Source organism: Populus alba, chromosome 11 (genome assembly GCF_005239225.2).
Source record: "Populus alba chromosome 11, ASM523922v2, whole genome shotgun sequence".
Taxonomy (NCBI): domain Eukaryota; kingdom Viridiplantae; phylum Streptophyta; class Magnoliopsida; order Malpighiales; family Salicaceae; genus Populus; species Populus alba.
In genome coordinates, this window is record NC_133294.1 from 8529977 (window position 1) to 8601619 (window position 71643).

General features: G+C 33.0%; 5 protein-coding genes and 2 long non-coding RNA genes across 10 annotated transcripts; 3 read left to right on the forward strand and 4 right to left on the reverse strand.

Moving 5' to 3' along the window:
* Nucleotides 1-1261: 1261 nt before the first annotated feature.
* Nucleotides 1262-2404, forward strand: LOC118054777 (xyloglucan endotransglucosylase protein 1). The gene is made up of 3 exons (XM_035066465.2): nucleotides 1262-1560; nucleotides 1707-1900; nucleotides 1996-2404. Exons 1-3 carry the CDS (start codon nucleotides 1285-1287, stop codon nucleotides 2402-2404), a joined length of 879 nt encoding a protein of 292 aa, XP_034922356.1. The 5' UTR covers nucleotides 1262-1284.
* A 10482-nt stretch (nucleotides 2405-12886) lies between these two features.
* LOC118054808 (xyloglucan endotransglucosylase protein 1) lies at nucleotides 12887-15999 on the forward strand. Of its 2 annotated transcripts, XM_073412331.1 has the most exons (4): nucleotides 12887-12914; nucleotides 14621-14877; nucleotides 15072-15265; nucleotides 15411-15999. In XM_073412331.1, exons 1-4 carry the CDS (start codon nucleotides 12887-12889, stop codon nucleotides 15769-15771), a joined length of 840 nt encoding a protein of 279 aa, XP_073268432.1. In that variant the 3' UTR covers nucleotides 15772-15999. The 2 variants fall into 2 exon arrangements, with proteins under 2 accessions (XP_073268432.1, XP_034922420.1); XM_035066529.2 differs by lacking the exon at nucleotides 12887-12914 and having other exon boundaries at nucleotides 14608-14877.
* Nucleotides 16000-19929: 3930 nt separating this feature from the next.
* LOC118054845 (uncharacterized) lies at nucleotides 19930-22552 on the reverse strand. Its single transcript, XR_004688564.2, has 2 exons — nucleotides 22237-22552; nucleotides 19930-20147 (listed from the first exon to the last, which is right to left on the reverse strand). It is a non-coding gene; the product is annotated as an uncharacterized lncRNA (long non-coding RNA).
* Nucleotides 22553-28149: 5597 nt separating this feature from the next.
* On the reverse strand, nucleotides 28150-35283 carry LOC118054810 (SH3 domain-containing protein 3). The gene is made up of 10 exons (XM_035066530.2): nucleotides 35034-35283; nucleotides 33021-33143; nucleotides 31713-31782; nucleotides 31395-31540; nucleotides 30812-30913; nucleotides 30469-30666; nucleotides 30317-30379; nucleotides 30132-30236; nucleotides 29114-29188; nucleotides 28150-28541 (listed from the first exon to the last, which is right to left on the reverse strand). Exons 1-10 carry the CDS (start codon nucleotides 35091-35093, stop codon nucleotides 28425-28427), a joined length of 1059 nt encoding a protein of 352 aa, XP_034922421.1. The 5' UTR covers nucleotides 35094-35283; the 3' UTR covers nucleotides 28150-28424.
* Nucleotides 35284-39236: 3953 nt separating this feature from the next.
* LOC118054772 (uncharacterized) lies at nucleotides 39237-44774 on the forward strand. Of its 3 annotated transcripts, none has more exons than XM_035066458.2 (4): nucleotides 39237-39702; nucleotides 40739-41619; nucleotides 41719-41817; nucleotides 43873-44774. In XM_035066458.2, exons 1-3 carry the CDS (start codon nucleotides 39609-39611, stop codon nucleotides 41809-41811), a joined length of 1068 nt encoding a protein of 355 aa, XP_034922349.1. In that variant the 5' UTR covers nucleotides 39237-39608; the 3' UTR covers nucleotides 41812-41817; nucleotides 43873-44774. The 3 variants fall into 3 exon arrangements, with proteins under 3 accessions (XP_034922349.1, XP_034922347.1, XP_034922350.1); XM_035066456.2 differs by lacking the exon at nucleotides 43873-44774 and adding an exon at nucleotides 42732-43038 and having other exon boundaries at nucleotides 39239-39702; XM_035066459.2 differs by lacking the exons at nucleotides 39237-39702; nucleotides 43873-44774 and adding exons at nucleotides 39744-39959; nucleotides 42732-43038.
* On the reverse strand, nucleotides 43465-44611 carry LOC118054773 (membrane protein PM19L). The gene is made up of 4 exons (XM_035066460.2): nucleotides 44475-44611; nucleotides 44123-44342; nucleotides 43870-43915; nucleotides 43465-43738 (listed from the first exon to the last, which is right to left on the reverse strand). Exons 1-4 carry the CDS (start codon nucleotides 44599-44601, stop codon nucleotides 43646-43648), a joined length of 486 nt encoding a protein of 161 aa, XP_034922351.1. The 5' UTR covers nucleotides 44602-44611; the 3' UTR covers nucleotides 43465-43645.
* Nucleotides 44775-52258: 7484 nt separating the features above from the next.
* LOC118054832 (uncharacterized) lies at nucleotides 52259-53196 on the reverse strand. The gene is made up of 3 exons (XR_012171150.1): nucleotides 53176-53196; nucleotides 52550-52937; nucleotides 52259-52362 (listed from the first exon to the last, which is right to left on the reverse strand). It is a non-coding gene; the product is annotated as an uncharacterized lncRNA (long non-coding RNA).
* Between the last annotated feature and the right edge of the window lie 18447 nt (nucleotides 53197-71643).

The following is a 71643-nucleotide window of genomic DNA, read 5'->3' on the forward strand; positions in this document are numbered from 1 at the left end:
AAAACAGAAAAACTACAAAAATACAGAATTAGAGCTAGCACTCTAAGTATAGCAACCTCTCTCTCCTAAATAAGAATTTAGAAGATTTCTTAAAGGTGGTTCGTATGGATTACCATCGGCGGTCGGATAATTGGACTACTTGTGGTTTGTGACAACTTAACCTTTAAAAAGTTATTTAAAGCCGAAAAAAATCAAGTTTTCAGGTAATAAATTTCTAAACAACTCTAGATTTGTCTAACTAAATCTTAGAGACTTCTAAATAATTTTATTTTATAGTTTCTACTATGTTTATAATATTTGAAAAACCCAATATCTCCAAGTAGTCTAAAATAATAGATGATAACCACATTAATCATCTTACCATTCCATGGACACACCTACTTGGATTCAAAGCTATATATAAACAGCCTTGAACCCTAATGTAAAGCAAGATGTTTTTCTCTACTGTATTCTGATATACAATCATCTTCTTCTTTTAACTTTGCTCTCGGCAAACATTTACAACAAAGTCTCTAATGCTCTTTTCCTTTATTATCAGTACTAACTTAAATATTGGAGGCTATTTTGCAGATGTTTCAGTCACCTAAAGCCCAACAAAGTCTCTAGTTTTGCAAAAAAAAAAAAAAAAAAAAAAAAAACTCTTTAAGACTGTTTATTTTTATTTTCTTACATCATCACCTTCCATACAAAGCAAGGAACCAAACTCACGTGTATTCTTGAGTTCCATGTTCCCTTGCCTAGTTATTTAAGCCTTCTTTTTATTCTTTTAAGAGTCCAAAGCAAAGTTGTTTTTCTACGATACACAGCCCAATCATGCTATATTTTATATGTTGATAAAGAACAGATTGGAGATATACGAGATCCAGCTCATCTTGGCTTTTTAATTATTGACATTCCCGTTATTCTTCTTCTTCTTCTACAGCACACAGAAAGCCCTTTTGTAACACACTTAAATTAACCTTCTTTTATTCTATGAGGAGATTAAGGTTATTCTTATATTAATATACCTGAAAAAAACGCATTAGTTGCTTAGCATAAACTCAGCAGACGCGGCTTCAAAAATTAGTAAATAATTGTAAGAATCCCTCAAATAACTTGACACATAAAACTTCTTAGCTTAACGTGTTCTATTTCCAGCTCTAATCCTTCTGTAGTTTGGGATCGAGTCCACTTCAAGCTTCATATATAATTCTTCTCTATACCATGCCATTATATAAAGTTCTCTAATGCAACTTAACCAGTCCACCAATCTAATTAATTACAGCACATTTTGCATCTTTCAAGATGGAAATTTATGTTTTTTCGGTACTAGTGTTCTTGCTTTCTCTTATTATGGCTTCTTTCATGGCTGCTTCAGCTGGTAATTTCAATCAAGAAGTTGACCTAACATGGGGTGGTGATCGTGCTAAGATACTCAGTGGAGGAAACGTTCTGTCTCTTACACTTGATAAGGTCTGTGGCTCTGGCTTTCAATCCAAGAGCGAGTATCTCTTCGGAAGGATAGATATGCAGATCAAGCTTGTTGGTGGTAACTCTGCTGGTTCTGTCACTGCTTACTATGTAAGTCCGCTTGTTGACTATTCCACCTTAGAATCAAGATTCTAATCACATATTTTTGAAACTCAGAATCATAAATCATGAGAGTAAAAGGACTTCAAATTTTTATAGTATACTTGTGTCTCAGCTATCTATACATTCTGTTGCAGTTATCCTCAGAAGGGCCATACCACGATGAAATTGATTTTGAGTTCTTAGGGAACCTTAGCGGAGAACCCTATACTGTTCACACTAATGTGTACACTCAAGGGAAAGGGGACAGGGAACAACAATTCCACCTTTGGTTTGATCCAACAAAAGATTTTCACTTGTATTCTGTTGTATGGAACCACCAACGTATCATGTAAGATTTTGCTATATAATTTTGCTGTTCTTATTTTCTTGAAGAGCTGCACAGCTTAGCACTCACAAAAGTTTTCTTATAATTCTTATCTCTAGTTTCTTAGTGGATGACACGCCTATAAGAGTGTACGAAAATCAAGAATCCATTGGAGTTCCTTTCCCGAAGAACCAACCTATGAAGCTTTACTCCAGCCTATGGAATGCTGATCAATGGGCGACGAGAGGTGGACTAGTGAAAGCAGATTGGACTAAGGCACCTTTCACAGCATACTACAGGAATTTCAAAGCCAACGCGTGCTTATGGTCATCAGGATCGTCTTCTTGCTCATTAAAGACTACTAGCTCCATCACAAACAATGCTTGGCAGACTCAAGGTCTGGATTCGACTGGTCGTAGAAGCCTTAGATGGGTGCAAAAATATTACATGATTTACAATTATTGCACGGATTATAAGAGATTTCCTATGGGTCGCCCGCGTGAGTGCAGGCTTTCTAAGCATTTTTAGAGAGAGTTTTGCTGCTTGAATGCAACTATAAGATACCATCTGGTATAATGTTAATTGGTTTGGTTTCATATGTTGTTCCTTTTATTTTTGTTGTATAAATATAATAAAAAAGGCTCTTGGTCCTCGTTGTAGATGTCTACATGTTTTTCACCAAGATTTTGTTTTATTTTGAGAAACCACCTAATAACCAAATCAAATCTCTCAATTAAAACCGCTGTTGAAGTTCTAAGAATTAAACATGTTGTTTGTATGATTAATTAAAGTTAACACTTCTATATTTGAAATTAAAGAAAACATGAAAGTAGTTTCGTTGAGAAAATTAAAAGTTTGGGGTTGATGAGGAAGCAACAAACTTAGTATCATTAGATTATATTATATAAAAAAAAACTAAAACAACTTTTATTATTATTAAAAAATCAGTGTGCACATACTTATCATTTTCTATTCATATATTTTTGCTAAGAAGTTCATTTGAGTCATGGATAACCTCAATTTTGAGCTAATATTTCTTTTTCAGCCTATACCTTGTCAATCTTTGATAATAAACCTGTAAAATTATATTTTAGTGTTGAAAGAAGTATTTTAGGATCTTGGCCAAAGAAATAATTTAAAATTTACATCTTAGTAATTTCATGCAACCATGAGACATACAAAGACATAATCAATAAAATTTGTAAAGTGGTTTTAAAACATGAAAAATAATTTCTTGAAAATGTTTTTATTGACTGATTTTACAAAGTTTTTGACAAAAAAAATAATGATGCATTTCTTTTTATGGTCTCTAGAAAGATGAGCACATGTAGGCCAACTAGGGGCAATTCAGTTTGAAGAAGCCCCTTGCAACAACAATAAACAAATTGATGATTTGGTGAATTCTATCAAAACTATAAATAGTATATGACAATTATGAGTGTCTTCTCGATTATTGCTAGAAGAATGAAAACTTCTAGATCAACTAAGGGAAATTCAATTTGATGAAACCTTTGCAATGATAATAACTAGAATGATGATCTAGGGAACTCCATCACATGCTATGAGTAGTGAAAACAAATGCCCTTACATTACACTTAGAGAGTATTGATAAATGGAACCGATATATATGGGCTTAAGTAATGGATGAGTCGTAGTCATCCACTGATCAAGAACGAAAAATATGAGAGGACAAACCCCTAGTGAGTTTTGAGGGCATTAGAATAGTTCAAGCAATTTAATGACCATATATCAATGTTTCCACAACCAAGCATCTTCAAAAATGTAATATATATAAGGATTGCGCATTCAAAATATGTCTATGTGGTATCATTGAGATTTTATTTAAACTCAACTCTCTCTAAAGTGATAGAATCTCAAAATCACTTTGAGTTGATCTTTCCTTAAAATGAGTGAATTTATATTTAAAAAAAAATACTTCAAGATGATCGTTTTATAAAACATTCAAATTTAAGATCACTTCTAATTGATCTCTCTCTTTGAAATGAAAATCACTTTGAGTTAGTCACTATATAAATTAACCATTTTTTTTTTTTAAAAAAAAAAAAAAAACCTTTAAGTTCATCACTACATGAAATGACCATTTTTCAAGAAAAAATATTTTTGAGTTCGTCCCTCTATAAAATAACTATTTTGAAAAATATTTGAATTTTTCAAAAGAAAGGGACCTAGAAGAATTAGACTATTTTTGAAGAATCTTTTGAATTTTTAGAAATGGATAGGTCACTTGGAAGAATTATATTGAAAGCCTATTTAATCTTCTTGGTCTTTAACCTTGTAATTGGCCTAATTGACACATGTAATAGATCATATGGTGTCACTTGTTGATTCTTATCCTTCCACCTCTCTTCAAAAGGATTCATCCCAAAATCATCTATAAGAACACCATCTACGGGTAACACATCCATATACTCCTACAACAAAGAATAAACAACAATATTTTACATAGGTTTGATGGTATAAAAAGATTCTTTACAACATTTCTCTTGCATAAAAGATCTTATACTTCTTTGTTTTCCCTTTAATAATCTATTTTATTTTCTACACAAGTGGCCTTTGTTTTCTTTTTTTCTTCTCGATTAACTCACCGTTTTCTTTCATTGTGACCACTTTTTTTTTTAAGTTATCCTCAGTGACATATCTGAAAAGTCACATTCCTGATTGAAATTTCTTTGCTCCCATGAATATGAGTAGGCACACGAACTTCTTGGTTATAGATTAAATTTTCATACCAAGGTCTAGGATGCTCTCTTTTATATCTATATGAAGGCAACAAAGGCATTAAAGGCCAACACTTTTCATCCTTATTACTGATGTGGTATGTCAAATGAACAATATTCTTTCTTTATTACTTCAAATCATCTTTTTTGATTTGTAAACTCAATGCACGTCTAATAACAAATGACTTACCCTCTAGTTGTTATTTCTTATAGTATTGTTTCTAAGTAATTAAATAATTATGTTATGAAAAGGACAAGTTAATGAATATTAGAAAATGCAAAGTATGCATTGGTTGTGATATGAGATACTAGAAGACAATACTTGTATGGGTGTTTAATGTAAAAAGTCAGAACATGATGATAAAAGTTTATAAGCAAAATGATATAGATAAGTTATGTTAGTGGAAGTGGAAAGGGTATCAATTTATAAAATCAAAATGTATGCATACATGATGAAGTGAAATTGTGCATTCATAACGTGGACATTGAATTCCGAGAGTGAAATGTCACACCTATTAGTAAAATACAATTAGGCATTTGGAATGGATAGTGTTATACTTGGTTGTAAAAGTGAGTATACAAAGAAGAATGGTTGTACAGGGTATTCAAAAATAGATAATAAAAATACAATGTTATGATTTATATCTAGGTTCGAGACAGAGGAATTGTATAAATGTAAATATAAGGAGATATTGGGTAAAGAATGAGGTTAGTATGATTAGTTTTGGGTTAGGGTATCCCAATGAGATATGTAAGGTGTTATGATGAATATGATTTTGGTTGAAGTGGAATGATGTGTTGAGTATGTTACCAAGAAACATATGGAGAACTTGATATGAGAGGTTTAAGAGTAAAGTTTGATTAGTCTGTCAGGGTATGGAGAATAATGGCATTTGTGGTTACTAATAATCAACATTGTTTTATTAGTTTGCCAAGGTGTGAAGACTAATGGCTTCAGTGGTTATTGGTAATCAATCTTGTTTGATCAGTTTACCATCACGTGGAGACTAATGACATCAATGGTTATTCATAACAAACATTGTTTGATTAGTCTATCATGGTATGGAGACAAATGGCATTAGTAGCTATTAATTTCCGACATTGTTTGATTAGTCTGCTAGGGCGTGAAGGCTAATGTCTTTAATAGTTATTGATGACCAACATTGTTTGATTAGTCTACCATGGTATGAACACTAACGACATTAGTGGTAACTAATGATCGATATTGTTTGATCTAATTAAATTGGTAAGTAAAGGCCATGGTTATCAAGACCCCCGTTATGTGTCGCGGGGCGCGATGTTGGGGTGATTGCAAGCTTTTTATGCCTCTTGAGGAGGTATTGTTATTGGAAAATAAAAGGTTTTGAGTTTAATTATAAAATTATGATTAAAGTTCAGGAGTCTCTACCTAGTATTATGGTTACTATAAACTCTATGGTTTACGAGAGTCTGGGTAATATACTGATTGTGTAAAGGAAATACGCATCTCTCTAGTGCACTTTACTTAAGGTAAGTTGCATTGTTGGTTGATTGTTTTTCTAGATCGGGTTTCTATTTGTTGGTTTTTTTTAAGGTCTAAGACAGATCTCCCTTCGTGAGATAGTTTCTACCTCATCAGGTTTAATCCTAACCATTCTAAAGTCTAAATTTTAGCATTGTATTTATTTTTTATTTTATATCTTTAATACTTGAAGGTGTACTATATTTGTGTACTTTTATACCATACATATATTAAAGTTTACACAAAACCCTAATATAAAAAATGATTACTAAAGAATTTTGATATTTTGGTCAAATTATAATGGATATTTATAACTGGTTTACATATTTTTTTTTTTTTGGTTTTTTAAAACATGAGAAAGATGCAACTTTTTTATGAAATATGATTTGAAAACTTTTTAGGATTTGGTTGTATGCATGAAAACAATTTTTTTTTTTTTTTTGGAAAAGGAAATTAATTTAAAAGTTTTGATAATTTTTTGGATTTTTTTTATATTTTTTTTTAGAAATATTTTTGAAGAAATCGGGTATATTAATACTGGGTTTATATCTTACAGATGTAAATATACAATCAAATATCATACAAAAATTGGTAGAAAACATGTGAGAAAATCACAATTTTCTTTGAAGGATTTTTTTTTTATTTTTTTATATATTATTATATTAAATACTATTAAATATATGGACTGGGACGACCTAGCTAACTGGGCTGGACTCAGCCTAAAATAAGATTGTGTTGATTTTAGTCTAGCCCGACCAACCATTTGTTCTTGGCTAGAATTTGGTTTTGGCCCAATGTTCAACATTGCATGAACAGTTGAGCATGAATTTTCATGCCCATCATGTTCATGCATGAACAGTCTGGGACGTTGATTATAATTCATGTCCATTGTTCATGCAGTGGACAAAAGAAGAAGAAGAAGAGCTCACCTGGCGTGGCGATGGTATGATCCTAAAGGATGACGTGTGGCTGGTGGTTGCAACAGTGGAGCTGGTGGTTGGGCTAGCTACCTATGGTGAAGCTGGTGGCGAACAAGCTGGTAGTAGTGTTGGACAGCGGCTGGAACAACAGAGAGAGAGGAGGAGAGAAAAAAAATATGGTAGAAACCAGGGGACGAGCGGCTAATTTTTTTCACTTTTTTACACCTGATTTTCTTTTATTTATCAGACCCATGGTATGAAAAATCCACCCGTATTTATAAGAGGTCGATAGAGTCAATCTTGTCTTCATTAGGGGGAAATTTCAGCTATGATTCAGTTGTGAAGATTCCAACTGTTGACTCAAAGTAAGCACCATGAACTGTCTAATTTGACGGTTAAAGGCTGTTTGAATTGGCCTTTTTAAATAGGCTAGCATCAATGTTCGTTGTTGTGCATATCAAATCGACCAAAATGGACCATACCAGGTTTAAAGGGAATCGTCAAATGATCATTTACGTGAAATTTTTGTCAAATTTGGTGAAGGTAAAAAACATTAAATGCACCTGCAAAGTAGGTGACTTGAGTAGCTTTTTCTAGTAAAAAGAAAAATGACAATGAACAGTAAACCAGACGACGTGTCATCTAGTTCAATTTTTTAAAAACGACGTCTGTCTTGTCTTGAATTATGGGATTTTTGTCCAAGTTTTCAATGTAGTTTTTGAAACTTTCAATTTAGTTTAATTGCGACCTTTAATTGACTCTAAACTTTGATTTAAAGCAATAGAGTCCCCGAAAACTTTAATCTAACCCAAAAAGTTCGGCGCCTTTTTTATATTTTGGTCCTTGATCTTTGAATTTATGCAATTTGACCCTTAATTAACCATTAAACTTTTAACTTTTTTAATTTCACCACTGGTTTCAATCAATTAAGCCCCTATATTCCGACATCTTTTGCAAAATCATCCTTGACTGTGAAATATTTTAATTTGACCCTTAATTGACCCCAAAACTTTGATTTTCTTGTAATTCTTTCTTTGTTTTTTTTTTCAATTATGTTGGGTAAAAATTAAATTTGGTTTTCTTAAAATACCAATCTACAATTAAGCCCAAATTAGGCTTCCATTACTTTTTTCACTAATTAAACCCCTAATAAAATTAAATTGACCCTATTTAAAAATATAATTAAGTTACTTGCACCTAATTAAATCCTTTAATTGGATCCAAATTAATTCTTAAACATAACCAAACTTTAATTTGACCCCATGACTAAATCAAATTGGCCTATTAAAAATTTAAAATATGTTCTTGGACTTAATGTTTTTATGTTGATTTCATCCAATAATAATTTAATTTGACATTGAATCTACATTGTTTCTTCAGTCCTATATATAATAAGGGACAATTAGGCTTCGAACTTCATCCAAAATTACAACTTGATTTTTCTATATGTTTGAAATCCTCTTTGGTCTATTTTCCTTCTCATCGTCAGCCTTTATTATATATATTTTTTTAATTTTGAAAAAAAAAGGTGAATTTAGAGAATATCCCATAAATGAGTTATGACAATATAAATGAATGGTGGTTAGTAAAAGTGTAAATAAGGCTAATGGATGAACGTTAACCCAAAAATAAATGTGATAAATGTTATTATAAGGTAGCCATACATGGAAGGAAAAAACTATGTAGTGACGACGACACATGATGTTGAAAGTTAAAGAAAATTTAGGGAAAAAATACCATGGAAATTGATGGCCATTACGATAGCTCAAGTATGTTAAGTTAGGAAATTGATGTGAAGGCCAAAAAGTAAAAAGTATTGGATTGTTGAGAGATTTTGGATGTACGAAAATGAAGGCTTTTATGTTCGGTTATTGGGGGGGTTTAAGCAAAAATCAAATGTTACATGGAAATATATGAGCATGATTGGAATATGTGCAAGGTTTAGACCTTGTAGAATGTGTGTTAATGATGAGAATCCTTTTTAATTTAGTTAACAATGTGAAACTAAGTAAGAATTTAAATAGAATCATGATAATTATTGAGTTATAATAGTCTTGGCCTTGTTAATATAGAAAAGGTTTTAGAAGTTGGGGGGCAGTAGTCGAGAGTAACTGAGCATTTACAGGTTTCAAGAATCCTGTAAATGCAAATTCTTTAAAATTGAAATTATATTTTGAATATTAATAGTATAAAGAGCAAGAAAGGATGAGTTAGATGGATTTATGGGCATCCATAAAGGATGGCTAGACTATTTAACATTTGTGGGGGGGAATGAAAATTTATGGACAATTAAATAGGGTAGTCATGTTTATTGGTATTCTTTTGAAGGGATAGTTAGAGCAAGAATATTAATGAGGGATCAATCAAGATTGAGTTAACTTTGAAGACATTGACTATGTGGTTAATTGTTAAGTTTAAGATTCACTTAGAAATAATAATAATAAAAAAAGAATTAAAGAATATTTTGACTAAATACTATAAGCCTTTCAGTGTTGATATTGACAAAATAGATACATTTTAATGTTTATTGTTTGACTTTAGGTTTATTGCAAACTTGTCGGAGCAGTAGCTTTAGGGTTGTAATTATTATTGCTTAGCCTTAAGTAATGGAATTTGTACGTTGTGTGATTGGTTACGTCAAGTAATTTGGATTATATGTATCTAATTTATTATTTGATGATATGTATTTTAAATAATTCAATTTTAAATGTATGTATTTAATCAATAAGAACACTTTTAAAATGTATTGTTATGCGTAATATTTTTTATAGCTTATATGATATTGTTTTGGATTATCGAGAGGATTGATTGTGATAAGTTGATGATGATGACAACCACATGATTGTCATGTTGTTGTAAATGAAATGATTCATGATGGTTGGATCAAAAAATGAAAGATTATTTTAGAAGTGTACAAGTGATTACTGATAACTTGGGATGTCTAGATATAAGGGAACTCCATGTTGTTAATACTATTTTTGAAAAGGAATGTGGTCGTTTATAGATGTGTGTGTGTGTGTGTGTGAAGAATAATCTTGGTTTTCAATTAACCATGATTAATTATGAAATATTAACCTTATCTAAAAATGGGGAACGTTACAAATTCTTCTTTTAAAATAATTATGTTATCCGATCAAGAAATTTAAATAATTTATCACTAGTTAACAACTCGTGTACATATTTTATTACTTGATTTCATTCAAAATTTAAGTCAAATTAATAAGAGTTTTTATCTCTATTTATAACAATTTTTCTTCTTAATTATCATTTCTCAATTGAAAAATACCATATAGAGCACTAGTTTCCCAATTTTTGGACCAAGGGTTTATAGTAAGTTTCAATTTTGCATTAGTAATAGAAGATTTTGATTTTAAAATTTTCTTTTTTCTTAATATACTGATATGGCTGTTGGAAAATTTGACATGAACTTTTGCTCTACCGCAAATTCAAGAATAAAAATAATGAAAAAATAACATAAAAAATTAAAGATAGATAGATGGATAGATAAAACCAGATTTTAGAGTCTTACTTTGATATCAACCAATGTGAACCTAGAGGCTAAGAACCCTATAACCCATGACCAAGATAGAAAACAACTCAAGAAAGCTAAATTTAGATTGCTAGAAAACTCGACCCAATAATTACCAGAGCTAAGAAATCAAAGTTATTGGATGAAAACCCTAACCCTTTGATTCTAAAAAAAGTCAAGAACTAGAAGTATATGGATAAATGCCACAGACATAGTTAAACTTTGATCATTCCTAAGTTCAATGAAGAACCAAAAGGATTAATAACCTCGTCACACATAAAATATTATTTCTGAATAATAAACTAAGTCTTCTCATTTGACCTTACAAAGAGAGTATTTATAGTTTACAAAATAACCAAACTTTAATGAACTAATGGGTTAACATTAAGACCCAATTAAGAAGAACCCAAAGTTTGAAAAACAAATAACAAAATCCAATTCTAAGTAAAATAACAAAGCTGCCAAATTAACCAAAAGAATTTTCATAACAAACCACCCATATATAAATATAATTGTTGTTGACCAACATCCTTAGAAAGTAAAGATTGTTGCTACCAACTTGGACTCTTTGTAAAAGTAGGTATGTCACTGACTTTTATATTCTTTAACAATAAAAAAATTTTTTGAATTAATTAATGCCAAGCTGCCAACTAAGAATCCTTGGAAAGTTAGGATTCCTTACAAAATAATGAATCCTGAGCTATTGAAATAGTTGTCGTTGTAGAATGTAGAAGTTGCATTATATAAAATTCATAAATCAAAATGCAAGATAATCTTAAACCAACTAGAAAAATAATGCAATTCCTCCACATATAGGTTTCGGGATTTGTCATAAGGCATTTTCTAGAACTTCAATTACTAGGAGATTTTAACCCTGTAGAAAATAAGGCTTCTGGAATCTTTTGGTAAGATTTCATCTTAATCTAAAGGTCAGATCGAAAAGTTATGTTTATAATATAAAACTTGTATATTAGAAAAAGTTAAGCCAAAATCACCCCTCCTTATCCAACCTTTATATGGATCATATAATCAAGGCTTGATCACCCTTTGTTAAAACCTTGAAGCTTAACTTGCCCTAAATATCTTGAATTAGCCAATTGAAAGCCTTTTTAATCGTCTTGGTCTTTGATCTTGTAATTGGCTCAATTGACATGTATAATGGATTATGTGGTGTTGCGTGTTGATTTTCATCAACACCTTTTAAAGAATATATATATATATATATATATATATATATAATATATATATATAATATACCAAAATATAACGAATATCCTGAAAAACAAGTTTAATTTGAATAAAATTTTCATTTTGTTATTTTGCTCTAAACAAAAAATAATATAATGTGAATATATTTTTAGTTTTTTAAGTTAAAATAATGTTTTGAAACTTTAAAGTTTTAATAAATGGACAAGTTTTTTATTTGTCATTAGAAAAAGAAAATTAGAAAAAGAGAAGAAAAGAAAAAAGAAAAACAATATTTTATTATTGAATAATCTCAAAGTATTTGCTTGTGTTTCATTTTTAGGGATAATTTTTGTTAAATTAATTAAAATAAAATACAATGAATAGAGAGGACAAATCATGGTTGTAAGTATGCAAGATAAATTTATATTCTCAATAAATTGTCATAGCTTTTTCCTTAAAATTAAAGTTGGCTTCATATCCTTCTATTTAATGTGTCCCTCCTACTAAATAAATATATACATATACATACACATTTATGCATGTGCTTATGCCTACTTGTTTCTACAAAACACATATCTTGTCAAAATAAGGTAACTCATTAGTTGGATATCAAACTTTCTTCCTTTTTTGTTATGTTTTTTTTTTTTATCATAAATTGATGAAGGCAACCTTTAACAATAAATATTTTATATCTTTTTTAAGTACATGATATTCTTTGGTGTCATTCCTATTGTCATGGTTAAAGAGACAAAATTTATGAGAGTTCTTTGTATTTGAGCCACTTATCATGGGAGGTGGGTATTGCATGACATATTTCCCCTTAATGACATGCAATAACTTAACACATATGGTTGTAAGAGGTGTGGTCTAAAGTTAATGAAACATCAAGAGATCATGAATTGATCTTTTGGTGCTCCTTTAGCATGCTTAGTAAGATACTTATGGTATTTAGAAGATTATGCTATAGGTGACTGGAAACAAGGGTGTAACAAGGGTGTCCTTATCTTGATGTGCTTGCTTTTTCTATATGAATATAATTTTTCATTACCTATTTCATTTTGAAGAGGTTTTGATCATGGATAGTATATAGTTGTTATTATAAGGAATAATTATAAACTCCACTAACTAGTGGCAATGGGCTCAAGTAGTGTTTTAACATTGAGCATTTTCTCATTAAACCCTTAGAGATATACTCTGGTACTCTCATCTTCTTGTTATGTGATGGCAAAGAACTTAATTATATTCTTTTAAGATGAAATATTTATGTTGAAGTGACTTACAAGCTTGGAGTTAAGAGCATAAAAATGAAAGATAGAGAACAAGCGACATACAAGCTATAGTACTTTGACTATGAAAATCTATACAGTGTTGTTAATAGATTTGGGTTTTCTATAGTTGCATCATGGGTTAGTGATTGACTTTCATTCCTATAAAACAAGTTTTTTTTGTCAGAATTGGATACCCTCTGATGTTTAAGTTAGTAAATATAGGAAGATAGGAGTGTGCGTGTGTGAAGAGAATGTGTATATTAGGGCAGAGTAATTTGTGAAATAGGTAGTGTAATATGTGTTTTATATGACTTATGTGATTGTGTATGAAGTTTTGTTCTTTTTCCTAGTGATGACCTAAGATATTTATAGACCTGGTCATATCAGTTTACCTCGTGGATAGTGGAGAAAAGATAACATGCTATTGGTGGAGAAGTTGGTGCCCACCATTAGGTGTGGTGCCTTGTGCCATTAGTGGAGAAGTTGGTTTGAGATAATTTTAGAGAGACAATTATTAGCTAGAGAGAGTTAAAGAGTGGAAATTTAAGGAGAGTTGGCATGATAGTAAGGTTGATAAATGGTCATTGGTATAAAAGGGTGTTGTGTTATACACAAGTGGATAATGTATTATGACTCATTGAAATTGAAAATATTTTGAGGTATGTGTCTAAAAGGGTAAGTGAGGGTGAGAGAGAAAAGTGAGAGGGAGATATAGAGAAACGGAGAAACGAAAAAGAAATCTTAGTTGTTTGGGCTGACTCAAACAATAAGGAATCCTTGCCATTTAGGTTGGCTCAATCAACCAAGAAAGCTAGTAGTTAGGGCAAGAATGATATTAGTTTGGGCTGAACCAAATGGCTAGAGAGATTTTGGCCAACGTGTGTACTGCATGTGCTAATTATTGAGCTACTTGTCTTCTTTGGATGACACATGTGGCTCACTATAGTCTTGTTATGTGACCTTTTTTGGTATTTATAGATTCGTTTTATCAATATCTTTTCGTTGATATCAGGGTTGTTGTCATCAAAATTCTAGTATGACTCTTGGTATCCTAGTATATCTTTTTTTTTTTTTTTTCCCTTATGTTTTCTATCTCCAATACTGGTTTTTGTGCCATTCATTTCTTCTTTTCCCTTTCTTTCTGCCGTTGAATTTGTTTTATCTTGTGTTACCAATTGGATCTGCATACAAAATTCAAGTTGACCATGCAAATATGCTTTTTTGTGGAGAGGAATTGCAATTCTTGGGAATTTTCCTAGCCGTTGACGGCCAGGATTCTTAGCAATGCAATTATCTTATCAAGTTCAAGAAAGTACAAATCAACTCTTGTTCCAAATTTTCATATTTCCATCTTTGTCTAGTTCCGTGGACTCTAATTCTGAATTTTTCTGATAATTTTGAGATGGCATATACGCCTATATATAGTATATGCGTCGATTATAGATGGTTTCATGTAAGGCGTGACCTGTACGTACATATATATCGCCCTTCTTTTTTCTGTTCATGAATTTAAGGGATAAAGAGTCGTTAAGCAGAAGAAGAGGGAGGGCCTATCATATTGATCCACTCCCTTCTTTCCCTTTGAAGATGGCGAATAGAGTTTCAATAACATTGTTGGTTTCTCTGTTTGTCAGCTCCCTCCTTGCTGCTTCGGCAGGTAATTTCTACCGAGATGTAGACATTACATGGGGAGATGGTCGGGGCAAGATACTACGCCGAGGGAACACACTTTCCCTTTCTCTTGACAAGACTTCAGGCGCCGGATTCCAGTCCAAGAGAGCATATCTCTTCGGAAGGTTCGACGTGCAAATGAAGCTTGTCCCTGGAAACTCTGCAGGGACTGTCACCACCTTCTATGTGAGTTTCATCTTTATCATCACCTTTGGTATTGTTTTTGGTGCATAAATTGAACGAAAAGACAAGCTGGCCAGAGCATAAATCATAATCTCACCTCGATCCAATAACATCTCACCTCGCATCAAATTGCAGCATTGTCTGGACTCTTTAGAACATTAAGATCTGAGAATCTACGTCATGTATTTTTCTTGCAGCTAACATCGCAAGGAAACAAGCATGACGAGATTGACTTCGAGTTCTTGGGAAACCAAAGTGGTAACCCTTACACTTTGCATACTAATGTGTATACCCAAGGACAAGGGAATAGGGAGCAAGAATTCCGCCTGTGGTTCGATCCAACGTTTAAGTTTCACACGTACTCAGTTATATGGAATCCCCAACGCATCATGTAAGGCATTTTCAGCTCGGACTTCACTTGATTTATTTATATGTATGATCGAACAAAAAACATCGACCTTTGCATAGATAAAATGAAAATAACCGAGCACTGTCTTCGTTTACAACAAATTGCATCTGAATGTTTCTTCTTGCAGTATTTTAGTAGATAACATTCCCATAAGGGTGTTCAGTAATTTAGAAGCCATTGGAGTTCCTTATCCCAAAAACCAGTCCATGAAGATTCAAGCAAGCCTCTGGGATGCGGAGGATTGGGCGACACAAGGCGGAAAAGTGAAAACAGACTGGTCCATGGCTCCTTTCACTGCATATTACAGAAACTTCAGTGCACTCACTACTGACTCTAGTGGATTCAAGGGCTGGCTGACTCAAGATCTTGATGTGCAAGGTAGAAAATTGCTCCGATGGGTGCAAAAGTATCACATGTTATACAACTATTGTGCCGATCGAAGACGCAGGTTTAGCCATCGTGAATGCACACGATCTAGGTTCCTATGAACGTGATTATGTTGAATTGTTGATTGAGTGAGAATTTTAATGCATATTTTCTCCTATACCCCTACTTTGAAAGAGTCATTTACATGGAGGTCAATATATCCCAAAGGATGAATGTGATTGTGGAATTTCTTAGCCATTTCTTTCCTTCAAATCTTTGGGCAAAGAGTATCAAACCAAGTCAAGGATGTTGCTCAAGAAGCAATCCTTTACTTTATTTTTATTTTTATCCTGAAAGAAAAACACACACGAGTGCCGGGATTGGATGTAGAGATGAAGAAAATCTTTTTTTGGAGACATGGGTCTCGCCCGATTATATTTAAAAGAAATGGAGTTGTTGACTACATGAGATGAGATGGGATGATCGATCTTTTTGCATGAAGTCTTGAGAGTTCTGTAGCCTAGATAAGATTTATTTCTTTTCTGTTCTTCTCTTCATTTCATTGACATGAGAATTCTTTTTTAAACAAGGTAGAAATCGCTATAAAAAATGGCAGGGATACAGAACAATGGCGGAGGCTCGGGGGTCCCTTCCCACCCTTGCCAAAATTCAATTTTGTGCATGTTACCAGCGTTACTCATAAAGTATAGTATGCCAACTTTTCCTTTTAGACCTTATTTATTTGTTGGAAAATAATATTTTTTAACAAATAAATTTCAAAAAAATGAATTATTTTATGATAGTTGGTAGTATAATAAAAATTAAATTAGAAAATATTTTTCAATATTTAGTTATGTCATGGAAAATAAGCTGTAAAAATAACTTATTAATATATTATTTTTCTCAAGTTTATTAAAATAATGAGAAACAAATCTTATAAATTAAAAAGTTGAATTAAGAATGAAATTAAAAAAAATATATAATTTTATAAATTATTTCAAATAAAATAAATAATAATTAAAGTAATAGAGATCAAATCTAAAAAATTAAAAAAAAAAAGATGAAAGATGAAGAAATTAAAATAATAATAATAAACATTTCATAAATTATTTCAAATAAAATAAGTAACAATCAAAATAATAAGGATCAGATTTGATAGATAAAAATTTCAATAAAAAAATGATAAGAAAAAACAAATAATAATTATAAAAATGAAAGACCAAAAGTAATATAAAAATTAAAATTTAAGAGATGAAATTGAAAAATTAAATATTCAAAACAAAATATACGTAGCAATTAAAAATTTGAGGATCAAATTTGATATAATCAACAAATAATATGACATTTTTAAATTTTTCATAACTTACGGAAATTGTTTTCCGCCTAAATTTTTCAGGAAAACACTTTCCTGAAAATCAAGCCAAATTTTTCTTTGACTGGAAAGTGTTTTCCATTGACTAACTTTCCTAATGATAAACAAATATAGAAAAATTTGGAAAATAATTTCCCGAAAATCACTTTCCAATAAACAAACATAGCCTTAATCTACATATTATTTCCATTCCATCTTAAACCGCTTAACATTTCAAGAAATATCAAACCAAAATGTCAAATAAATTGATGGTATATGCCACCTAAATCTAGATATAGTAGTAGATACCATTCATAATTTAACATACATTCTAGTTTAATCGGTTAGTTAAATATGATATTATTATATTTATATAAATATATATTTATTATTAATAAAAACTTAATTTATCTTTAATATTGATATAATATTAGATTAATAAATCTAATAATTTATTTATGAATCTAGAATAAACATAAAGTTTACAGGACAAAAATATTTTGCAAATAAAATTATACAACTGTTATAATTATAGGATTCCTATTGCATCAAAGGATTATTCCTAAAATATTCATAGTCGATGTTCTTTTAAATATTTAATATTTATTAGAATCGTAAAAACTGGTGCATATTATGTTATGTTTTTTTATGAAAAGAAATAATTGTTCTTATAAGCTAAAGTATAATATTTAATTTATGAATTTAGAATAAAAATAAGGTCCGTGAAATAAAAAACCTTTGCAAATAAAATTATAAACTTGTTATAATTATAGGATTCTACTACATCAAAGCATTGTTCTTAAAATATTCATAGTTGATAATACTCTCTTAATATTGAACATTTATTAAGGTCATAGAGACTAGTACATATGATATTTTTTTTTTTTATGAAAAGAAATAGATTGTTCTTATAAACTGAGATATAAGAGATACTTGAAACTAATATGAAAATATCTGTCATAAGACATATACTGAACTGATCTACATGAGAATTTCATATAAAATATCACATATATCTATGAAAAAGCTCACATGACAGTTGTGTTAAGTAATCCTTAACTTGAGATCACTAAATTATCTTCCATAAAGAATGTTATGTTTTAATCATGTTACATGTTATCTTATTTAATGTAACAAAGGGTAGACATTAGATATAATATGAGTTATTTAAAGGAACTTAAATGATCAAGATATGATTCATCATCCTATGTGAATTAGAAAAAATATTTTATTTGTTCTCAAATAGTATTAATTGAGAAATCATTGACCAATGTAAAATGAGATTTGAAAAAAAATTTCAAATCTTATTCAAACGATCAATATTATTATTTAGAAAAAACATGATTTAACATGACAGACATTCTTCATACTTTAATGTAAATCAAAATATTATTAAAAAGATACTAATTACACTGAAAAATTGATCATTGAAAGGTTAGTCAAATCACAATTGACTTTTTTAATATTTGAAAGATCATGATACGTTGTTAAACGATGTACTTGATCTTCAAATATAAGTTAATTAATTAATTATTTAATTTAATAATAAATTAAATCGTTTAATGTATTTAATTCTATTTAATTATAATTATAATTTATATTTGAGTTAACATATTAGAAACCTAATAGGTCACACATTAAGAATTATTAGTAAAAAAAATTAAACTAAAATGATTTAATTAAATATAATTTGATTAAAATATATTTTAGAAATTAAGAATTAAAAAATAATTAATACATGGATTATATTTCTAAACCTATAAAAATCAAGGATTTGATTAGTTAATTTCTAAAATTATACTAGATTAATTTATGAATATTATTCAAGGGCAAATTGAATATTTTATTAATTTATAAATAGTAAATTATATCTCTTATTTTTTGATGATTTACAAAAATCACAAAATAAAAAGCTAGCACTCTAGATATAGCAATCTCTCTCTTCCTAAATAGAAATTTAAAAATTTCTCGCTGGTAGTTCATGTGAATTATCGTTAAAAACCGGACAATTAAACAACTTGTTATTTGCAAAAAACTCAACCTTTAAAAAATTATTCAAAGCTAAAAAAAATTAGATATTTAGGTGATAAATCCCTAAGCTCTAGATTTATAAGACAAGATTCTAGAAAGTTCCAAGTAATTTTGTTTTATTATTTTCACACAGCATATAGATAAATCATCTCACAGTAATTAGCAAATCTTGGCAAAAAAAAAAAATATATAGGCACAAATTCTTACTAGTTTTTGTGTTCTCTCAGCTTGATGTAATGTCAATTCCTTTATTTTTCTTTTCTTTTTTGTTAAAGATTTCAACTAATTAAGTACTCCATCCATAATTCGTTTTTTTTTAGGAAACAAACAATAAAAAAAGACCTATTCTACAATTTCTGTAAGCCTCTAATTTCTGTAAAATCAGGAATTGAAAGCCTACTATTTCTCTCCATAGAATACTCTCCATCCCTCCGGCTAACACATGAACTCTACTATTGACCAAAAAAAAAAAAATTAAGTCAGTATCTGGTTCTGCTCCAATTAAAGTAGGATCATCAAAAAATAACTAAGACTCCTCCTTCTTCAAATGTTTTGGGATTGTAATAACAATGACGATCCAAAATACTTTTCATTTAAAAATATATTATTTTTTAAAAATAATTTTTTACATCAACAAATCAAAACAATCCAAAAACATAAAAAAAATCATTTTAAGTAAAAAAAATAATGAAAATTTGATGGAGCGCGGCCCAAACACACCCTACAATTGGTTCTGCCCAGTCACATGCCAACTAATATCAGCCCAACAACAAAATTTCACTTTCAGACCAAGGCGCCAAGCTATTAGAGAGAATAATCTAATGAAACTCCCAATGCCTCTGTTTTAGAGAGGCAGAGAGTGAGTATAAATGGATAATGGCACAAAAGTGAAATGAGATAAAAAAAAAAAAAATCAGCTAAATAATCTCAGAATCCATTAACAATTTACAGAAACTGTCAAATATAGTACATCTACCCTAAGCTACGCGGACCGATGGCTTCATTCCCTACTCCAAATCTCAAATATATTAATTCATAAATTCTGCATTACCTTAAAAGAAGTAATCTTTTCATGTCCAATGCTCGAAGAGATCATGAACACTATTGTCTTTGAACCTGACAGAATAAAACAAAAGGAATGAACATGGAGTGCGATGACAACATAAAATACAAGAATCTTTTACAGCCAAAAAAAATCAGCAGGGAAGTTCCACTAACATAACTGAACAGTTATCATAACAACCAAATGTTAGGAAAATTAGAAGTTGTCAAATCTCATTTGCCCCCATCTACAACTACCGATAGCAATACATGAATCTTAAGATACCATTTCACAAGGAAGCATTTTTGCAGTAAACTCTACTAACATGCCAAAGTATCTATCATGCTTTTGACTCACATGCCAAGTTATCTAGGATTGTTACCCATTAATTGAACAACTCATAAAATGAGTTCTGCGAACAAGAAACTTACAAGCATTTAATTAACAGTATTTGCGATTGCAAAACACAATATGAAACCGAGTGGAAAACACAATAAAATGCTCATGCCATGGATAGACGAAATCAGATTGGCCACATGGGAGCTATCACACAATTCTACAAGAAGCTAGGTAGTGTGAGCAAATGACCTATGCGTATGCATCGCATTCAAATGTGCATCAAAAGATAAACAGAAAAAGAAGCTGGGGCTTCCCTTCTACAAATTAGAGAACTGACAAAACAATATTCTTGATAAAGGAATACCAAAATTAAGTAAAATAAAACCATTGTCAAGATTAAGTAAAATAAAATTCAAAAAAGCTACATCACCGAAATGCCAAGATCAAAGATAAAAAATGAAGGGAAAAATTGGCTTAACTAGTTTACAGATAGAGGAACATCCAGAATATATAAAATTAACATTTAGATGGAGTGGAGAAACAAGAAAGGTGTACCATACACCCAACCTGCACAGCACATAATGTTCACACCTAGAAAAAAAAAAGTTGTTTGACTGCAAAGGGAAACCAAAACTACCACAACTCTAACTCACCTAAGCTCATCCAAAACAGGTGAACCCATGTAAGTTCACAGTTTGTGAAACATGATACGAGAGTAACTCACCAGGTGTAATAAACAAACCATGTAAATGTACCACAAAAAACTAATCTCTAATGCACATAAATCTTTGCAAAAACATTACTAAGTTCCCTGTAAGACTAAAGCCTTAAAGAATTCCAGAAATTAATACCCACATTTCACTTTCCTTAATATCATTTTGCATGCCAAAAAAAAAAAAAAACCTTAACATTCAAAAAGTCAGTGGGAAACACAGCGGGAAATGAATCTTATCTACCTCTTTAACACCACATGTTATTTTGAATGAATAAATGTACACAATTCACCTTCATTGTTAATTTATATTTAAATGATTCCACACTGAGTGCCCACTCCATAGCCTAAATAATGAAATTATCAAATATTGTGTGGAAAAAGTTTTCCACTCATGTTTATTCAATATGAATCTTAGAACATCAAACTAATAGAAGTTAAAACCAGAAGCAAAGGAAATTTACTAAAATTGCTATTCAGAATTTCAGCACCAACAGTGAAGAAAAAAAAACACGTTTTAGTCGTACACACCCTTCTTTTCTGCAGAGCCACGATATATTGGAGCCATAAAGTTGAGAAAAACATGACTACACAATCAATAGAGCAGACTTCACAAAACACACAAACCAAACACCCCCTCCCTTTGCATGTGCGCCATGTAGCAAGATTTTTAGAACTAAAAGGGACTGGATTTTGTTTCCATAAATGATCGTAGTTAGCACAGCAAAAGCATAATTTAGATAACACAAAGGAGATCTTGACACAATCACAAAACCCATTAGAGCAAAAAACAAATGGTCATTCAAAGCTAAGAGACCTCAAACTCATTAAAGAACCTTAAATTAAAATGAGAAAAGAAATTATAATAAACAAACTTTAAAAAAAATCAAGATTTTACATTGAGCCCAAAAGGAAGTCAAAACTCAAAATGGGTGTAAGACAAAAAACACAAAATGGACAAACAACAAATCACAAAATCTCACCTTTTAATTTAAAACTTCATAAAAAAAAGAAAGAAGGAAAGAAAACCCTAAGTAAATATATATATATATATATGAACAATGTGGTTCTTTTAATCTGCAAATGAAAATAAAAGAGGGGAATGGCATTACTTAGTAGGTAGAGAGCAGCTCTCAGGGAACTGAAGCAGGAGAGAAACACCATGAAAGGTACGGCCTTGGAGCTGAATAGAAGGAAACATTTATTGATTTCTCTCTGAACAAAACCCTAACAAGAACAATGAAAAGGAGTGTTCGTCGCTTTGCTTGGTAAATACACGTTAATTTTTTTTTACTTTTGATTTTTTTTTGGGGGGGGTGGAATTTATGTGGGTTTTATTTCTGCACGAAATCCAATAAAAAAGCGAAGGTTTTTTTTATTTTTTATTTTTAATTTGAATTTGGAATCCGATCTCTTTCGTTCCGTATGTTGTCTGTTTGAAAATGAGACACTCCTGGCCCCGCCCTCTCTTTTCTTCTTCTTCTCGTCTTCCTTTGACTTTAGGGTGAATTACACTGTCTGTCATTGACTTGTAAGTGGTTTTTTTTTTTAAATAGTATAAAAAATAAGCAAAGAAAAGCTAAATTATTATTTTTTTTATTTTCAGCTCTTCATTTAGCACCTATATTGGAGTTGCCCTAAGTATAATGACACCCTTAATGTTATATCTAATTTTTATACCTTGCATTACCATTAAATTCTAATTATAACTTTATTTGTCTATGTGATTGCGATTGTTTTTTATTTAAAATACAGTCCATAGTTATTTGGTAATGAAAAAAACCAATTTATTGTGCATGGGGCCATGTGATTTTTGCGTTCAAAACACTATAAATGAAAAGCTATGAAATCATGCTTTTCACGCACTATAGACTTTAAAAAATAACGAACAGTGCAATTTACTTGCACTGTCCATCAGTTTTTTTTTTTTAAAGTGTGTTAATTGTATTAATTTAAAAAAAAAAACTTGTTTAGAGAATTAAATTCATTCGCGATGTGAGCAATATTTTTTTTCTCGAAAAACTAGTATAGAGTGAATTAAATTCACTCGCACAGTAATATCAATTTTATATCTAATAATATTTTATCTAATTTTATTACACGCTCAAAAAATTATGAAAACTGTAATTCTTATCGGATAAATTTTGTACGTAATGAAATTATAAATACTTTAATGGAATAATAAAAAATATTTTATATAAAATATTATTTATTTCATGATGTAATAGGAGTAATTAATTTTACAATATTTAAATTTAAAACCATCAATATTAATATATATTTTTTAAAATTATTTTATAACCTCAATTTCAAAATCATTATTTAACCAAACACATTAAACTACTTTTTTCTTCAACCTCAATTTCAACCACAATTTTAACCAAACACCTATTTTTTCAAACCAACCTCAACTAAAAGTACTTTTTATAAAATAATTTTTTTTATAAAAACAACTTTTTTCAAACCACAACTATAACAGCTACCGTAATACTAAACACACGCATATATGTCCCTCATTCCCTCTAGTAGAGAGATAAGTCATTTTTTGTGACGTTAAAGAAATCTAATAGGAAGCCTACTAATAATAATTTTGGAGCCAAAATATTTATAAATAAAATAAAAATAAATATTCAATTCATAAACAATCAAATATAAAGTCAAAGGGAATATAAGGTATAGGGGTTGGGTCGAGTTAATCAGATTTAAAAAATCTCAATCCGCCATCTAACCTATGATATCCATTTCTTAGGTTTCTTTACTCTTTATCATTGACTTTTATACATGAATATACAAGGTATTGTTATACATATTTGTTAAGAAGCAAAGATAAAGCTTTTGAAGTTTTTAAGCATTACAAGAATGAGTTAAAGATCTATTTAATTAAAAGATAAAGGTAATAAAAATAATGAAGATGAAAAGGACGAATGCATCTTTCCATAATTTTTATTCTTAAAATGATATTATTCACCATACCACCACTCCTTATTTGCATGAACAAAATAGCACTATTAATAAGAAGTGATGAAGATGGAAAGCACGATGCATCTTTTTATAATTTTTTATTCTTAAAATGATATTATTCACCATACTACCACTCCTTACTTGCGTGAACAAAATAGCTTTGTTGAATGTAAAAACTAAACTCTAAGAGGAATGATACATGTCATGTTGATAAGTTTAGAGTACCTCATAACTTATGGGAGTAGAAAATTATTGGGTTCCCGAATATCATACACGAAGTGAAAATAATAAAACAAAATTATTCGGGAGTCACTAGGATCCCGTCAGACAAAAATAGAGTTAGAACAACTCATCAGGCCAAACAAAATAACTAGTTTCTACAACTAATGTTGTAACATTTGCTTCATTACTAAGTTGTAGGTTCACTGTTAAAATCAAGTTGAAAAAAACTCAATCCAGTTATGATCTGAATAAATAAACAAAAAAATCATAGTTATTGGATGAAAACCCCAACCAATTGATTATAAATAATCAAGAACTAGAGTTATAATAATGAACACCATAAAGAAGTAATCTTTGATAAGTTTTTAAGATTTCAATAAAGAACAAAGAGTATAAACAACCTTGCATACACAATATTATTTCTAAAATCAAAATACCTCAATAAAATCTAAATAAAAATATTTATATTAGGTAAAATGTCCTAAACAAGGTTGGAAAAATAACAAAATAATTCTAAATAAAATTTTAAAAAAAACATAAATCAACTAGAAAAATATCAAAAATCCTAAATAGTAACTTCTACACCTTATCGCGAGGCTTTCTAATACTTGATCGCTACAAAATATTAATTTTATAGAAAACGAGGCCTTTAAAATTTTATGGTAAAATTTCAACTCAATCCAATAATCAAATTAAAAGTTATACTAATCAGGATTGGGAACCATATCAATCCCTTCCCAAGCACCTATAATCCAGGTTTAAGCACTTTCAAATGAATCAACATCAACAACACTGATGGTTATCTTTTCCCCGCTCCTAAATATTGGCTATAACCCACCCTCTCTTAACCAGCTCAATGTGGTGGAAAGAAAGGTACATCTAATTTGTTTTTTATTATTATAATTAGTCACTTTATGATTTTATAGTTAACATCTTTGAAAACCATATATGCTTGCTAATTTCATTATATTCATATACAAATATAGTGCCCATTATCATGTAATTATTTTGAAGTCATTAATAATTTGCAATAATTCTAATTATTCTTATTTTTTCTTTTCCATTTTGTTCTTTTTTCTTTCACATCAATATTTTCGTGGTGATTAATAATAGTGATATTGTATAATATTTACTAAATTTTGATAGTGTATGATTGTTTGATTTCATTGTAGTGTGTGTAGCCATCAATTGAACACTGAATATGAAACATAAATTAATGGAGTTTAATCTCATTAAGTTGTGAGAGTAATTTTATGCTATTAGTTCTTAAGATTTTCATGGATCATTATTTTAATAGAAAGATAAGACACTTGTCTTGTTGACTATATACAATTAATTTTGAAGACTAGAAGTAGGAGTTATAGCATATGATGGTTTCTAGATATAGTTTATACTCTTATAAGTAGTGAACATTGAATATAAAATATAAATTAATGGAGTTTAATCTCATTAAGCTGTGAGAGTAATTTTATGCTATCAGTTCTTAAGATTTTCATGGATTATTATTTTAATAGAAAGATAAGACACTTGTCTAGTTGAGACTATATACAATTAATTTTGAAGACTAGAAGTAGGAGTTATAGCATATGATGGTTTCTAGATATGGTTTATACTCTTATAAGTAGTGACTATTTTATGGATGGTTGATTGTTAGTTAATGAAATTCTATGAATATAATTATATTGTAAGGGGTTTTTTAGTTAAATTATATATAAATTGTATTAAGGTGCTTAAATTTTTATATTGTTTTTTTTTTAATTATGTTATACTGTTATTTACTATTTGAAATTGTCTTTATAATTAGTTTTAAAAAATCTACTTATAATTTTACAATCTAAACTTATATTATATTTTATTTTATATATCGACAACTTTAATGAGATGATAAATGGAGACTACAATACATATTACACGGCTACACCTTATTTTGTATATTATATATAATCTTTAAAATCTCTCCATTAGAAACTATAAAAGTTCTTGTACTCTGAAAGTTGTAATTATTTAAATGACTGACTAATATTAAAGAAAATTATATTTTTCATGCAATTTATCTAGAAAATGGGCAAACATTACGCGGCATCTCAGACGAAAGGCTTAATAATGCTTATGTACATCTATATGCTATTTATTTTGTGTTTAAAAAGTATCTCTACTACTTTTATTTTTATTTTATTTTGATATCAACTTAGTAACTTGTAAGTTATGTTTTAGTCATTGTTATATCCTTTTATCAAATAAGTAGCATTAATGCCTTTAAATTTAATTAATTTGTTAACTCCGCAATATATTAACACGTGTTTTATCTCCAACATCTCCTCGATATTTAATTTAATTGTTAAATTTACATATTTATTTTTTCAAAAAATAAAATTCTAGTTCTAAATAGTTGAAGTGCTTTCACTTTTATTTTCATTTTGTTTTTTCATGAATTATCTCTCAATAAAATACATTTATAAGTCAGTTTTACAATTGATGGGAGAGTTTAAGAATGAAAAAAAAAATATAACATACAAAGTTAATAATAATAGTAATAATATAAGGATCTTAGTGTGTGTGTTGTAGCTGCGGCTGTGGCTGTGTTTACAGAAAAAAGTTGTTGTCATGTTTTTGTTTACGGTCTAAATGCACATTACCGTTTGTGGAACCCATGACCATCTGCGGTTAAACCACAAGACAACTAAAAGTAACTTCAAGCTGCCTTTTGTGCTGAGTTGCAAACTGTGTTTATAAACATAGTAAACAGAGGTGCGGAAGAAGAAGAACATAAATAGAGCAGTGAACAGTGCATGGTAGAGAATAGCTCACTCAGCTCACCATCGACCTTTGTTGTTTTCACCGCCAACCACTGCTCTTCCCCTTCCCCTTCTCCTTCTCCTTCATTTTCTGCATTCTTCACTGTTCACGTGAACAATGAAGAGAAGCTCACCACCGGTCTCTGCCATTTCCACCACCAGCCACTGCTCTTCCTCTTCCCTTTCTCCTTCTCCTTCTCATTCTCCTTCTCCTTTGTCTTTTGCATTCTCCATTGTTCACGTGAACAGTGGGGAGCGTATCCATTGTTCATGGTCGAATCAGGTCTAGCTCAAACCTAAATGTCCGATATATGGATCCGATCCAGTAAAATAAAAAAAAATCCAAAAAACTTCCTCAGCTATTATGTTTTATTTGAAAAACTAGTACTTAACATTATTCAATGACACTATATTCATGATGATCTAGTATTTGCAAATTTGATTACAATCTTAATTTTGTTCCTGATGATATTTTACCTAATGTTATTGCACGCTCAGAAAGCCATGAAAACTATAGTCCTTGTCAAATGAATTTTATACATAATGGAATTACTAATAGTTTAATATTTTAATTGAAACAATAAAAAATATTTTATATAAAGTATTGTTTTATTTCATAAATTAATAGCAGTAGTTAAATCTATAAATTAAAAACCATCAATATTAATATATGTTTTTTTAATTATTTTATAACTTCAATTTGAAAAACATTCTTAACCAAACACATTAAACTAATTTTTGTTCAACTTTAATTTCAACCACAGTTTTAACCAAACATATATTTTTTTTCAAACCTGCTACCACAATCCCAAACAGGCCATTATCATGTTTGGAATTGTGATAGCGATTGCGATTCAAAGTACTTTTCACTTAGAAATGCATTAAAATGATGTTTTTTTTTTTTAAAAAAAAAAAATTATTTTTGAAATAGGCATGTTAAAACGATCTAAAAGCATAAAAAAAAAAAATTACAAAAAAAAAATGAATTTGAGGGAACACGGTTTCAACCGCGTTCCTAAACGCGGTTTTTTTTCAAACCTCAACAGCTATAACAATAAACACCTAATGGTACAGCCTTTTATTTGGAGCGATTGATGAGCACTATTATGTTGCTTCTGTGACAAGAATAGTTTAATAATTCAAATACGTTTGTTTTCCAAGATTCAGTGAGAGAATATACAATCGAAAGTACTTTGCCTTGATATAGCACAAGAATTGGAGGGTTCCTTTTCTTCTTCCCCCTTGACATCTCCTTGTTGACGATGAGCAGCAATTCTAGAATTTGGAGGAACAAACAACAAACCACAAAGCACAGTTGAGACTTAGTAAGCTTGAGCGGCCAAACTGGTGGGAATCCTCTGGCGCTTCTCCACATATGCTGATGGAAACCACCCAGCTTTACCTTTACATTCTCCTTCTGACCACCCAGTTGGACTCACCTGGAAATTCATATCTTAGAAATAATGTAGGAGCAAATAAAGGTAGAGAAATGAGATTTACAATTTATCTTATTCTACGTTAACTGGAACCGAAACATACAGGCCTAACCACAAAGGGAGATGCGTTCCTTGACATGATTGATTGTACACTAAGGTAAAATAGAATAATCTATAAAGAGGTCAAATAACGGAAACAAAACACTCAAGTTGCATATGATATGGATCCAACACATTCATTCCATGAAACATAATCATAAAGAATCTGAATGGATCTCATGGTCTCCCGTTACTCTTATGAAGAATTTAATCATTTCTGGGAGCTGCTAGATAAAACAGGTTAGTCTTTGGATGAGTGTCTCCCTTCAGTGAGAATGTTATGAGTCTTTCAGAGACTAGATGCAAGTAAGGCAAGGCTTGTGTCCCTAAAAAATTGAATAGTGCAACATGTCTGTTCTTTTCTATTCTCCAAGCACAATTGAAGTTGGGAACTCCTAAATTCACATGGGTAATCTGTCTGTTAAAAGGATGCTTCTAAATGCAATTGCAACAGTAAGAAGGAAAAGCCAGATAACCTTTCTCACAACAATGCAGTCACCCACTGCCAAGCTCAGCTCCTTCTCCGTTTCGGCAATGAAAAGATGTGTTGCCTGCAAGATGTAACCAAAATTTCACAACTTATGATCCATCTAAACACGGTATAATTGATGAAGAATGCATGCAACAGTAACTAAATTAATTGGTATATCTACTTTGCATAAAGAATAAAGTGTGATGCGAATTTTCAGCTGGAACCATACATAGAATTCCATGTTTTCAACAATTAACTCCAGTTTAATTTCATTTCCTTTTTCACTGTCATTTCATACAAAGTTGATAATCTTTCTCCTCTTGATAAGACAAACTCTATGCATGAAAAAAGGTTAAGGACTTGTTCCCACATTAAGTCTTTTTGATTGAGCTCCTATGCTTGAAAGGCAGAACTGGCCATGTACAATTTGCAAACAGGAGTCAACAGCAAAAAGGTTAGGTCTCCCAAATACCAAGTATCCCTTGAAATTAAGTCTCAACATTTTATGCGGGCATTTGGAGAGGCATCAGGGAGGATTTGAAGAATCTCACTTGTTAACCCCTATGCACAGGAAATAATAATGGCAGTGACCTGACTAGCAGCACTGGGCCCAAAAGGCCAACAGCTTTTCATCAACATGACAGGAAAAATATCCAAAGAAACAGTAGGTTTCAAAAGAAATCAGAGAACGGTTCTGGTTTGCACACTTTTCTCCCCAATAACCACTCATGGATAAATGTGGAGATCAATATGCCATTGTTTGCTATTCCATTCAATCACACCATCTTGTCTCTTCGTAAATTCTGCATGATGATCTTTAAGCTGGTGAGCTGTTTACAAGAAATCTAAAGAGTCAATTCCAAGCTCCTTCAATGCTACTTGATTGAGGCATCAGCATCAGCTTGAAACTTATGTGAAGCATAGCATGCTAATATCAGAATAAAGTAAAACAACATATTTCTTTCTGAAGAGACTTGCAACCCCGCCCTGTAAAGTTTCAGTGTCTAATATAGAATGCTTACTTCAGCCAGAAAGAATGTATTTTTCTCTGAACCGTTCTCTGATGGAATAACAGGAAGCAGAATCACTGGAAGGGCAGACTCTTTTTGCTGTTTCTCTGAGACCATCTGACACAAGTTCAGACTGTAAGTTGCATTGCTCATATCATCAAAAGTTTATTCATGAAAAAAATGAACATAGAACTGACCTCAGCTTCAACCTCACTAAGAATAGCAGCAATTCTCAGATGATGATTTTTTTCTCCTTCAACCTTCAATAATGTAAGCAAATCATAAATATAAAAATCAAAAGTTTTTAAGCTTCAAACTACAAAATACTGTCCTGAAAAATTACACACACCATGGCAACAAGCTGTTGGAAAGTCAATCTGTGCTGTTGTGCTTCAACGGCAGCCAATGCAGCCGCTGCTTCTTTACCAAGAACTGCCATATTTGCCTTTATTTCTTGCATCTTTGCTTCTGCTGCATGCAGCTTTGCAATATTTTCAGGAATTGGTGATTCCCGTACTCGTGCTTGTCTTCTGGAAACCTCTGCAGCCTGAGTGCTTTAAATGGTCAATACAAAATTATGAATGATGAGCTTATAGCAAATACCAAGAGTATGCAACATAAAGTGATGGTTGAAGCATGATGATTATACAATACTACGTAACAATAATGCAGTTGAGTGCAGTTCCAATTACCTGTGTTTCTGCTTCTTGTCTCATCCGACTATATCGTTGAGCAAGATGGCGTGCATCTTCCAAAGGAGAATCAGTAATCATTGCTCTCAAGGGATCTAAAATCTGGAAGGATGAAACGAAATCAAAGAATAATGTTCATCTCTTAGTCAATTCATGAATAATTGTGGCAATATAATTGGCCTTTGATAATCAACAACTCAAATCTTATTTTTGTGGTTATCATCAGTTCTGGTTATTTATATCTACAGTTCTTCAATTTTTCCTTTCTCAATGCAACATGGAAATGCTTGAACTTTCAACTCTGAAAGAATACTAATCTGACTAGCAAAAGATGTCCAAAAGTATAATCCTCTGCAAGATATCCATGATGCAGAGCTTTCAGCAAGGTAAAGACACATGGCTATCATTTACCTCAACAACACAAACAAAAACAATAACCCATAGAACTATGACTTGTTAAAACATATTTGGGAGTTCCAAAATGTCTGAAGCATAGCCACTATGAAACAATAATTAAATGTTCCTGCATTGACAGCATAAAATATCAAAATTGATTCCATATGTACAGGGAAAAAAAATTAACCTGTGAAAATAACTGGCGATTCAAGTCTTCATGCTCCTGTTCCACATGTTTATGAGCATCACCATATATAGCTGCAGCCTTAGCCAGTATGTTCTCATTGATGTTCTCAGTTCCATATCTGCAGCAATCCTCTGACAACTTGGTTCCTAACTACCATAAAGTTTGTTTAGATAAACATAAGCACAAAGGCCCTATATATCACAATAGTATTTAAAATAAATAAACATATAGGAACCCAACATCAAGTTCATTCAATCCCCTTTTATATTCCTCAATATTAATAGAAAGTGGATGGACATAGTATCGATTGACTTTCACCTGCTTCAATATGTTTGTACCCTATGGCCGTAAAGGATTCTGCTGCTTTAACGATATCCTTCTGAAAATCCTGAAACAAAAGGTATCATACATGTTAGTAAGAACAATTTAAATAGAAGACATTTGCAAGAATAAGAAAATAGTGATTAAAGCATATTTGATGCTTTCATAGTCATGAGAACTCCCAAAGCTAGTGAACTAAGGGCAACAATAAATTAACATGTATATCAATATGCAACTATGTGTATATAAACCAAAGCCCCATTTTTCCAATAAAGTTTTCTTGAAAATACAATCGTCAACTCAGTGCCTTGCTTCACCTTAATACCGGGACTGTCCCTTCCAAACCTCACTGATTATAAAATAAAGTGACATAAGATGTACTAATTTATCATAAATGAATTGTGTCACTGGGCATTAAATTTCACAAAAACTAGTAATAAAATGAAATTACTAAACAAGCATTGCACACGTGTCAATTCAAGAAGGCATGACCAACCAAAAAAAAGAGCTCAAACAGTTACACAAATTAGTTTCGCATTTACAAAAACTTCCACCCAGGCTCTATTTTATATAGCATACTAATTTCCCCTTGCTGTAAAGCTCAGTTACCACATATATGAGACTACGTACACACTAAAGCAGCTTGACTGCAAGAAGAATCAGATTTCACCATGTAACATGGAAGCAAGTAACTTTGAAAGCTCAAGCATGCAAATTTATTTTCATAAATAAATCTAAGTGAAGAAATTGGACATAGTGACAGATAATAAAGAGAATGAACTTTGGTATAAGACCTTTTTTTATAAGCACTCTAGTATTAGACATTCAAAAGCTATAAACAAGAATTGAAGTTATTGATATTGGCAATGCGCATATAAAAAGAAATGGCTGACAGATTTCTTATACTTAACCAGGAATCTGATTGTACCAAAAAGACAGGTCATGTCACAAATGACAAAGACGTGTGGTCCTATCAGATTCCTGGTTTAGTCAGATGGAAATGTTTAGAAAGAACGTTTAAGTTTCGAATTCCTTGCTATCATATGCATAAACTTATATAGCATTGTCACCTACTGAAATCTAGGATCATCCTTTCATCATCCACAGCCTCACTTGATCAAAGGATAAGCACTTCCCTAAACATGTTAATTTTATTAACAATATAATTACTTCTCTCAAAGAGTATAGCACGTTATTGAAGTATGTGAACTAGTCAACCACGAGCAGTATCAGTTGCTGTTTCATGAAAGATAACAAGAAGAGAATTAATATTAATTTTCATCTCAAGAAGGTGAAACGTCCCACCTTCCCTGCACGAGTCAATGAGTACATCTTCTCTAGTTGCTGATGTCTGTGCATCTCAACTTCATCAATAACCATAACATCTGAGCTTTCATAACCAGTACCGCTGAACTGCTTTATGACAGCCTAAAATCAAAATATAAAAAGAAAAAAAAAACATTAGAAGGTGTTGACCAAGTATATTTTCTAAAGATTACATGAAGAGGATCAAAGTTGTTCAGGTTGAGGTTTCTTAATACAATGAACACATTCTAACACAGAACATTATAAAATATATAAAGTTTATAAATGTGAATCTGCAAGAATGTGTTTATCATCATTTATAAATTTATATGCTGAATGCAGATCCCAACCAGCTTCAGATTAGAGCTGATTAGATAGCCCTCATGGAGGAGGGTTAGGAGGGGAGGGGTTAAGGATTTGCATTGGAGTTTGTAGAACCAGTATCTTCAATGAAAGCTATCCATCACTCACCCCCTCTCTCATCATAACCTATTTCAGATGTACCATTGTTCCTGGGATTCTACTTTCCTTCTGAGGATGGAGAGAAGGTGCAGCTAGTCTTTCTCTGAGTCCTGCGAGCGATTTCAGTATTGAGCAAATATATACTCTCACATTGATTTCACCAGATAGAGAAAGAAATACTATGTGTTCACACCTCATGCATAAGAACTATAAGGGAGGCAAGATATAAAGAATGGGTAAGGTAATGAAGTTTGACTCAGAATGCTTCCCTCTGATGGGTGAATCACATTGTCTATCCTCTGTGGGTTTCTGGGAGTGGACAGCAAGATATTATGGATATGCGCTATCTTCCACATATTTAATATATTGGACGTGCTAGAGTCTCCAAGGGCATTTCACCTCGTCTTCGAGACAACTTCTGTGTAATAGGACAGTGTTACTTCTCTTCTTTCTGCAGTTCTTTATGGTGCAATACTTAGAGGGCTTCTTGGTCTTTACCTAACTGATATTCATGGATATTGGAGCTCTCTTCTGTCTCAAGGTTTATTTCTTCTTTCTTTTGTTGATGGGCAATGGCTTATTCTCCAAGATGTAGTTATAGTTTCCTTTCTTTCTAATACTATTCTTCTACTATTAACACCAAAAGGGAAAAAGAAGCCAGCTTGGAGGTCATAAAAGAAGCTAGCAGTTAAGGAAGAAAAATATTCTTAAAATGAAAGGGTACGATGCTCCACATCATTCTAGATGACAACTTCACATGAGGACCAGGTCTTCCAGCATCTTAAAGCATAACTATTTGCACTACACAGCATGTCTCTGCTAAGAACGAATTGTCTATTGCAAAACTAATCCACCCTAAATAAAACAAATAAACAGATGTGATCCAGTAACATCAGTCCGTCTTTCAATAAACAAATCATTTATGTGGTTTAAAAATTTTAACAGCTCTAGTGCACAGAGATTAAGTGGCAAAATCAAGAAATGTTTGGAGTCCGAAGTACAAAGCTTGCTAACTACATTTGCTTCCTCTTTATGAGGTTGGTACATTTGAAAACTTCAACTCTCTAGTCTGCAATATGGAATTTTTGTAAACACAAAATGAACCGACATATCAAAGGGAAAAAAATTTCAGAAACAAGAAAAGGATTCGCCATTCGCCGTTTCTGTAAATTTGGCATTTCCAACTTCAATCATTTTCCCTAATCACAAAATTTAGAAGGATATGAACCCTCTTCATCAACACCACCAAGAATGCCAAAGTTGTTAGCAAATAATTGAACCCAACAGTTTACTCCATGAAAAATAGATGCACCACTCTCAAATCCCATTAACAAGCATACCCCAATAAACAATTTAAGCCAAATCTGATTAGTTTAAACTGTTTAGTGAAGACCCGGAAGAGCAAAAACCAAAACAAATCCAACAAATGTTCCATTGATTTCATTGTCCACATTTTGTAAACAAACGAGCAATCAGGAAGTATCATGTTAAGAAAATCGGAGGTTGAAAACAAAAGGGAAAGACTGATTGATAGATAGAAAAAATGTTTACCTGTTGTTGCTTGGCAACTTGTTCTCTCAACTTGCTGGCTTGTTTCCTCAATGCGTCCATTTTGGTTTACTCTTTGGATACTGATAAGAAAGGGTTTTTCTTTGGATTTCGATTAATTACAAAAACTTCAGATCTGAGTAAACTAAGAATCTCTATCACTCTCTCTGTCAGTCTGTCTCTAGCTGGAAGCTGCTTCGGTACTGTGCTCCCCCCCTCTCTCCCTGTTTTTCTTTTTCTTTTTCCTTTCTTTTTTTCTTTTTTTGGTATTTGACATTGTTTCATGTAGTTTTTTAGTCAATTATAAATTTAGTCCTTGTAGTTTACTAAGAATAATATATTAGTACTCATAGTCCTACAAATTACATAATCTCTAATTTTTAAAAATTTATTTAGCTTGAAACATCCAAAATTGACGTGCACTTTGGATCAAACTTTCCGTCCGTCTCTTCTTGTCAAGTAGAGACTAGAGAGCACTCGGATAATTGGCCCGTGCTTAACTACAGTTTAGGTTAAAAATATTTTGAATATAAAAAAATAAAAAAGTAATTTAATAAAGTAGATTAAAAATTAAATATGCCAATAAATTTCATTATAACAAACTAGTTTACTAATGTAAGTCTTTCTTCTTTATTTTTTATAAACATCTTTAATTTTAACAAAATAAAATCCTAACATTTTTTCTCATGTCATTTATTTATTAAGAATCAAAAACAATTAAAACACATCAAAGTTGTCAATTATGTTTCGTTTCGTCCAAAATGATCAAAACATTTAATAACAATTTAAAAAAAACGAAACAAAACAAAATAATTTTCATCTCATTTTAAATCTTAATCGGTTGCGGATTTTCCGGATAAATTTCGATCGAAATCTTTTGGTTTCATTTCACATATTCCGTTCTAAACTTAAAAAGCCATTGAAATCAAATTGAACCCGTTCAATTTGATTAATTAAACCACCCAAGTATAAAAAAAACTCTTATTCATTACTATTTTCATTAGTAATGATATTTATTTTTTTAAAATGATAGATTTATCATTTATATTCATGTTGTTTTTTTCATGTTTATATTTTATAGGAATTTGAGCAAAATAATGAGTGTTTTAGATCTTATTAGCCTTAATAACATTGATCTATTGAATGAATGGATTTGTGAAGAATCTAGCTTTCTTATGGAAGATATAGGTTGGAAGAGTATTGAAGCACCTTTGTCTACTTTAACTTTACAGATGAAAGAGATATGTTTTGATAACGAGAATGAGCTTAGTGGAAATGATCAATTATTGGAATGTTTAGTTAATGACTTTCCCTACATACCACCACAAAATCAAAATCCTTATTTCTATATTAATGATGGAAATGATGTTTGATTTATGTTTGTTTTGTGTTAATATATTTTTACTTTCATAATATTTTGGTATTTTGTTTAAGTTGAATTACTTTAAGTTAAAACTTATTTAATAATAATTATTTAGAAATATTTTAAATTATATTTATTTGATATTATGTTTGTATTGCATACTTTATGATTAATTTATATTGAATTTGAATTATTTTTTGTTGAATCACACACACATATATATAATTTGAAAAAACAAAATACCTGTCAAAATGGAATTGACAACCTTGAAAAACATACTTAAAAAGATTATCCCGAAACCGAAACATTCCATCCAATTAAAGAAACAAAATACCTACCGAAACAGAATTGATAACCTTAAAACACTTACTGGATAATTTAAAATAAGGATATACATAATTCTTTTGTCTAATTAACACACCATTCTTTCTTTCTTTCTTTGAAAATGTTTTACTAAAGTATTGGATTTTAGACAACATAAGATCATTATCCTTCAAGTAAGTGTGAATTATATAAAAACAACATTATTATAATTTAGATAAGGGTGTATTAAAAATAAAGAATAAAACAATGCTTAGGCCTGGTCACATGGAATTTTTTGATAATATCATTAAATCCAGTCAAGTTGGTCAATCTAAAAATTCTCTAACCTAACTCTTTGCATGATTTGAGTTTTAAATCAAATTATGTAAAGATTGATATGATGTGATCTAGTTGACTTAATGAATTCAAAGATAGGCCGAATGACTAGCGAAACTTGATTTGACTACAAAAATTTTGAGACACCATCTTTTTTTCTTTAATACTAAGATGACACGGGTCAATCCAATTAACATGTCAAACTCGCAACTTGAGTCACAGACTCTACTGGATTCAATAATTTTTGGTTTTTTTTAGACTATTTTTATTTAATAATATACTAACAAAAATAAATATTTACAATTAAAATAACAAAAACTAAAGAGACTATAGAAGCAGAAAAGAAGAAGTAGATGGACTAAACATAACTTTGTCACTTGAATTCGAGATTAGACTTGAGGTTTATTTTTTTTGTCATTGAATTTTATCTTTCTCTTACAAAATTGACCAAATAGATTATTAATTTGGTCAAATAAGGCTGTGGTTGAAAATAAAAAGTTTTAAGGGTGAGAACAAAAAATATTGTAGTTAATGTACATATGTTTTTTCCTAATGCTGCCCACCAAACACAAGGAACCAGAAGAAGCCAACGTGTCCTCAAGGTTCCATCTGAAGATAGAAATTAATCGAATATGTCTAAATTAATGATAAGCTAACATGTTAATTTGCTCCCTTATTTGTTAGTAATTTAAAATTAAAATCTATGTTTAGTAATTAATTAATAATAGGATTGTTTTTCATTCCTTGTAAATTTTATGAAACTTAATGTTATCATACTAGTTATTTTCTGGATTTATTTTAAAAAAATAATTATAAATAGAATAAATAAATTATAGATAAATTCTCTTTTTTATTTTTATTTTTGATGTGTTATGAATTTTATTCTCTTACATATAATTATTTTTTATTTAAAAATAAATATGGGAATTAATTAATTAAGTGGTGGATTAGACAAAGACCAAGGTTTACAAGATTTGATTAGGCCTCGAATTATTTGCGGTTAGGGCTAAGCATTTCCGGTTCGGTCCGGTTTTGAACCAAAATAAACAACCAAACCGAATTATTTTTTTTTAATTTTGTGAACCGAACCGAACCGAAAACCAGTTCAAACCTATTAATTTCGGTTCGGTTCGGTTCAGTTTTTTTTCTTTTCAAACCGGTTCAAACCCAATAGTTCTCTATACTTCTCCTGCAACCTCATACAGTAGATCCCAAGTTGCTAGAGGTAAAGATCCATTCATGCTTCCACAGCTAAATCATTGTCTACAACTGCACATAGCGTTGATGGAGATGATCCAGACAAAACCCAACCTTGCAAATCACGCAAAAAACCTAAGACCCGAATATTAGACCCAGAAAACATAATCACAGAAACCAGAGCAGATCGTCCTACTTTAAAAGAAACATAAAGGAAGCAATACCTTAATCTTTTCGGTGCTGCAAGGGAGTTTGTTTCTCTTGAAATCATCTTCAAGGGCAGAGTAATCTTCTTCATCACTCCGTGTCTCAGTAGAGCGCTTTGATTTTTCACCAGCCAGAGAGTAAAGAGAGAGATGCAGAGAAGGGAAGGGAGGGGAGGGGGGCCAACCAAAGAGTAATTAAAGTGAAAGTGAAAGTGAAAGTGAAAGTAAAATGAGAGAGATGCAGAGAAGTGAGGGGAATGGGGGCGGCAATTGATGGGTTAATGTCATTCTAGGGTTAGAAAGCATGGTATTTATACTTGTCTTTTTTTTTAAGTGGTGGTTGGTTGAACCGGTTCGGTTCGGTTCAATCGATTTTAGATTTTAGAAACCGAAACCGAACCGAACCAGAATTTTTTTATGATTTTTTAATCGGTTAATTCGGTTTTTTTTTCGGTTTAGTTTTTTCGGTTATTTTTTTTCGATTTTCTCGGTTTAATCGGTTTATTGGTTTTTTTGCCCACCTCTAACTGCGGTGTTGGAGGAATTGTTAGGCATCAACTTATCTGAGCTTGTGACCTTTGATTAAGCCTTGACTCGACAACTGAACTAAAAACTCTCTTTTTTTTATTTTTTTTATGTATTATCACTAATGATATAATTTCCACAAGATTTTGAATTATTTGGCTCGAAATCTAGGAAAAGAAGGGTTCATGTTACTGTGCAAGAATTTTCTTTTTCTTTTTTTAAAAGAAAAGAGAGAAAAATTGCCAAATCAAGACAAAGCAAAGCAAAAAGAATAAAAGAAACGCATAGACAGAGGGAGATTGAAGAACACAGAATCTAAAAAAAAAACACGCACAAACTTCCACTTATGACGCTTTAAATGAAGATTTTCTATTTTTAAAAAATCTAAAAATCACAAATAAATAGATCTTCTTCAAGAGCCTCTACCTCACAACCCATACCTGTCAGACCTTACCTGTACCAAGTGCTATTTTTGGTGCTTTACAGTTTGTACTGTACATACAAAGCCTAGAGCGAGAGAGGCTACAGAGAGACAGCCCACGATCTATGCATCTTCCTTTTTCTTTTTTCTTTTTTCTTTTTTCCGGGTTTGACAGCCCCACAAGAAATAGATTTTTGAGTAATTAAGGGCTAAAGCTAAAATCAATCATGCCATCAGGTGCTAAGAAGAGGAAAGCTGCCAGGAAAAAGAGGGAAAAGGAGGTCAGCGACAGCTCTTCAATCAGCAGCAACAATCCTCAAGGTTGTTTCTTATTTTTTTTAAAAGAAAAGAGAAAAGAGAAAAGAGAAAAAAGATGTTTAGAGGGTTTTCACTTTTTGAGTACAACTACCCATCACTTGCCACTCTGTCACTCAATCATACACTCACTTACTGGCCTTTTTTTAAATATTTGTTTGATAAGCTATTTGAATTTGAGAAATGGGTTCGTGTTGATAAGTCTTGTTTTGATTGCGTTTGATTGGATTGGTGTATTTCTCTGTGCAATTTTGTAGTGATGGGTACTTTCTAATGGCACTTTGATTTTGTAGTTTTGGTGTTTTTGTGGATTTTGGGTTAATGGGTGTCTTTGACATCATTTGTTGATCGAGTTTTTTTAGGTTTTTTTCACCTACTGATTTTGGTGTTTTTGCCAATCTGGTTAATGGGTATCCTTTTCATGTCCTTCTTTTAGCTTCTCTTTGATTGGATTCTTGGTGGTTATTTTATTTTTAGGGCATGTGGATTAGATGCATTTGTTTATGTTTCATGTTTTTCTTGATCTGATGGGAATTGTGTGGTGGTGGTTTATTTTTTTCCCGAGGTTTTAGGCTTAAGAATTTCCTTAGAGATTTTGATTGTGATGGTTTAACTAACTTACAGGCCGTTCCATGTTTAACTCCCTTGAAATTTGGTTAAGTTTAGCATATCAACTCAATTTACATTTGTCGATGTTCCTTGTTTCTCTTGAACATTATTGGGATATAGTTGAAATGTTTGCCTCTCACTTAATTATCATGCCATTCTGTTTGGCGCATGTTTTAAGATTGTTTTAATAAATTTGGTTTGATGTGAGTAACAAAGTTAGTTGATCTCTTATCAGTTGCTTGAAAGTGATGGGATTTCTTTTGCTTGATAACATGCATCCAATCCATTATTGAGTGCTCTCCTACTTTTCATCACAGAATGATATTGATTCAATGAACGTATCTTTGTTAGTTTTGTTGTCCTAAAATTTGATTAAAATTCTGTTCTTTAACCATTTTCTGACTGGAACTTGTGATTTTATCAATGGTTTTAGGAAATGGTGATCCAAAAAGCCCTAATGAGAGAGAGAGTGATGGTGGTGAGATTGGTTCCCCTGTATCACTGGACCAACATAATCACCAGCATCCATTTAATGCGGGTAATGGAGAATCTGAGAAAGGAGGCCCATCACCTGCCAATTCATTTGCCCACCAGAACAAGCCCATGGAAGGAGTCCCTGGGGATGCAGAAGGAAGCCATAAAGTTGAACCAGAGGACAACAGGGCTATTAAAATCGAGAGAGAAGTGAACTCTGAGCAAAATGTGGAAAGTAAAGATGTTATTGAGTATGTTGATTGTCCAAAGGAATCTCCTGATGAAGATGATAGGAGCTCTAGCAGTAGTAGTTCCAGTAACGAGTCTCAAGTTTTCGAGAAGAAATCAAAGGAAGCCAATGATGAGGAAAAGGAATTTGGTTCTTTTCCTGAAGAGGTGAAGCAGATCCCTGAAAATGAGAAATCAGTCAAGGAAGTTGATAATAATTCAGTTTTGGAAACTGCTTCCGCTATTCATTTGGTGAATCCTGTGGTGCCCATTTCTGAGACAGTGAAATATGTTATGGAGAGTGCTCAAGTTGAAAATTCAGAGGTTCTGGAAGTGGTTGAATCTGGTTTTGAGGAAAATGAGGACAGACTGTTGCCTCTATCCAATGAGGTTGTTGAAGTTTCACCAGCTATTGTGGTGCCAAAGAAAAATGAAGATAAAGTTATTCTCATCTCAGATGAGAATGTTGGGGCATCTTCAAATGTGGCTGGTTCTTCTGTATATGGAAATTTAGGGAAAACATTGGCATCATCAGACAGTCATTCCACTGAAACTGGTAATGGTGCAGACAAAAACAAAGACACTGATGCTCATGAAAGTACTGAAAACCAGGTTTGTTTCTTCTTGATTGTGATTTGATCTATCTTTCTTTTTCTTGAATCTGTTGCACTAACAATTGAATATGCTCTGTGTTGCTGAATTTGTCTTCAGCTTCATCTGGCTTCTGCTCCACAAGTAGCAGAAAGAACATCTTGGATGAGTTGCTGTGGTTTATTTGATGTTTTTACAGGCACCAATAGATAATTTCAGGTTAGTATTGCCTCAATTTAAATCAGAATGACTTGGATTGGATATCGAGATCTTGTACATATACTGCAAATAGATATGCCTAGTGACTTTCAGGTACCATTTTGTTGTGGTCTGTTTTGATGCCCTGTTGTGCCCCCATTTTTCATGTGTTTTGTAGATATTTTATTTATTAAAAATTCAAATAATGCACTGCAAAGCATAGAGCCTCGATTTCAATTTGTTTGGTTGTGGGTATTAGCAGTTTTGTAAAGCACATGCAAGCTCATAAATTTGCTAATCTAGGGATTCCTATTACTTTTTTGGTCATATAGGCATTACTTTTACTCCTCTCTTTCAACATTATGGCAGAACTCTCAAGAAATCTGAATCGTTATAAAGCTAATTTTTTCATGAGTCGGTTTTAATGGGGCTGGTAAATTGGAGCTAGTGCCTATTTGTGCCAGATTGTTCAGGAATAGTATAAATTCCCTGCTGTAGAAAATCTGAGGATTTTTTTTGGGCAAATTATTTTATTTTTTATTTTTTTATAAAAATTATTTTGAGTTGTTGAAAATGCAAATTCCAGGTTATTTTGAGTTATCCCTTTCCCTCTTCTTTTTCTTTCTTTGAGTTATGAAAAAAAGAAGCAATTTTGAAAAGATTCTCAACTGAAAATACCAATTACGAGGTGCTTGCCCTTCTAAACTTTTCAGATCGGTAATGTTTAACAGATTCTTTTTACTGGATTCTTGTTCTATTCATATTTTGATTTTGGTTGAACTATGTTTGAAGGCGTTTGGTTTTTGTGCTTTGCACAAGGCCTTGGTTCAACTACACTCTAGAACTATGATTTTTGCACATTTCCATATGGCTGTTGTCTATTCTTTATGTTTTGCTGTATAAATTTATACTGCCCCACCATACATCTGTTGCAGAAGCGAGTGCGAGCTTGAGGAAGCTGTCATGAACCGGGAGTATGAGAAGGATTTGGTTTGTAGTAGTTTGAGATAACAGGAGTTATAATCTTTTGGAAAGTTTTCCCAAACAATAAGTGCAGAAAACCTGTATAGGTAAAACAATTATATGAACTTTGCAAACATTGAGTTTCAATATTGGAGGGTAGCTTAGTTACCAAACCTAAGCCTCATTTTCTTGTTGATTTTTGATTGTGTCAGTATACCGGGTGTTGTATGATGTTCATTTTTTACCAGATTGATGATATGAAACTCACCATTCCAAGCATGAGAACAGTGTTTTTCTTCTTCCCCCCTCTCCTTTCTTGACTCTTGTCCTCGTATTTTTATTACTAGCTGAATTGTGTGACTCATGTACATCTTATTTTTTCCCCTTAAAAAAAATTTCAGTAAATCTACCTTTTCTCAAGTCATGTCATCAACTGTGCCCTCTGGAATATATGCTATGGATGCCATATGTTTGCTTTTCTTTTCGCATGTTACAGTGAGCATTAGAAGTCTAAAGAATGCCTATTCATGGTAGGTAGAGAGAGATTCATCGAGTTCGAGTATGTGCGAGAACTATAAAAGTTTGTTTTTTACATTGTGTGTGTGTGTGTGTGTGTGTGTATATATAATCATCAATACCTAGATAAGGGCGCCTCAGGAACCACAAAAATAAAAAAATAAATAAAGTTGCAGAAAAACAACAAGAGACCGTAAAATGGTAATATGATTTTGTACACCATTTCCTTTGTTATTTGTTCATAAAAATCCAATCAAATCACACAGAAAAACATCAATCTGCTTACACCCCCAAAGAGCCGGGAAATTAAAAAAAAAAATACATTGAAAACACACCAAGCATGCATAAATTAAAGGGGCGATTAATTCTTTCAAGTTCTTCTACTTGATGAGGCGCCATGGATGGCTGCTATGTATAGAAGCTGCGTAGCAGAAAGTATGATCATAAATGCTTCCATGGTTCTCTGCAGAGAGATGATTACTTGTGTTCAAATTCTTGGGCATGATTATACGTAAAAATAAAATCTTGGCTAATTAATTTAACACAGCAGTAGTGGAGTCAAAGAAATCTGATGAAGCTGTTTATCATTCTTACCAGACGGGCGTTCCTGATAGAGAGCTCAATTTCTTTGCTGGCAAAGCTGCGCAAATTTTGCCAGTCAGTAACCAACATGGCAACAAGAAACATATATATCTTTTTTTTTTCCTTTTTGAATGTAAATAGAGCCTTTTAATCTGTCTTGAGAAAAACACTTTCTTTTACCTCAATAATGGAACTATTTTGATAGTTAATTGCTAAAATAGTTGCTGAGAGGAAGGGCAAAAGCTGATGGATGATGACTGCTTACCCCATGGCTAGAAGAGTGAGAGCCCAAGCAATGGCAGCAGCGGAGGCGGCGGATGGCATGCTATCGCTGTGCCAAGAGCGAATGTGATTAAGACCAACAATTGCCGAGGCAACACCAACAACTCCGGCAATCAAAGAGAAAGTCACGAAGAACCCAGTGGCGGCATTTCCCATCGGGAAGAAAATGGGTGAGAAATGTGCTGGAAGGTCATACCCAGGTCCTGAAATCAAGTTGTACGTGACATAATTAGGGCATAGACCACGCTAGCAGAAGACAATATAGCAAGAAGTGCATGATTATCAGTGCAGGAAGAAAAAAAAGAGAGAGTGAAGGAGGGGAGAGGGTGATTTACCGATGATGAAACCATGATCAATGGCTCTATTCATAGCCCAACTACCAATGCCTAAAACGATGATATACATGATCAGATTTAAGACTAAAAGCAGCGAGGCAACAGGTTTCATCTGCTCAGAGGCCATTCTTGTGCTGTAAACTGAACTTTGTGGAAGGACGAAGGGGATTTGGAGTTATTTTATCTTATTTTCCCGAGGGCTCCAAAAAGATTCAATGCATAAAAGACTAAAAAAGTACGAGTGTTTTGTGCCAGAAGATGTGTTATTTATAAATGGAATTATGGTTCTTTGCTTGTTAAGCCTGCGGTTCGAGAACTTAGGTGGGGGTTGTGGATGCTTTATGTTCAAGGCAACCCTCCAGAATCACAATATTCTTACTTGGTTTGCATTTTTATCTAATTCTTTGCAGGAGGCACTTTCCAACCATTTTTAGTTGTTGCTCGGAGGAAAAGTGAGATTCTGTGCCAGTCGGTGGTGTCCAAATCCGATTCCTTGGACACCTTGCTCTTTTTTTCTTTTTTTTATTATTATTATTTTAAAAACTTCAATCTTCAAACTTTATATGGTATGTGATATAACAAACCTTCTATTAAAATTGTGGAATTTGGGAGATTGTACTTTCTGAAAAGAATAGAGGTTATTTTTATTGAAATGGATTGAATTGAAATTAAGGAACCAAGGACTTGATTGCAATAACTAAGACTAAAAAAGGAATTTTTATCTCTTAACCTTATTTATAACGGAACTTGTTAACATTTTATTTGAATTAAAAAGACTATTCTTGATTATTGAATCTGCTGAAGATGAATTCCTTACTGGTTCAAACGTTGTTATTTTCCCCTACACAAATATCTAGTTCAACGTGTGTGTTTACCATGCAGGGATCCCTGAACAGTGACCGTCCACTTTTCTTCATCTGCATCATTGTTTATAACATTAAGCATCAACCATCCACGTTCTAGTATCAACGCGACGTGGCATCTTGATTGTTCACCTATTTGTCTTGCTCGATCAAATTTCTTTTAAAGACAGAAATAATCCTAATTCTTTGTTTTTCCAAGAAGAAATGATGCCATGAAATTAATCAACACCTTCAATCCCCCAAACATGTTGCAACTTCACCCCCCTCAAAAGACCTTGCCTTTAAGGAGAGGGTAAATGTTCTTTAGACCAGTTCTTCTACCCATATAACATCCTCTAGACTTTGCCTTTTCTATTGAGTTAACAACTCCCTCTTGGCTCTTCTTTTAACACTTTTCTCTTGATTCTTCAAGATCTCCATTAGTTATGGTTGCAGAGTACCTTTTAGCCTAAATAGTGGGAGTTCAGGTTCGGGAGTCGTATACTTTTCAATTTTCTTCTTTAATAAGGAGACATCGAATGTGGAATGAACCCTTGCATCTTATGAAAGCTCGAGATGGTAAACTACTTGAATGATTCTTTTAATTACTTTGAGTGGGTTGTAGTACTTATGAGCCAACTTCAGTTTCTTTCTCTAATGTATACTGGATTGGTTGTATGGATGGAGTTTGAGGTAAGCCTAGTCACTTTCTTTTCGTTCTGTGCTCTTGCGTTTTGAATTTATCTTTTTCTTTTGTTGTTCTTATGCCTTAGTTAAATTGCTTTTAACTATTTGTAATATCTTCATGTGATCCTTGATATGTTTTTTTCATTGCCTCATTATAATGTAATTCCTGGTACATAATTGATTAAGGATGGTGGGGAATAACCATCTAGGACTTCAAAATGAATAGTTTTTAAAGAAGTATGGAAATTGGTGTTATACCACTATTCGAGCATAACTAGGCATTGAGACCAACTTTTAGGATTGTCCCCTGCAAAACAATGTAAGTACCCTAATAAAGTTTTACTAGTGAGTCCAATTTGGCCGTTTATCTATGGGTGGTAGGTAGTAGATAAGTGCAGCTTAACCTTTTGAACTTTGAACAATTCTTGTCACCATCTGCTTGTAAGAGTAGGATCTCTATTTATGATAATACTTTCTAGTAGTCCATGTAACTTGAAACACATGTTGTGCAAATACTTGTGTTACTTGAATTGTTGTGTAGGGATGAACCATGATTATGAAATATGCATATTTGAACAATCTGTAAACCACCACTAGAATAACATAATACCTGTTTGAGATAGGTAGACCCTTTATGAAGTCCATAGACATAGAAGACCAAGGCCTTTCAAGAATAGGTAGTGGCTGTAATAACCTAGAATGCCTAATGTTCTCAACCTCGTTTCTTTAGCAAGTATCACACTACATGATGTAACTCTATACATTAGCTTTAATCCCCACCCAAAAAAATTATTCCTTGCTCGTCATAAGGTTTTTTCATACTTAGAATGACTAGCTGTTATGTATGTAGTGAAAAATAACCTTCTTAAAGGGACATTTCTTATTGATGTATATTCTCCTTGTGTAGAAGAAAATTTCATCCTTCAACTGGTACTTTAGACTTTCCACTTTGCCCTTGTTCATTAACTGTAGTAGTTGTTGGATCTATAAGTTAGTATTATAGCTCTCCTTAAGTTTCCTAGCCCAATTGACAATAAACATAATAATAGCCTATATGCCCTTTTGATCTTCCCTTTTTGATATCTAAGACAAAGCATTGACTATCACATTTTCATTACTAGATCGATATTCCACTGTCAAATCATAACCAAGAAGCTTAGAAATCCATTTTTGTTGTGCAAGGATTTACGCCTTTTGTTCTAGAATATACTTTTAAACCATGTTGGTCATTTTTTATTTTAAAAGCTTGCCCTTATAAGTAAGAATGTAATTTCTAAACTGCTAATACAATGGTTAGGAACTCCTTTTCACAGGTTGACAAAGTCAATTCTCTTCCCTTATAACCTTTACTGTAGTATACAATATGCCTTCCCTTTTGCATCATAATAGCCCCAACTCCCTTTCCCAAAGCATTACATTCAATTGTGAAAGATCTTGTGAAGTTAGGTAAAGCTAGTAACATTAAGGTTAGTGATTACTTCTTTAAGTTCAATAAAAGCCTTGAAATTATTATTAAAAAAAGTTTCATTTTCTCTAAAAAATAATTACTTAAGATCAGATGGTAAAGGTTTCAAATCAAGTTTTAATGGTTGAGATAAAGAGATCGGGGGAAGATAAGCAGGCGGCCGGTGAAAAGGGAGAGCAAAGGGGGACGACTTTAGTCTTTGTCCGGCGTGTGGCTGAGCTGGGGCTGTTGAAGCTACGGTGGAGGAGAAACTGGGTCTGCTCGGGTTAGATGAAGGGGAGAGGTTGCTGGTTTTGTGACATGGGAGGCTGTGAGCGGGGAAGAAGACCGGGGATGGTCTGGTGAAGGGTTGGCCGACGGGAAAGGAGGCTTGAGCGGCTGGTTTTGGTTCCTTTTTGGCAGATTAGAAGCTGTCGGTGGTGTGGGTGAGAGGGAAGTAAGGGTTAAGGGTTTTTAGGTTTTTTTTTTTTTTTTTTTTTTTTTGTGGTTTAGGGTTTGTTTATGATTACCCTCAATGTGCAAAATTGTCCTTCCATGTGCAAGTGTTGGAAACTCTTATTTATAGGCAAATATGTTGCTAGGTCTCCAAACTTGGTCCTCAACTTCTTTTTTTTTGTAAATTTTGATTTTTTCTTATTTTTTTGGATTTTTCTTATCAATATCGCCTTGAATGAGGAAAATCGATGATTTTTAAATTAACACGTTAAAAGTCGAACGCATTCCCAAGATCTTTGAAAATTTAAATTCTTTTGAGACGATGCTAAAAGTGCTAAAAAAAATATTTGTTTTTGGATTTTCTTTGTTTTTCTCTATTTTTAGATTTTTTCTGAAAATTTATCAAAACATGGGTAAAAAATTAGGTAGCAACACTTTATATGATTTTTCATTAGATTTTAGACCTCACATACTCAAGCCAAACCAAAACCCAATGTCTCTTTGGCCTTCCCTTACACTATTTTAGCCACCATTTTCAGTTCACCTTCTAACCATACATGGTCTTTCTCTCATAATCCTAAAAGAAACAGACCCCTTTGCTTCTTTCTTACACCTGAGAAACCTATTACAACCACCAATCATGCAACCCATTTTTGTCACTATCATGAGCCGAGACAAACCACTATACCAATATTAAGACCAAATAGACCTTCCTCTTCCAAAACGGGAGCTTATCTTTATGCAACTCCAACAACCGAACAAAACTGACAATAACTCCTCCAACTTGTCACCAACAACAGCAAGCAAGATGCCACCACTAAACCACAATACTAGCAACACATGACAACATCTAGACCTGTTGGAGAAGAGATAATGGATGAAGAAAGAAAGTCACGAAGAGAGAGACTGAAACTTCTTTGGGGCTAATCTCCTTTCTTAGGTGGAGGTGCACCCCACAACTAGTACTAATATGAAGAGAAGAGGCCAACTCAATTTATAAGGTTACCAATTTCAACAAGTGGTGGTGTGTGAATCCACATGTTAATAATGATGGCGTGTGGATCATATGCGCTGCTACTATTCCAAAAAGTTGTGGTATAGTTCTCGTGGTTCTTAAAAAAAAAAGGTTTATATTTAAATTTAGATAAAAAATAATGTATGACATTTAACCACATAATTATACAATGTTTTTATAAAATTTCTCAGAAAAAATCCCTAGTAAAGTTGTCATTCTATCGCTACCCGACATCATGACAACCTTAATAAGATGAGAAAAAGAACATATTTTATGGCATCATATTCTTAGAGGAGAAATGTATTGCTTAAGAAGTTACTATCTAGTATTATGGTTACTAGAAACCTTAGCTAGTCAATATAAATTCTATGGCATGAGACTAGTTACATTAAAGGAAAGATACTATCACTCCTAAAATATTCTTACCTAAGGTAGGATACACTATTGGTATTGTTCTAAATTACTAAAAGTTGTTGTGTTATGTTATTGATGTTCTATCTATAATATTCTTAACTTTGACGTCAATGAATATTTAAATAAAAATATTTCAAATTCTGCCATTAATAAGTACCACATGAAAAAGGTCTAATATCCATGATTATTGTTAGTGACTATTAGACTAAAAATATTAATCTCAATTTTGAAACTGGTGAGTATTAATATTCTTTTTTACTATGGCATTAAAGAATATTGAAGACAATATTGCCAATATTACTCATAAATAATATTCTTGATTTTGATATTAATGAATATTTTTAAATTGCAATTTTTTATTTGTTGGAGATAGAATTATTTTATTATTTTTTAATATTCAAGGTAACATCTCTTGGGAGCCCATTTATCGTCAACAATTTTAGGTTGAATTCTAAAATGGGTGTTGGATCTATAGAGATGACGAAAAAAAAAAAAGAGGCTTTGGCCCAAAACCAATTTCAAAGATCCACCTTCAAATCACAAAAAAAACTCAATTTATAACCATGGCATCACAAGATTCACAATGCATTCAACAAGTATTTAAATTTAGTCATCTCATCATAATTCCTAAAATTACTAACATGTTGAATTTTTTTATGAAAATAAACAATGCAATCCTTTATCAAAAAAAAAAAAAAAACATCAATGATCAACAATCCACACAAATTCAAAACACATGTTAGTTTTGTTTCTTAAAAAATAAACTAAGGTTTTGAATAGACCTTTTGGGATGTGGGGAGTCGAACCAAGTAGTTAAAATTGGGTGAAGTAGCTTTTTGAACCACGAGACTTTTTGGAATAGTGGTGACATGTGTGATCCATGCGTTGTCACCAATACCAGCACATGGATCCACGTGCCACCACTTGTTGGAAGGGGTCACCTGGTGGATCGGGTATGCTTTTTCCTTTTTTATGCACCAAAAAAGGTGGTTAAGTGCACCTCTACCCGAGAAAAGAGATCAAGCCCAAAGAAGTTTTGATCTTTCTCTTTATTGGCTTTCTTTCTTTGTTGATTCTTTTTCCTCCAATAAGTTTAAATATTTTTGTTTGTTATTGGTATGGTGGTTCGATGGCGATGCCTTACTTCTTATTGTCAGTGTAAAGTTAAAGAGCTATTGTTGGCGTTGTTAGGTGGCTAGAGCTATGCGATGAGGGGCTATCATTTTAAGAGAGGGAGGTCTACTTGGTCTTGTTATTGGTATGGTGGTCTATATAAGGTTGTGATGGTGAGAGATATATGTTACACAGTAGGTGGATGTCTCAAGTGTGAGGAAGAAGTCAAGGGGTCTGTTTTTTTATTAGGATTGTAAGAGAGACACTAGGTTTTGGTTTTCCTTGTATGTGTGAGGGCTAAAGTGTGAGGGAAGGTTGGACAACCAGCAGGAGATAAAGGGTTAGTCTATGAAAGATGAAAGGTAATATTTTTTTTTAAGGGAAAGTGGTGGTTAAAGCTTCAGTTTATAAGAAAAAATAGTTAGGGTTTTTAGGTGTATTTTTAGAAGAAGAGAATAAGATAGAGGCTATCCGGTTTTTAATCAAATGGTACCCTCCATCACTTACAAGATTCCTTTAGTATTTCTAGACCAAAATTTTTATTGTCTTCTCAACTTGATTTGACTTTGGTCGCTCATTTTTCTTCTTTGCATCTTTGCTCTTTCTTTTTTTCATATTATTTTATTTATTGTTTTTGTATTTTGATTTTTTTTCAAAAGAAAACAACATCAATGTCAATTTGATGAGAAAAACTATCAAGTGTTTTAGAATGGATGCATTTATAACTAAACACATTAAAAACATATTTTTAAATTTTGATATTTTTTTAATAAACATTGAAAATCATGAAAACAGTGCGAATGAGTCCAAAAATATATTTTTGAGTTTTTTTGTTTTTTTTTGCTTTTTATTTGGATTTTTGAAGGAAAAAAAGATATAAAAACGGGTTATGATAAAAGTTATCAAAAAAATATTCATCACATTGCACAATTGCCAATATTATTTGATCAAAAAGTTATTTTCTCAACCATATGCTTAATTTCCTTTTTAAATACCAGGATTAGTAGTATAATGGTTTTAGACTACAAATGAATTCATTCGAAACAAAATTGAATTTCTAAATATGACAGAATATTTGGGTATGCGTGTGAAAATAAAGAAAATTATATAAGTGAAAATAAAGAAAATTATATAAATGAAAAAATGAGTATAAGTAAGAAAAACTAGCCACATTTTAACAAAAACATTAAATAACCAATTTAGTAAAAACACTTCAATTCTTATTAAAATATAAATTTTTATTATTATTGTCAGGTCATTGGAGTGTTTTTACTTTGATTTTAATTTTTATTCTAATATCATCATAAATATATTGTTTTTTAATAATATGTTATAATAATAATAATAATACACTGAAGAATTATTATAATATCCTATCACGATTTTGACCAAGTTTAAGATTTGATTGGTAGAGACTTGGTTTAAAAAGATCATCTATGGACTAAATTGTATTTATTGTAAAACATGAGAACCAAGAATAACTTCAATTAAGAACTTATTTGTTAGAAAAATAAAATACAGGGACCAAAATAATAATTTTAAAAAAGTAGGAACAAAAATGTAAAGCAGCAAAATATTGCATCCTCTGCTGAGACACGTCATTATTTACTGACGTTAACGACTGTAACCTGCTAAAGAGCCAAGCACATTACATGGATAATATGAAGACAAAAGATAGCCACTTACATTAGGTTCATACCTTGATAAGAAGCCAGAATTACCAAGAGCAAAGCCATGAACGGCAACCTCAAGTTCCCCTGACAACAAAGGGGACCGAATTAATGGAATTTGTTAATTGCACAAGAAGAGGAGAGGGAGGCCATGGAATCAACTGGGATGGCGAGGGAGCATGCTTAGAGTTAAACTTGTGGTGTTTGGTTGAAGTAATTGAAGACCGAGAAGCTACCATAATCACTCCTGCAAATTGAAATACCAAGCTCTTATCAATCAATCATTAGTCATATGCTTTAGACCACTAAATTTCAGAGACCATTCTCTTGATGTTTTAGTTCACTGCTTGGTTCTTCATTGTCAATAACTCATAAAAGAACCAAAGGCCGCCTCCACTAAAATATGCACAAATAGTGGATCACATATCACTCACATTTCATTTCTAGGAATCCAAATACAATGCCAGGAAAAAAGAAGAAGAAGAAGAAGAAGAAGCTCTGCTGGTGACTGCAGATTCAATGAGCAGAATGAGTTGTGGCAGTCGTCTTCTTAAAATCAATCTTGTCGACTTTAACCTCACCATCAATGAGCTCGTAAACATACACCACAACACGTAGGCCATCGATGTCCATGAGGACAAAGCTTGGGTTCGCATCATAGGTAATGTTGCTGTAGGCACCAGTGGCGGAGCCTGGGTTTATAACAACACCCCCCTCATGCTTGTAAGCTGTGAATTGATGGGTATGACCAGTCACAAGTATGTCTACATCCAGCTGCCTCTGGAGCATTGCTAGCGAGTCTAAATCTCCCCATGGAACAACCTTTATAGCATCAAACCAAAACAAAACTAGTAACTACAAGATGAAACTTTACAAAATCAGCATATGAAACTCATGAAAAGCAGATCTTTATCTTAAATCCACAAGGCAATGGCCTTTGCCAGCACACATGGTTTCTCAAGAATACAAATCATTAACCATGAGGCTAGTGGATGTTCCACTCAAGAATAAATAAGGTTGTACTGAAGATGACTGAAATCGACGAGTCCGTGGGATTTACAGCAACACAAGAAAGAGTGTGGAGGACTTCCTCTCATCTTTGTCACTATATCTTTATTCTTTCTCACTTCATAAAAATGAAAAAATAAAACAAACAAGAGGAATCAGTAGCTAGTGGAAATGGACATACATCACACTTAACGTCTACTCAAGGAAGTTTCACCTGACACCAAAAAGATAATTAATGCTTAACAATGACAGGCGGAGGGAGTTGCAAAAACATTTGTTTTAGTCTTGAACCTACTAGAAATAGAAGAATGAATCAATGAAAAATTTAATGAATATGATGAGAGCAGCAATACTATTTAAAAAACCAGATTAATTTTAATGAAGAAAGTACGAAAAATTAAGGGCAAAAGAGTACAAGGATAAGGCTGGGCGACTAGATGTCTTAGCTGACATGTAAAGTAAAATTGCACCATGGAAAACATTACATGTTTGTAATGAACCACAACAGCTACAAAAGAAGTCATTAATTTGAGTGCTGTATGCAAGGCCAGAAATTTAGAATGGATTGAGGATCCTGGTTATGCTGAGAAGAATGTAAAAGGGATCGTTTGCTAGTAAAATAGACAGATGCATTTTGGTTAAGGAAAAAGAAAGGATAGAAAAATAAATAAAGAGAAAAAGGAAATCAAACCTGATGACCAATGGCATAGTCCTAACTTGAATTGACCAATAGTTAACGTTTTGGTCTCAGGATATCGAGTATCTTCATCATAGTCGCCTCGAAGTAATTATGTAAGTCAGGGCAAAGAGTCTTCAAAATAGTCATGAAACTTCTAGAAATCTCATTAGAAAAATATAAGTTAGTGAAATTTATTTCAGCAAGCTAAACAAAACTAATGCTTAAATGCTTCTGGAGGATTTGCACCATCTCAAATGACATTCAAACTGCAAACACAGTATCAGCACACACGCTGGAGTTGGTTTTTTTTTAATAATTATTATTATTATTTCCAAAAGGAGAACACTTTTGAATACAAAATTGGTTTAAACCTAAGGCTTAGCCCAACAAGCCTATCCATCGAAAACCAGACACAACGCTGAAAAGCCAACATGGGCAACTGTGCAATCTCAAAGTTGACCAGTCAAGAGCATCTAAGAGATAACAATAGTATTAATACGTTAGCATCTAGAAATCAAGAAAAATCTCCGCTTTATTAAAATCAAGTGAAAAGGTCATGATCAATTAATCTTGTCAAATTCAATGAAACCAAGAAAAAGGGATTTGATTTGACCAAATAATAACAATAATCTTAATTAGAAACGAACTGAAATAACAAAAGAAGCCCATTATTATTACAGTATGGTAGAAAGAACATACTTTGATAAGAAAGATTGCCAAGTGCCAAATGACATGCTGGATCTTGCCCATCGGGAAACGAGCATGGACTTGAACTTTGCAGGGAGATCAGGTGCTCTGTGGGGTGTGTGTAGATCCCCCAGAGCCATACCAACACCATCCCCAACAAAGTGACAAAACCCACTGAGTTTTTGCAGATACACCAAACTCAAAAGAGCTTTCAAAGTTTGGAGAACTCTCTCTCTCTGTCTCTCTCTCTCTCTCTCTGTTGTTAATCGATGTGATGGATTCTCTATACTTTGGAGATGAACGATGTCGTTCTCAGCTGTTCAAGACTTCTAAACAAATTGGGACGGGCAAAGCTTGGCCATATTTTACCCCCAAATTTACTACTTAATTGTCGATTATGTCCCATATGAAAAGGAAAGAATAAATTAATATCATAAAATGGATGTGTTTCCATAATCCTAGTCTCGATGCAACTTGTGTTTTGTCTAAATGCCAATTTGTTTTTAAAAAAAAATACGTTCAACAAGCAATGTTTTATAGCATACAAAAAATGTGAATCAAGTCATAAATAATAAATTAATTTTATTTTAATTAGATAAAAAATATAAAAAATAATAATGAATGGAATAGATTTAAAAAAATTTAATTAGGATAACTTGAAAATAATATTTAATAAATAAATAAAACAACCAATATATCTCAATTCACAACTCATTAAACACAAAAGAAATGGGGTAAAAAAACATAAAAAATCAATCTTGGTTAACCTAGGTTAATATAACAAATCTGTAACCCTAATAATCATGCTCGAGCGAACCCTGAGATATTCCACAAAACCTGCAGCTTGGATCATGATATTAAAATAACTTGATAAAAAATAATGAAAATTATAAGGCCTTTTTATTTTTTAAAAAATGTGTTAACTTTTTAAACTCGTGACTCAGATCATTAGACCTGAAGCACCTACCTGAAAAAACTATAAAGCACAATTCTCAATTAATCAAATATTAAAAGATGAAATTAACAAAAAGAATTTTAAATTATTCAAAAAAAATAAAAAAAAATAGCAATTTAAAAGAATGAAGATCAAAAATTGAAGTATAAAATAAATTTTATATTTGATTGAATGGTGAGATTGAAAAGAAAAATCAATTTAGCAAAAGAACCCAAAAAAATTCAAAAGAATAAGGATCAAAACTAACATTAAAAAAAAAATTGATTGAATGGTGCAATTGAAAAGAATAATAACTTTTACAAAAGAATCAAGAAAAAAATTAGAAATATAACACCATTAATTTGAATTGAACGATGAAATTAAAAACCAATAAAACTTTAACAAAAAAAAATCAAAAGAATAAGGATGAAATTTAAAAATATAATATTTGGTAAATTAGAATTGAAGAATGAAACTAAAAAAAAAACACTTCTATAGAAGAATTAAGAAGAAAAATTATAAAATAAAAGAATAAGGATTGAAATTGAAATACTAACAATAAAGAGAGACAAACTGTAATTTTTTGGGGAGGAGAGAGAAAAGAAAAGGAAAAAAAAAGTCCACTAGTAACAAACCCCTTGAGGCTTGGTCTTTATTGCCCCGTGCAACTCATAAAGAAAAGAAAGAAGGGCTTTCCTCCTAAACTAAAGGCTAAGACCGCTTATTCCATCAAACCAGTTTACAGGTATTTTGACGTTTATTTTCAAATAATAGATTTTTTAATTTATGATCAATTGAAGCAGAGAATGCAATTGCATTATAAGGTCGTAATTACACGGATTGAGTAAGTTCAAATTGACGTAACATAAAACATATTAGTCTGCACGCCACGACTCCCTAGGAGGGTAGTGGACTCTTTCATTAAGGAAGGGGAGGGAAGGGAAGAAGGGGCTTAGGCGCACGCACTTCTGAAGATTGCAAGGAGGAATGAATCGTAAGTATAAGAATGGTCAGTCAGGCGGCAAGGTGATAGAAATGGATCGTCCTTTCTTGTCCTGAAAGTGGAGATAAGGGGGTTGTTTCTACAACCCTAGATCTATTTATAAGAGGTAGGAACTCAACAGGCCCCTACTCTCCTACTAGCACCTAACCGGGTGATGAGTCGGATCTCTAAAACCACCACCGCCAACATGCATCGCTTCACCAAAAAAATGAACATGACGGCACTTCTAACTACATAGTGAAATAGTATTTTTAGATATCGGAAGGCACCACATGCATTGCTCGAAGTGCATGGACACCTTCCATGCACTTCAAAGTGTGTATACATGCCTGTCTTATATATATATATATATATATATATTTAGCTAACCGCCCCTAAGCCGATATGATAATAATGAGAAAACCTTTTGTGAAAAGATTTAAAAAAAGAGCTCCTTGAGGCTAGATTTAATTTTTTTGACTTACAATGATATTTTGATCGTTTCACTCTGCTTTTAGTTTTTTATATTTGGCCTTGATTTTACATGAAAACAACGAAAAAACCATATTGCAAATACCCAAGTTACCCTTTGATGTTAATATTGAAATTTTTTACTTTTAAAGATATTTTAGTTATTTTGTTGTGCTTTTGGAATATGAAAAGATTTACTTGCTCTGGTTAATTTGGTAATAAACTAATGCACACATGTAAAAAAACCTTAATTCCCTAATAGCTAGTTTAAAATTTTCTAGTTTGAAGGAACAAAATCACCCTATTACATTATTCTTGTGAACAATGTTTTTCAATCTACATCTACAATGTTTTTCTAAAACTATTTAGCTATTTTTAATAAAGAAACTCATTTTGAGTTCTAATTTGTTGATTTAATTTTCTTTTCTTTCTCATAAAGAAAAAAGGGCATCCAATAAGCTTTCATATTAATATAATTAAAGAAACAACCGTGTTTGTTTTAGGATTTGTCTAGGAGTGTTTTCTGCTTCGGTTTTTTAGAGTTTTTTAAAAAATATTTTTTGCTTGAAAAAATATTAAATTGATTTTTTTTTCCCAGTATTTTGTCATGGTTTTAATATGTTGATGTCGAAAATTTAAAAAAAAAATTTTAATGTATTTTTAAACGAAAAATATTTTGAAAAGCATATGCGCCACAATCTCAAACACACGCTTAATAGGTGCAAGTGATTATAGGGTTTTTTTTCTTAATTCATCACTATAAATTTAATTTTTTTTATTATTATTATCATCATGTTTGTCTATTTTGATATATGTTTTTGTTTTCTTATTAAAGATAACCTAACGTCCATGAATTTTTATTTCCAAATCATGAGAAAATCACCATAATAAAATCTTCACTAAATTAACAAAAAATCACATCTATCTGATCCTTTTAACACTCCTTTATCTTTGATTTTTTTTAGATCTCTTTTCAACTTTCTAAAAAAAAAAATTAAGTGTGATCATTATTATAACATTAATAACATTCTTTATGTTAATAATCCATTCTTGATTTTGAACATCATACTAACTTTAACAATTCAAATTATTTCTTTTTAATATATTTCACTACCATGATTAAAATTTGTTATACATGCTCTACCTTCCTTGTTACTACTAAGCTTTTTAAACTTCACACTCTTCAATAGCATATTAGTTATGTACTTTTATCTTGTTGATCTTTTTACCTGTAAAAAATAAACTATTTATCTATTGAATTAATTAATAACAATAATTATTCAATGTTACTTTTCAAGCCATAATAGTAAAAAGAGGCTAACTCGACCATTGACTAGGAGATTAAAATTCATATTAACGACCAATCGATCAAGTCCTATATAGAAAATGAGTATTTAGTAGGATAAGTAATGGATATTAGATATTGATATGAACATATATGACTACTAGATAGATTTATAAGATTAAAAAAAAATACAAATTATACTAGGATTAATATTGTACAATCCATATCTTCAATAGACAGTTTATATAGGAATATGTTTTATTTTTACATGAAATTTTATCTCTATAGCAATATAAATAGGTTATCAAGTAGCTTAAAATGTTTTTCCTGATGATTTTCTATCATTATGTTTTTTTTTTTTGAAGGGTTTTGTGTCTGTGTTTGGTGCTTCTTTTTTTCTGATTTTTCTGATTTCTTTGTTGCAATGAAATATCCTAGTGGATTGCCAAAGAACTGGTTGCACTATCAAATCTCATTAATCAGGCAAACAAGAAGGGATGGAGAAAAGAATATCCTTTGAAGATTGTGATTTACTGCACAATTGGGGTTAAAAATGTTAAATTCAAGCAATGACATGAACCACTCATAACATTTTTCTTAACTCATATATTCTATTAATTGGCAATTGCACAATCGAAACACATTAAATAATCTTTCCTTTCCTTTTCTTTCCTTTTTGGGTATTGGTCAAGGGTCACGTATGCCTGCGGGTCAAATGTTAAGTGGTTGATCTCCAGAACAAATAATTTACTGTACTTATCTCAATTTAAAGGAAATGTGACCCTTAACCATCATATTGCATACGTTTTTCTGAGTACATGGACATAAAAGCTTCTTACTTTGGCACATGCTGGTGAAAAAGCTTTGCAAGGATTGGTCAAGCAAGGTCTATTAAAAGGTGCCAAGAATGGGAAGCATGGGTTTTGTGAGCATTGTGTTCTTAGAAAACAGACAAGGGTCAAGTTTGGCACTGCAGTACATAACACAAAAGGGATTCTTGATTATGTTCACACAAACATATAGGGACCTTTAAAGAATGAATCTTTTGGAGGTAATTGTTGGTTTGTTACTTTTATTGATGATTTCTCAAGACCAGTATGGGTGTACAAGTAATTGGTGGGGCTTGAGGAATAGTTGGACGCCATACCTAGTCAAAAAAGGATGTTATCCAAAATGTTTCGAATTATTGTAGTAAAACCTGACCCGTTGACCCTTTGGCTTTTGTGGTAATATGAACATGTTTAAGCAATTGTAAAGTATGAGCATTCAATTCCGACAACATTTCTCCAAAAAGATGTGTGGTATGCAGATTTTAAGATGTATGCGTTATGTTTCTTTTTCTGATTTTGGGCGGGTAAAATATGTTTGTCTCTAGATGGTATAATCTGCACATTACATGCTGTATTGAGGGTCTACGCTTGTACCAAGATCTGACACAAATCCTTTGATTGACAGCCTGAGTTTGAGGAGAAGGCCAGAAGTCTGCATGAGACTATAACAAAAAATGTACGTTACTTCTGACAAATGTCTAAATATATAGGCATTGCAATGTTCTTAAAGATATGGAGGGTCACGTATGCTTGCAGGTTCAAAATGTTAAGTGGTTGATCTCAAGAACAAATAATTTACTGTACTTATCTCAATTTAAAGGAAATGTGACCCTTAACCATCATATTGCATATGTTTTCTAAGTACATGGACATAAAGCTTCTACTTTGGCACATGCGCTTAAGGCATGCTGGTGAAAAAGCTTCGCAAGGATTGGTCAAGTAAGGTCTATTAAAAGGCGCCAAGACTGGGAAGCATGGGTTCTGTGAGCATTGTGTTCTTAGAAAACAGACAAGGGTCAAGTTTGGCACTGCAGTACACAATACAAAAGGGATTCTTGATTATGTTCACACAAACATATGGGGACCTTCAAAGAATGAATCTCTTGGAGGTAATCGTTGGTTTGTTACTTTTATTGATGATTTCTCAAGACGAGTATGGGTGTACAAGTAATTGGTGGGGCTTGAGGAATAGTTGGACGCCATACCTAGTCAAAAAAGGATGTTATCCAAAATGTTTCGAGTTATTGTAGTAAAAACCTGACCCGTTGACCTTTGGCTTTGCGGTAATATGAACGTGTTTAAGCAATTGTCAAGTATGAGCATTGAGTTCCGACAACATTTCTCCAAAAAGATGTGTGGTATGCAGATTTTAAGATGTATGCATTATGTTTCTTTTTCTGATTTTAGGCCGGGTAAAATATGTTTTGTCTGAGGATGGTAATAATCTGCACATTGCATGCTGTATTGAGGGTTTACGCTTGTACCAAGATCTGACACAAATCCTTTGATTGACAGCCAGAGTTTGAGGAGAAGGCCAGAAGTCTCCATGAGACTATAACAAAAAATGTACGTTACTTCTGACAAATGTCTAAATATATAGGCATTGCAATATCTTAAAGATATGGAGGGTCACATATGCTTGCATGTCAAATGTTAAGTGGTTGATCTCAAGAACAAATAATTTACTGTACTTATCTCAATTTAAAGGAAATGTGACCCTTAACCATCATATTGCATATGTTTTCTAAGTACATGGACATAAAGCTTCTACTTTGGCACATGCGCTTAAGGCATGCTGGTGAAAAAGCTTTGCAAGGATTGGTCAAGCAAGGTCTATTAAAAAGGTGCCAAGATTGGGAAGTATGGGTTCTGTGAGCATCGGGTTCTTGGAAAACAGAAAAGGGTCAAGTTTGGCACTGCAGTACACAACATAAAGGGGATTCTTGATTATTTTCACACAGACATATGGGGACCTTCAAAGAATGAATCTCTTGGAGGTAATCGTTGGTTTGTTACTTTTATTGATGATTTCTCAAGACGTGTATGGTGTACAAGTAATTGGTGGGGCTTGAGGAATAGTTGGACGCCATACCTAGTCAAAAAAGGATGTTATCCAAAATGTTTCGAGTTATTGTAGTAAAACCTGACCCGTTGACCCTTTGGCTTTTGCGGTAATATGAACGTGTTTAAGCAATTGTCAAGTATGAGCATTGAGTTCCGACAGCATTTCTCCAAAAAGATGTCTGGTATGCAGATTTTAAGATGTATGCATTATGTTTCTTTTTCTGATTTTAGGCGGGTAAAATATGTTTGTCTCAGGATGGTATAATCTGCACATTGCATGCTGTATTAAGGGTCTACGCTTGTACCAAGATCTGACACAAATCCTTTGATTGACAGCCAGAGTTTGAGGAGAAGGCTAGAAGTCTCCATGCGACTATAACAAAAAATGTACGTTACTTCTGACAAATGTCTAAATATATAGGCATTGTAATGTCTTAAAGATATGGATGCATGAAACAAATGTTCAAAACATTAAAAAAAATTAATAAAAGAAAAAAAATGCAGCGGCTCAGGAGGAACAAAAATTTGCTGAACATAGCCAATGAGGTGATTAACATTAAGTTATAAGAAGCTAATTTATTGGTGTATTCTTTGAATTTGAAAGGAACAAAGATGAGTGCTAATGTTTTTTTTTATGACTTTTTAAATTCAATGTCCATTTGGAATGGATCAAGCAACTTTCTTTCTTTCTTTTTTTTGTTCTTGTGGAAACTATACATAGCTTTACTAAAAAATGTTTTCCAGATGATTTTCTCTCATTCTGTATATATATATATATATATATATATATTGGAGGGTTTTGTGTCTGTGTTTGGTGCTTTTTTTTTTTTTTGCTGATTTCTTTGTTGCAATGAAATATCCTAGTGGATTGCCAAAGAACTGGTTGCACTATCAAATCTCATTAATCAGGCAAACAAGAAGGGATGGAGAAAAGAATATCCTTTGATGATTGTGATTTCCTGCACAATTGGGGTTAAAAATGTAGAATTCAAGCAATGACATGAACCACTCATAACATTTTTCTTAACTCATATATTCTATTAATTTGCAATTGCACAATCGAAACACATTAAATACTCTTTCCTTTCTTTTTCTTTCCTTTTTGGGTGTTGGTCAAGGGTCACGTATGCCTGCGGGTCAAATGTTAAGTGGTTGATCTCCAGAACAAATAATTTACTATACTTATCTCAATTTAAAGGAAATGTAACCCTTAACCATCATATTGCATACGTTTTCTGAGTACATGGACATAAAGCTTCTACTTTGGCACATGCTGGTGAAAAAGCTTTGCAAGGATTGGTCAAGCAAGGTCTATTAAAAGGCGCCAAGACTGCGAAGCATGGGTTCTGTGAGCATCGTGTTCTTGGAAAACAGACAAGGGTCAAGTTTGGCACTGCAGTACACAACACAAAAGGGATTCTTGATTATGGTCACACAAACATATAGGGACCTTCAAAGAATGAATCTCTTAGAGGTAATCGTTGGTTTGTTACTTTTATTGATGATTTCTCAAGACGAGTATGGGTGTACAAGTAATTGGTGGGGCTTGAGGAATAGTTGGACGCCATACCTAGTCAAAAAAGGATGTTATCCAAAATGTTTCGAGTTATTGTAGTAAAACCTGACCCGTTGACCCTTTGGCTTTTGTGGTAATATGAACATGTTTAAGCAATTGTAAAGTATGAGCATTCAATTCCGACAACATTTCTCCAAAAAGATGTGTGGTATGCAGATTTTAAGATGTATGCGTTATGTTTCTTTTTCTGATTTTGGGCGGGTAAAATATGTTTGTCTCTAGATGGTATAATCTGCACATTACATGCTGTATTGAGGGTCTACGCTTGTACCAAGATCTGACACAAATCCTTTGATTGACAGCTAGAGTTTAAGGAGAAGGCCAGAAGTCTACATGAGACTATAACAAAAAATGTACGTTACTTCTGACAAATGTCTAAATATATAGGCATTGCAATGACTTAAAGATATGGATGGATGAAACAAATGTTCAAAACATTAAAAAAAATTAATAAAAGAACTAAAATGGAGCGGCTGAGGAGGAAGAAAAATTTGTTGAACATAGCCAATGAGGTGATTAACATTGAGTTATAAGAAGCTAATTTATTGGTGTATTCTCTAAAATTGAAAGTAACAAAGATAAGTGTTATTGTTTTTTTTTTTTATGACTTTTTGAATTCAATGTCCATTTGGAATGGATCAAGCAGCTTTCTTTCTTTCTTTTTTGGTTCTTGTGGAAACTGTACATAGCTTTACTAAAAAATGTTTTCCAGATGATTTTCTCTCATTTTGTATATATATATTGGAGGGTTTTGTGTCTATGTTTGGTGCTTTCCTTTTTCTGATTTTTCTGATTTCTTTGTTGCAATGAAATATCCTAGTGGATTGCCAAAGAACTGGTTGCACTATCAAATCTCATTAATCAGGCAAACGAGAAGGGATGGAGAAAAGAATATCCTTTGATGATTGTGATTTCCTGCACAATTGGGGTTAAAAATGTTGAATTCAAGCAATGACATGAACCGCTCATAACATTTTTCTTAACTCATATATTATATTAATTGGCAATTGCACAATCGAAACACATTAAATAATCTTTCCTTTCCTTTTCTTTTTTTTTGGTCAAATGTAAGAAATATATTGATCAAAAAGAGCAAGGCAAGCTTGCATTACAAGCTGGAGACCAGCAGTGAACATAGTATATACAGGCGAAGCTGATTAAACCAGCAAAATAAACCCGAAAAGGGAACAGGCTCCCTTAAACAAAACCAGCAGAACAATAACCACCCAAAACCAACAAATGAGCAAGCCTAATCAGGCCTGAACAGCAACCAAGAGAGGCGCCCATACCCAGCCAATAACATGCAGGACATGAGGGAACCAGCCTATTGAAGTGAAGAACCCAACCACCGGCAGCATTGATGAAAGCTTCAGCCAACCCAGCCAAACCAGCCGAATGACATATATGCAAACAGAATTGAAGGGGCCAACCAATCTAAGACAACCACACACCATAGAAACCAGCCACGGGATGCAGCCAAGCAACGCAGCCAGCATAGGAATAAAATGCATAAAGAAATGAAGGGCCACCCGGAAGCTATCCATCCAGTCGAAGACAGCCACGCATCACTGAACCAGCCACAAGATGCAGCCAACCTTGAATGAATCCATGCAGGGACCCCGCGGGAGCAGTATGACAAAGACACCCACCCAAAATCAAGCCTAACAAATTAATTCTTTAGCCTGCCGACCATATTTCATCATCATAGACAGGGAAGTTTCATCATCACAATGAAGAAAGCAAAGGCCTTCATCATAACAGGGGAGGCCAATCAAATTCTCCCACCCATCCAGATTAAATCCATGTTTGCATGAACCATGCACTCACTAGACGAATCCGCTCCAAAAATTTACAAAAGGAAAACTCGCTTGGACCCACCTATGCATTGCCCATGCAGCAGCATACACCCAAACCAGCCACGAGAAAATGAGCAAAAATAATTCTGCCTCTTCATATTGATCCCAGCGAGCTACTTCAAACAGAACACAACCTCGCATGGAGCTAATGAATCGGAACCAACTGGAGGCGGTCCTTTTCATGAAAGTAGAACACAGTATAAAACAAAATTTGGAATCTCCTGAACATGGCTTCAACTTCTCTGGATTTATCATCAAAAATCCGTTTGTTTCTTTCTTCCCAGATAAGATATACAGTGATTCCCAAGGACACCCTACGCATCCGTGAGACAAGATTGGACCTCTTGGGATAAAGCCCCCGAAGTGCACTGGAGATGGACGACATCCTCCTGCCAATGTGAAGCCAAACTTTTATCCTGTCCCACAACCTGCCTGTCCAGTTACATGCGAAGAACAAATGAGCATGGGACTCGGCTTCACACCGACAGAAGGCACAGGAGGGATCAGACGGGATGAACCACAACCTGTCTCGAGTTTTAAGTTTGCCCAGGGTCGCCAGCCATAATATAAAGCTGTATTTTGGAAGTGACCACCGCTCCCAGACAACCCGTCCCCATGGGACCGTTGGACCACCCGGCCTGAAGAAATCATATGCATGGGCAAGAAAAGGACCTGCAGAATTAGACCAGTTTCTCATCATAGAGACACTCTCCACCTCTGAGCCCCCACAATGTTGAGAGATAACCTCCCGAACTGTGATGATGGCTTTCCACAAGGGGGACGAAGAGTGATGCACCTGGACCGACCAGACGGAGTCAGTGCTCAAATAAAAATGGTGAATCCAACGAATCCAAACCGAGTCCGATTTAAGATGAATATTCCATAGCTGCTTGCTGAGAAAACTACGGTTGCGGGCTTGGAGATCAAACAAACCTAGACCTCCCTCGTTTTTAGGGAGACAGACATTCTTCCAGGCGACAATGGCGGAGGAACCCCGGCGGGCATCGCCAGTCCAGAGGAAGTTCCTGCAAATACTGATAATTTGCTTCAGCACACTAACAGGGACAGGGAAGATATTTAACCAGAACTGGACCTTCCCAAATAAAACCGATCGGAGGAGCTCCAATCTCCCTGCATAAGTAAGATATCTACCCATCCAGCCTTGGATTGACGAGTGCAGGTCTTGTAGAAGCGGGGTGAATTGGCTAGCAAGCAGCCTGTGCGGGCTAAGTGGGACTCCAAGGTATGTAAAAGGAAACTGCCCTTCGCTGAAGCCGGAGGCTGAAAGAATGGCAAGCTTCTGCACAGAACTAACTCCCCCGAAGAAGATGAACGATTTCTGGGGGTTAATGTGCAACCCTGAGGTCCGGCCAAAGATAGCAAGCTGCTGCATGATACAAGAGACTGATGAGAGGTCCCCCCGAGCAAGAAGAAGGACATCGTCTGCAAATGCAAGGTGGGTGATGCCCTGAGCTGCACATTTGGGATGATACCGAAACCCCTCCTGCTGAGAAGCTAGAGAGAGCATCCTTGAAAAATATTCCATACAACATATGAACATATACGGAGACAAGGGATCTCCTTGACGTACCCCACACTGTCCCGAAAAAAACCCATGAAGATCTCCATTTACAGCTACTGAGTAAGATGCCGAGGAAATGCACTGCATAATAAGCACAACAAAATGAGCAGGGAAGCCAAGGTGGCAGAGAAGGCTTTCCAAGAAATCCCATTGCACTGAATCAAAGGCCTTCTTGAAGTCCACTTTCAGCAAGCAACGGGGAGAAGAACGCTTCCTGCAATATTGGCGGAGCAATTCCTGAACCAGATTTATATTGTCACTCATATATCTCCCACCCAAAAAAGCATTCTGCATGGGGCTGACCATTGCATGAAGAACTTGAGCAAACCGACTAGCTAGGATCTTGGACAACACTTTGTAAATTACATTACAACATGAGATAGGCCTGAAATCAGCGGGGGAGGAAACATTCCCGGATTTGGGAACCAAGGCAATGATGGAGTGGCTCACCTGTTTGAGCAGCCGGCCAGTGTGAAAGAAGTCTTGGATGGCAGCGCAGAAGTCCCCACCAACTATAGGCCAGGCTTGCTTGAAGAAGAAGGAGGAATACCCATCTGGGCCAGGCGCTTTTTCATTGGCAATACTGAAGACAACTTGCCGAATTTCATCATGAGCAACCGGGGCTACAAGGGCATCCTGGAGGTGGGATGGGAGGCATGGACCACGCTAAATAATGTCACTGTCAAGGGGGGTGGTAGGCTGCGGGGTGCCCAACAGCTGCTGATAGTAAGCCACAAATGCATCCCCAACTTCCTTAAGAGAGGTAGTAGTCTGACCATTGCTGCATGTGGTGGCAGGAATGAAGTTCCTCCGGTGGTTGTGCCCCATTAGTGCATGGAAAAACTTAGACCCCCTGTCATTGTCCTTGAGGAATTGACATTTAATTTTCTGCCTAAAGAACTGGTTCTCCGCAAACTTCAGGGAAGAAAGCTTGGAGCGAAGAAGCTTGTCCTGCTCTAACAATAACGGGTTATCCCTGTCTTGCTGAAACACAGTTTGGAGCTGGTCGAGCTGCGACTCAAGCCGAGAAACCCTCTCCGAAATATGGCTAAAATGAAGTCGGTTAAGCTCTTTCAAGGGACCCTTCAGGAGCTTGAGCTTGCGACAAAGAATATACATCGGGGTGCCATAAATCGAGGAAGACCAACAAGAAGAAACCACTCCTATAAACTGATCATGAGCAGCCCACATATTGAAGAATTTGAAGCTTTCCTTTTCTTTCCTTTATGGGTGGTGGTCAAGGGTCACGTATGCCTGCGGGTAAAATGTTAAGTGGTTGATCTCCAGAACAAATAATTTACTGTACTTATCTTAATTTAAAGGAAATGTGACCCTTAACCATCATATTGCATACATTTTCTGAGTACATGAACATAAAGCTTTTGCTTCAGACACCCATAGAACAAACACGATTGTTACAAAAGGTTCCAGAAGTAATTGCATATGAAATAGAAGTTCAATCTGTATGTAAGGACATGTCTAGGAAGGATGAGCAAACTGACTTGCCAAAATCAGCCCTTAAAAGGAAATCACCACCTCCCAAAAGAAGTTCAGAAGGCATTAAAGGTTTTTCTTGTTGTCTGGATGATGGAGCAAATGGTGCAAGTTTGCTAATCAGCTTATATTTCCTTATTTCCATAAATAAATTCTACAAACTATTGCCTCTTCTTTTATTTTTTGATCCATGGAAGTTCATGTTCTTTTTGTGTCTCGTATTATTTTGGAGGTGAATAAATTTATATCAAACGATAACCTGATAGATTATGACAAAAATTTAAGGTTCCTGAATCATAACTGCTGGTCTGGTTTAGGATTTTCTACTGCTCTATTAAATACACTATGCTCTTGAGAAGATTTAAGACTTTATGCAGGTTTCACATTTAGCTGAAGTAATTTTCTATACCTTTTGGTCTAGGCTTCATTTTACAAGAAATAGAGACATTGTCGATGAAAACTCTGTTTCTAAAGTAATCAAATCTGGTTCTACTCATAAAGATGATCAAAGCATAGAAATGGAAGAAAGAGGTTTGATTTTGATTTTCTATCTTTGGTAGATTGGTTCTGACTTCCATTTTGTGACATTATTAGTTGGGTACATGGGTATCTCACTCATTCTCAGTCTCAATCTGAAATCAAAGACTCTCTTTGGGAAAGATGTCTGAGTAAGCCTGTAAAAAATTCATATCTGGACAATTAGAGACCAAAAATGTTAAGCAAGACCTTATCGCAGTTTCACATGGAGAATTTCTGTTATCTCTATAAGAGGGATGATATCACATGATTAATTATTTGAAATATAATCACCCTGTGAATTGTTCTCTCTTAAATCAAGATTCATGGATAGTTTGTTATCACTACAATCTTTTTGTTTTCAAGGATCTGAACATTTGGGCGGTGCTATTTCATTAATGTACCATTCTCGTTTAAAAGAATAAAAAAACTAAACCTTTTTGTTTTTCCTTTTTTTTTTTCATGGAGTGGAATCATATATTGGGAAATTATTAGAGGACTACATCTTCTCTACTGGAACAGGGGCTTTACAACATCAACAATTTAGGAAAGTGAACACAACATTATCCATTTGATTTTTAAGTATCATATGAATTGTTTATGTCCCAAAGAACAAAGATTGAGTTATTGGTTTCTGAAAAACAACCAAAGAACAAAATTTAAGCAGTCTTCTTCCTGTTTTATACGTGAAACATTTTTTTCTATTGCAAATGACATTTTTCTTCCAAAATAACTTATAATAATTTGTATTGTTGCGTCCAAGAGTGTGCATTCTTTTTTCTTGTGCTGTTGTACTTTTTCCTGTCCTCTTCATTTCATACTTCTCTTATGGCTAAACTCTTGCATGTGCTAGATTCATTGTTCTTTTATTTTTTAGGTTTTCTTTTTTCCAGTGGTTCATTTACCTGGCATAAAAACATGTTGGTTGTATGCAACTGCATCAGTGCGTTTATATGCTCATTAACACTCTTCCAAAGTTCTATGTCATGTCTTGCAAGTCATGTGTCGAGCGATAATGGAGAGCAAGATCTAAGTGATGCAGCTAATCATAGTGGCGAGTCAGGGATCACTTACCTCACTGTAATTGTAGTTATGTATCTATGATTCTATCTTTAAATTCCAGATAATTTAGCTAATAATATCTTTCATGCATTTTTATCTTTATATGGGCAGATAAGCAGCATCATAAAGGAGTTGCATTGAAAGAAATCATCAATTACACTATCTTCCTGATGATACTCAAAATGGTGGCACTCTTCTATCTTCCTGATGATACTCAAAATGGTGGCACTCTTCGGACGAAGAGGAATGAAGGTTGTCAAATAAAGCATACCAATACTAGAGCAGTCCATGCTGAAGGCTTTTACAGCAAAAGTTAATGCTTTTATTTCTCAAGGCCAACCCAATGCCCTTCCATAAGAGCCGTATCAGCCTGGTAATGATATATCAATGACAAAAACAAATGGATAGGTAAATGTCGCACATGAAAACAAGAAGCAAAGTGCTCCAGTAGCTGATTTAATTGTGTTAAGTGATGATGAGAAGGAAGATGCAAGTGCTGCAGCTAGTAAGAGAAAAATTCAGAATCTAAACTGCTCCATATGGAATTGCATGAGTCCAAATGGTATGAAAACAGGGCTTTGGTCAATGTTACTGCTTAAGGAATGGAGTGATTGTTAAATGGAAGGTTTGGAAGAGCAGTCAAAGCCCAAAAGAAGCAATTTTTCTAAAGGATGCCCTCCACCAGGTTTTCAATATAAGGAAATGCTGACGTTTTTCATTTTTCACTCAGTTACCAACATGAAGCGTCCAAGCCAAGATAAAGTATTTCTTTTCGAATTACTAATTTACTCACTATTTTATGTTCAGATTTTGGCATAACACTTTCATATGTACATAAGGCTTACATTTCAGAAAGACTACCCTCGATCACTTCGTGGTGGTTTTTAAAGAACCAGTAGGCAAATCAGTTATTGGAAAACCAAAAAATAAGGCCAGTAGATTTACCTATTTGTTTCATACAGAATTGATGCCTCTTCACAGCATGCTTAGCAATATTCTAACTTCTTACATGCGTATACATCAAAAACTAAGTTACCAAGTTACTAATGTTCGATAATTTGACATGATCAATTTCTAGGAACAAATTTACAGGTTCATAGGGTTAACATTTTACTTGTTCCTTATTCTCTATATTAAAGATCAATATGTTTTCTATGCATATGTGGCATTAATGGATTGATGAATTGATCCGAACCTGAAAGTCTAAATTTTAGAACTCACAATCAAGAATTGAAAAGGTTATTCAAGAAAGCTAAATTCATATTAGAAAATCTTCTCTTGTATGGTTGTATTACTTCAGGGAGAAAAGTAGATCCCAAAAAGTGAAGTTGCAGTGTTGGCATTGACTTTTCCTTTTTCTTCTACTTTATGTAATAATATAGAATTGTAATGTCTTATATAGTTGTATACCAGCAGTTTATAATTTTTTTGATAATTAGACATAGGATTTTTTTCCCTTCTAGTGAATTATACTTGAATTACTTTTGTTATATTTTTCTTGCCAAGTTTACAAAGTGCTTGGGGATGTCAGCATTTCCATTGTTGGCAAAGATGAGTACGATTAACTTGTTGTATGTTAAATCATTATCTCTTTTCTATAATTGTTTGTGCAAGGATGCTAGTTTCTGCTTGATACTGAGATCATTTTGAGGTTGAATAATATCCAGCTTGTAAGGCTCTGGCTCCATCTTTTAGTTTAAGACTCGCTATCTGAGTGCCAGTTCCTTCTTTGTTGACATAAAATTTCTGACATGCTCTGATGTCTGCTTAGCATGTCATCAATCACAGCCTGCCGTTATCTTCCAGTTAGTATTGTTTTTTGTTTTTTTGGGCAAATCAGTAAAATGAAATGATTGGTTCCATTCTTCCAGTGAAAAATAATTAAAATGATATAAAAGAAACCTTGGTTTCCCCTGTTGATAGTGACATCTCTTTTGGATTTGGATGTCATCTATGATGGAAATGGTTGATGAAATAGCAATTGATAGGTTTTCTTTGTTACGGTGCTTTTGTTTCAATTATAAGAGCAAATGCCATATTGACATGTCATCTTGCTGCCTAGCATAAGTAAAGCTTTTATTGTATACAAGGGGTTACAGATGTGTTTTCCTTCTTGCAACAAGCAACTGATTTGGGGATTGTCGAAAATTTTTATTTTTGATATCACATTCTTGATATTTAGTAACTAATCCTACTAGTGGCAGTTTCTCAATGCTGAATCTCTAGTTAAATTTGGGTAAGAAGACAATTTGACATGGTAAGAAGAGAAATCCGTATATTGCATGTAATTAGGTCATTAGTTTTTGAAACATGAAGGCTCATTTCTTGCATTATTATACAGTAGTGCCCCTAAACTCTAGGAAGCTTTCAAGGCCTTATGGGATTCTGCCATTTACAAAGAAGAATTTACGAGATTCTACCATTTTTAAAACATGAAGGCTCTTTTCTTGCATTATTATATAGTACTGCCCCTACACTCTAGGAAGCTTTCAAGGCCTTATG

Excerpts from the sequence above, each read along its gene's own strand:
- LOC118054777 (XM_035066465.2), top strand. The coding sequence starts at position 1,285 with ATGGAAATTTATGTTTTTTCGGTACTAGTGTTCTTGCTTTCTCTTATT. Across the intron at positions 1,561-1,706 it reads GTTCTGTCACTGCTTACTAT|TTATCCTCAGAAGGGCCATA; the intron begins GTAAGTCCGCTT and ends ATTCTGTTGCAG. Across the intron at positions 1,901-1,995 it reads TGGAACCACCAACGTATCAT|TTTCTTAGTGGATGACACGC; the intron begins GTAAGATTTTGC and ends TCTTATCTCTAG.
- LOC118054808 (XM_073412331.1), top strand. The coding sequence starts at position 12,887 with ATGGGCTCAAGTAGTGTTTTAACATTGA. Across the intron at positions 12,915-14,620 it reads AAGTAGTGTTTTAACATTGA|TTTCAATAACATTGTTGGTT; the intron begins GCATTTTCTCAT and ends TGGCGAATAGAG. Across the intron at positions 14,878-15,071 it reads GGACTGTCACCACCTTCTAT|CTAACATCGCAAGGAAACAA; the intron begins GTGAGTTTCATC and ends TTTTTCTTGCAG.
- LOC118054810 (XM_035066530.2), bottom strand. The coding sequence starts at position 35,093 with ATGGACGCATTGAGGAAACAAGCCAGCAAGTTGAGAGAACAAGTTGCC. Across the intron at positions 33,144-35,033 it reads AAGTTGCCAAGCAACAACAG|GCTGTCATAAAGCAGTTCAG; the intron begins GTAAACATTTTT and ends TTTTGATTTTAG. Across the intron at positions 31,783-33,020 it reads CATTGACTCGTGCAGGGAAG|GATTTTCAGAAGGATATCGT; the intron begins GTGGGACGTTTC and ends CTTTTGTTTCAG.
- LOC118054772 (XM_035066458.2), top strand. The coding sequence starts at position 39,609 with ATGCCATCAGGTGCTAAGAAGAGGAAAGCTGCCAGGAAAAAGAGGGAA. Across the intron at positions 39,703-40,738 it reads CAGCAGCAACAATCCTCAAG|GAAATGGTGATCCAAAAAGC; the intron begins GTTGTTTCTTAT and ends CAATGGTTTTAG. Across the intron at positions 41,620-41,718 it reads ATGAAAGTACTGAAAACCAG|CTTCATCTGGCTTCTGCTCC; the intron begins GTTTGTTTCTTC and ends ATTTGTCTTCAG.
- LOC118054773 (XM_035066460.2), bottom strand. The coding sequence starts at position 44,601 with ATGGCCTCTGAGCAGATGAAACCTGTTGCCTCGCTGCTTTTAGTCTTA. Across the intron at positions 44,343-44,474 it reads TGATCATGGTTTCATCATCG|GACCTGGGTATGACCTTCCA; the intron begins GTAAATCACCCT and ends ACTTGATTTCAG. Across the intron at positions 43,916-44,122 it reads CTCACTCTTCTAGCCATGGG|CTTTGCCAGCAAAGAAATTG; the intron begins GTAAGCAGTCAT and ends AAATTTGCGCAG.